We start from the raw sequence: 62,539 nt of genomic DNA on the forward strand, positions 1-62,539 counted from the left end.
GGGTAATAGGCAAGTTACCCCTCCCCCCCTTACAAGTGGGGGGCTTACAACCACGCCGGAGGGGGGGTTAGTGAGGGACGACCAACCGGTTGAACAGAGGCTGCGGTGGGAACCCAGCCAACCAGGGTGGCAATGGGGGGCAACCAGGCGGCCAGGGGGGGGACCAAGGTTTGATAAGGCCGGTGGGGGGGGGGAAGTTAGGAGCACCAGCTGCCAGGGAGGGGGCAGTTGGGGGCGACCAGGCTGGCAGGGGGGGAGTTAGGGGTGATCCAGCCGGCACACAGAGGCAGTGAGGGGCAATCAGACCGGCGGGGGGAGGGGCAGTTAGGGGCAACCAGGCAGGCAGGCAGGTGAGCAATTAGGAGCCAGCGGTCCAGGATTGTGAAAGGGATGTTCGACTGCCAGTTTAGGCCTGATCCCTGGAATCGGGCCTAAACCGGCAGTCAGACATCCCCCAAGGGGTCCCAGATTGGAGAGGGTGCAGGCTGGGCTGAGGGGACCCCACATCGTGCACGAATTTCGTGCACTGGGCCTCTAGTAATTATATAACTGTGGATCTAGGCACAGATACCTATATGGAAGAATTAAGTGGGAGTTCTGAATTCATGTCTTCTGCCAATTAAAAAAATAACACTTTGTGTTCATTGTAATTCTGGTTTATTTTCTCTTTTACAGATCTATCTGATCATGACAGAATGCTGGAATAATAATGTAAATCAACGTCCATCTTTCAGAAACCTAGCTCTTCGAGTTGATCAAATAAGGGACAACATAGCTGGATGAACAAAATGAACTTCACTCTGAGGCCAAAATAAAGTTAGAGAACAAAGTTTTGTATTTCACATTGCTGTGGACTATTACTACATATATCATTGTTATGTATATCATGATGCTAGCCACAAGGATGTGGAAATATCTGCTCAAAACTTTCAAAGTACAGTGGGGCCTGACTTACGAGTTCAATTCGTTCTATGATGGAGCTCGTAACTCAAATTACTCGTATGTCAAATCATTGTGATGTTCGCTGCGCCAACTAGCGGTGGGGTATCTGAAGCTGGCTCGTAACCCGAATTTTAGCTCGCAACTCAAAGCAAAAAATCGGCCGAGAGACGGCTCGTATCTCAAAAAACTCGTTAGTCGGGACACTCGTAAGTCAAGGCCCCACTGTATAGTGAGTTTTTCTTTATGGGGACACCAGTAAAAGAAATGGATGAAAAGTTCTTAGTAAAGAATTTTGTAAAAAGTTTCATGAACTTAGTCAATTAACATCACTTTTCTTTGGCAAAAGAAAAAAATAGATGTTTTTTAACTCAGAATTTTGAGAGATGAAAAAATTGTAATATAAATTTTACAATGTTAAAGAAGCACAGAATACATATGTACAGTTTTTACCACAGTGAATGTATAATACCTTGGCATCTTGTGTGATCTTTTACACAAGGGCTGGTTCATTAATGATGTTTTCTAATTTTTCCATAGTTGATCTAAAATAACTTCACTATACAAACAAATTAAGATGCTCAAATAATTGAGTAAGCACTTTTGTGTTCTTGTTCATCTATATCACTGGCCAGCAATATAAGCAGGTGTACACTTTTTGCTTATCATTCTATGTACTGTAAATATTTTTCAAAGAAAAGGGAACAAATGTTTAGTTTTATTTGTATAGGGATTTCCCTAACTATAAAGAATACATTTTGAAATGGAACAAGTTTACAAAGCTGTAACACAATCTATTTTCTTATTTGTCTCCCTTGTATCTATTTGTGATGAGTATGTTGTTATTTTTTTTAAATAGATCTCTAAATTTTTCTAAGACTGGTAAATAGTTTTCTTTTAAAATTTTGAGATTACGAATGCAGGATTATTGTCATCCCTTGAGCTATTGGCTGTCAGTATGATTCTTGAATCCTTGGGACCTATCATCATGCATTAAATTTAACCTATTAAGATTCATAGTATGGGTTAGGGATGTTTTTTTAAGACTGTATTTTAGGGGTTTCAGAAATCTCTTGTAGTCTCAGAATAAATATTCTCTTAGAAAATTTAGAAAGTCTTATATTCAAAGGAGAAATGAGAGGAAATTGGTAAAAAAAAAGTATGCTTGTTATTTTATTCCAGAATGCCAGTAGAAAATTCATAATATTCCTCCAAGAAAAATGAGAGTATACTTATTTTCAGTGAAGTATAATGGGTTGTTCATTGTCATCATTTGTTTTAGTGCTACTCCATTTTATACACCGTACATAATATGAGGCGGTATTTATTGTTATTTATAAAAAGTTTAAAATACTTAGTATTTGGGTTAAAAAGAAAATAATTTCTTACTCTAGTTTCAGTGGTATGTGCTATTTTTTTAAACAGACTTTTAATTATTTTTCTGATTATTTTTTGGAGCTAGTTTTAAAGTGCAAATTCTGTAAGAAAAAATTCTTCACATGTAAAGTTTGAGATTCTTTTGGTTAGAAGGAAGGAAAGAGGAGAAATTCTTTTTACATGATCTTTGAAATATTTTAGTGGTTGCCGAATGAAAAAAATCATTTAAAATTTTAAAAGTTTTCTAGTAGATATTTTGATGAAAGTTGAATATAATTTTTATTTAATTTGTAAAGACTCTTCAAGATCTGTAAATACAGTGCAATTAAAGATCTCCATTTTCCTACTTTTCAAGTCAAAAGTATGTTGATGTGCTTGATTTCAGATTTTTGTATTAAAACTTAAGTTCTGAAAGGTAGAATTTTAAAGGTCTAAAACATTTTGTTTGTTTTTATTTATTTTATTATTATTATTATTTTCTATTGATTTCAGAGAGGAAGGGAGAGGGAGAGGGAGAGAGAGATGGAAGCATCAATGAGAGAGAATCATTGATCAGCTGCCTCCTACATGTCCCCTACTGGTGATCAAGTCTGCAATCCTGGGCATGTGCCCCTGACTGGAATCGAACCCAGAATGCTTCAGTCCACAGGACAGTGCTCTATCCACTGAGCCAAACCAGAGAGGGCCATTTTGTTTGTTTTTAAAAACAAGGATGTTAACTAAATTTTTTTAAACGTTTTTAATGTTTCAGTTTTTAGTTGTAGAGAAGAAATACTTTATAAGCATTTTTAAGTATTTAGAGTTGATGACTACTTTATTGTAAAATGTTAAGTTTTCAAGAGAATTATTATTCATTAAGGATTAGTAGTGTTTTAAATTTTGATTTTGACTATACATGAAAATAAATTGAACCTGTAGCTGTTTAGTTGTTTCTGCACAAGAAATAGGTAATTACTGTTCTAGTTAATGCCAAAATGTTTCTTCAAGTTAATATTCTTCAGAAATGAGGATAAAGATTTTTTTAGAATTCTGTAATTCTGTAAATATTCTGGTATAGTAAATTATACAGTCTTTATATAAATAATTCCTTATATCCATGGCTACCTGCTTTGGGACACAGTCACTTTTTTATGTTATTTATACATGTGCTGCCAGTACACTGTAATTTGCTGTGAAGGAGTGCTTTCTTACAACCCAAGACTTCTGCTATAAAGTCAAGTGAAATTTTTGTCACAACTATAACTTCTGATATTTCAACTTTATTTAAACAATTTTATTATGGAGTAGACATTAGAAAATACCCATAGTTCTATACCTGGGAGCCATTCTCCATGGGGTGGTGTTATATGGCCAGTTTATGAAGATGTGTTATTTTTTTCATTGTGCCTTTAGCATGTTCCCAAAAATTGAAATATTGATGTAATAAATATTCAGAAGTTATTTTCTTTTTTATTGTCTTTTAAATACCCCCACCAAGGAAGTGGGGGTATACACATTGGTTCAGGGATGTGCAGAGAAAGCCTTTTATAACAGTAAACTTACCTTTAGATTTTTTTTTAAAGAAATGCTTCCTAAGATTATGCTGCATGTTATTATGAACATTACTGTATCCACTGTAGTTCTTGTATTTAAATGATTTCTAATGAAAGTTTCTCTAGTTTTCCAGTATTACTTACTAAAGCTCTTTCACTTTGCTATCCCATATAATAAAACCCTAATATGCAAATCGACTGAACAACCTGTCGATATGACCAGCACTGACCACTAGGGGGCAGACGCTCAATGCAGGAGCTGCCCCCTGGTGGTCAGTGCACTCCCACAGGGGGAGTGCCGCTCAGCCAGAAGCTGGGCTCCCAGCTGGCGAGCACAGCGGCAGTATCAAGAGCCTCTCCCGCCTCCACTGCAGGTGGGTGGTAAGGGAGCGAGGGGTCCCAGACTGCGAGAGGGCGCAGGCCGGGCTGAGGGACACCACCCCCCACCCCCGGCATGAATTTCGTGCACCAGGCCTCTAGTATCAGAATAAATAATAAGAAGAATAAAGATGCCAGCAGGATTACCCAAGCAAAAGACTAGATTATATGAGATAAGCTTCATTTTATTTAAGAAAAACATCTGAGTATGAATATCAGAAATTTTATGTTTTCTCCCAGGTTTGGGTTGGTTGTAATTAATTTCAAGGTAACTAGATGCTAAGTGTTTCATGATGCTGATAGTAACATTAGAGAGATTTCAGAATGACACTGAGAGAAGAGAATTTAAAAATTTTCACATTAGTCAAATTTATAGTCAAGCCTTTAACTTTTCATATGAATCAAATTTCATATGAGTAAAATGTGCATTATGTACCTAATTATTAAAATATTTAATGTTTTTACTTTCTTGCAATATGTCGTTTTTTTAGGTTAAGAAATTAATTTATATTGTGCTTCTGCCAGATAGCATTGCTTAATTGGTGCAGGCCCTAAATATGGTTCATTCTTTTTCAGTCTTACAAATGTATAAAGAAAAGCCTTGTCTCCAGTGAAGCACCAATCTTTATTAATACAGTTTTAAAACTTGTTAATGATTTGCTTTGTGTGTTGGTCTCAGCCTATCAGTAACTAACGTTGTGCTTAGACTGGTCCCATGGTTCTTATTATGATTGCCATTTAGCAATAACCATCATTGTTGGGATGGAAGGATGGGAGAGGGAGGGGGTGGGAGAAAGACGAGCGAGGCAGAGAGGGAACATGCATTGGCCTGAGGCTTTCAAGTGTTGGGGCTCGAGCTTTCATGGGCTCATGGGCCCACTCTAAAACATAAGAGCAGGAATTTAAAGCATGGGAAGAAAAGAAAACAAGTGGCCCAAATGCTCATTTATTGAAATTAACCAAGATCTTTAAAGCAAAAGAGCCTTGGTGGAGACAGGCCATAGTACTGTGGCTGCAGTGTGTTTATTGGAGATAATCTTCTTTGAAGTGGATGTCTCAGCAAGCAAAGCTTGAGTCATACATTTAAAAGGAGAAAACTCAACTGTCAGGACTTATACTATATAAACAATCCATTATAAGGTCTTTCTATGCATAGCAGTTGTTTAACATCTTATTTTTGAACATAACTATAACGAATTTATAAAACGAGAGGGTTAAAAGATCTCAGAATCCTTGTTCCAATTGTCCATATTCTTAGGTTTTGTGAATAGTTTTGTTTTTAATAACTGTAGTAGGAAGCACTCCTATAAATGATATTTATCAGGGTCAAGTAAGTCAGCTTTGAGTAGTGTGAATAGACAGAAACATAGATTTTAGATCTGACTTGATAAATAACATTAATAGTGCAGGATGGTAAGGAAAAGATTGTGTTCAAACAAACAAGCAAACAAAAGAACTTTCACAGCCAAAAGCTTTAAGGTTTATTGAACCCTAGCCAGAAAAGGACCAGATCCTGAGGCAGAAGTCTAGACCACATCAGCAGAACTACATAGAAAAGATACACATGTCTGCCATTATGGCGTTGACGGGCACTTTTATACATTATGTTTTGAAGAAGAAAGATGTTTTGGAAGAATTTACATTGGTTACAGATAACAGGTGTGGGAAAAGGTGATGTAGAGGCAGTTTTATGGTAGGTGCCCAGTTGGTAGGAAGAAATATTTACTACTTTTTGATTGATTACGGGCAACAGTTCTGAAAGTTCATGCATATATGCAGGATGTGGCGGTGTCTAGTGGTTGGCTAATAAACTCCTGAAGGTTGATTTAAAGTTCCAACATGCATTCAGGAGTGTGAGTAGACTTTTGTTAGTTGGCCACAACTGTGTTAACTTAAAAAGGGACCTGGCCAATGTGGTCTGTTGGAGTGTCGTCCCGTGCACCAAAAGAAGGCTGTGGGTTTGATTCCCAGTTGGGGTACATATTTAGGTTACAGGTTCGATTCTTACTCGGGGTGTGTGGGAAGCAGCCGATCCATGTCCATGTTTCTTGCATCAATGTTTCTCTCTCTCTCTCTCTCTCTCTCTCTCTCAATCAAATTAAAATTAAAAAGCCTTTCAAAGTGAGAGGTAACAAGTATTTCTTTAAAATCAGTAAAAATGGGCATTTGGGATGCACTGATTCAGGTAGAAGCCCAAATAGTGTTTCAGTTAGGAGACAAAGCAGTGAGTATTCATGAGAAAGAGAAGGAGGACGATTACATTAATAGAAGGAAGGCATTTCTACTGGTGCATATAATAATGATATTAATTTTAAACAGCGTTTTAAATTTAATTTGGAGTTTGGTGGTCAGTCCATTAGTCATAAGAACTGCTTTCTTGTTATCTTTGTAAAGAATTCTTAGGGACACAATGTTTGCCTAATCCCAGTCTAAAGGTTCTTTTGCCTTATTTTAACATTCCAAAGATTTCAGGCAGTTCTTCTGGCAGAGCAGCTCCATATTAAAGTGGCTCTGTTTATATTATTGTTTACATTTTCCCACTTTTCAAGATTTTTTCTTGAAAGCATTGCTGATCAATTATTGGAAAGCAGTACTGATCAGTTATGAAAGCATCCTTCATCCTCCATTGTCAGGTGGCTCATTTTGTTGTCATCCCATTGTTAGTCCCTCACAGCTGGGGAGGCTCATTCCTGGGATATTATATAGAAGGGAAAGTGGTTTTTTAGCAGCCTTCGGCCACATTTGAGCAACAAGAGTGCCAGGATAGGAAAGGCTTTTAGCGTCATGTTTTTTTTAGATATCTTCTATGGTTTCTTCAGATTTTTCATATTAAGTCTCATAGGACTTAATGATCATCTTAAAATGTTGAGCAACTAGTATTATTAGAGTGGTGTCTTTATAACACTAAGCTATGCAAAACAAAGATGACAGCAAAGATTTTTATAATAACAAAATGCCAAGTTCATTTTAAAAAATAGATCTGTTCCAGAAGGCTATATCTGAAGATATTAAAGAACCATGAGGTGTAAGTAAGCACTATGCAGCACCTACTTGAGTGTTTATATTATTGTTTACAGCTGTTAGTGTAGATAGCTAGATATTGAGGAAGCAAAGGGAAGCAGACATTATTAAGCATGATCAAATGGGAAGCATGACCCTGCTTACTTCACCAGGAAGTTGTAGCTTCACACCACCACCGCCCACCCTCAGGGAACCACCGGTCTGTTCCTCACAGATCACTGGAGGAAGAGATAAAACACTAAAGAGGGAGGTAAGCACATGTGCAGTCGAAGTCCAAATGGCCCAGGGGAAGGCGCTTCTATGAGGCATGCATAGTAGGAGCCAAAATAGCAACCATAGCCTGCCAATCTAACCTGGGGAAAGAAAGAAAGGATTGGTTGGGAGGTGGACCCATCAGAAGCTCGAGAAAGTTTGGGAAGTTGATTGGTTATTTCAGAAAAGCTCCTGGTCCAAGACTGAGATAATATAACCCCAGGGAGCAGAGTTCTCCCAGTGACCTGCACTGGCCCCATTTGTTACTCCCCGTAGTAACCATGTGGGTTTAGCAGTCCCACCTGGGGCCTGTAGCAAACTGCATGGGCTCCAAAGGACTAAGCTTTAATATGAAACAGAACTCTGGACACTGGCCTTTGTTTTGGCCTTGATGAAGACAAATTTGGACTTTTCCCATGGCAGGAGGAACGGAGATGGGACATTGGAAACCCAGGGGCAGCCTTCTATTTCCACCCAAATAAATTTTACCACCAGCCTTTCAGGAGACCCATTTATTTCCAAAACTATTACAGAGGAAGAAATTTCCAAAAGTTGATAGAACTGTAAAGAACCGTCTATTGCCCGGCCGGCATGGCTCAGTGGTTGAACGTTGACCTGTGAACCAGGAGGTCATGGTTCTATTCCCAGTCAGGACACATGCCCGGGTTGTGGGTTTGAGTCCCAGTGTGGGGTGTGCAGGAGGCAGCCAATTCATGATTCTTTCTCATCATTGATGTTTTTCTCTCTCTCTCCCTCTCTCTTCCTCTCTGAAATAAATAAATTATATATATATATATATATATATATATATATATATATATATATATATATATATCCCAGTCTATTTCCTAAAAATGATTTAGACATCTGAGACCTGAGGAATAATGAATATGGTGCTGGGAAAAGGGAATTTCTAAAGTTTTTTTCAGATCTGATATTAATTTCACATTGAATGGGAATTTTCCTAACTTTTTTAATGTCTCTTATTTTAGGATTACTAAAATAACTGTGAAAGTTTAGAGTATTGAGTTAGAGCATAACTCAATCAAATGCCAAAAATTCTTTGGCTCTAGTAATTACCTAGGTCATTTTCTTTCTTTTTTTTTTTTTAAGATGAGTGTACGCCAATATTTCTTTTTAAAAAAAATGTTTTTATTGATTTTAGAGAGAGTAAGGGAGAGGAAGAGAGAGACAGAAACATTGATGAGAGAGAAATATCAATTGGCTGCTCCTGCACACCCCCTACTGGGGATCAAGCCTGCAACTCAGGCATGTGCCCTGTCCAGGAATCAGACCAGTGACCTGGTGCATGGGATGACAACTCAACCAACTGAACCACACCAGCCAGGCCCTAGGTCATTTTCTTTTAGCTCCAACTCATCTACTTAATGGCCATATTTTTAGTAGAGTTCTTTCTTCTTTCTAAAATAAAAAAAAAAAGACTGTATATGTGAGAGTTTATTTCTGAGCTCTTCATTTTTTCCATTAGTCTATATGTTTGCCAGTACCATACTGTTTTGATCACTGGAGCTTTGGTAGTAAGTTTTAAAATCAGGAAGTGTGACACTTTCCACTTTGTTGTAGTTAAAAAAAAAACAAAAAACTTTTGGTTATTTGGTGTCTCTTGAGATTCCATATGAATTTTAAGATGGGTTTTTCTACTTCCACAAAAAGTGTCATTGGGATTTTGATAGGGATTGCATTAAATCTTTAGTACACTTTGGGTAGAAGTAATGTCCCTCTTTTGTGGATTATCTCATTTTATCCATACAACTATGAGGTAGGTGCCATTTTTTTTCTCATTTTAAATGTGTGCAGACTGAAGTTAAGCAAGATAAGATAAATTCCAAAATCCTACATGTACAAAGAATGGATGCTGAAATTGCTGACATTTTAATTTAGGCAGTCTGGTTCCAATATCAGAGTTCATGTCACTTCATCATGCTGCCTTTAACAGTTTTGGCAGCACACATATAAAGCAGCAATAAAGTAGATAAACTGCAGGTACATTTCCCAGGTAGCAAGATGACAAAATCATTTTAGTTCCCAGTATAAATAAGTATTTTTTAGTTGGATAACTAACTATATCCTGTCCTATAAACGAAATAGTTAAAGTGCACAACAATTTGGTTAAATGTAGAAAGTAAGTCTTTGTGAAAGGAGCAATGTAAGGATGAGGAAAGTTGAAAGTAAATGAACTCCCCGGCCAATGTTTCTCAGTGGTTGAGCATCAACCCATGTACCAAGAGATCACCAGTTCAATTCCAGGTCAGGGCACATGCCCAGGTTGTGGGCTTGATCCCCAGTAGGGGGCATGCAGGAGGCAGCAGATAGATGTTGATGCTTCTCTCACATCGATGTTTCTATCCTCTCTCCCTCTCCCTTCCTCTCTCTAAAAATCAATAAAAACATATATTATAAAAAGTAAATGAACTTTTATTAACTTTAAATAATAACTATTATTTAAATTGAATACTCTCAAGTATAGACATATATATGGTTTTTTAAGGAACTAAATCATGTTTTCCATAGTCACCATAATATTTGCTACGTGAAGTAGGATTAATGGGGTGCAAGAAGAGGATCAGAGGTTTAGTTGAAATCATTTTATAGCTAAGTCCAAAGAAGTTACCTTAACTCTCCTACACCACAGATCTGAATTAAGAATAAAGCCAGGCTAAAGCCCAGCTCTTCTGACTGATAAATGCTGTATATACTAAAACATGCTAAATTACCTTATTTTTTGAAGAAATGAGCCTAGGTTGTAAACAAACCATAAACTTTACTTATTTAACTTTTTAAAAAAAATCTATTTTATTAATTTTTTTACAGAGAGGAAGGGAGAGGGATAGAAAGAAACATCGGTGAGAGAGAAATATCAATCAGCTGCCTCCTGCACACTCCCTACTGGGTGTGTGCCTGCAACCAAGGTACATGCCCTTGACCAGAATCGAACCTGGGACCCTTGAGTCCGCAGGCCGACGCTCTATCCACTGAGCCAAACCGGTTAGGGCTATTTAACCTTTTAACAAATCTTTTTTGAGAGCCTACAGTGAACAAGGCACTATGCTAAGTACTGTTAGTAAACAAAAATGTTTAGATCCTCAAGGGATTTTTAGTTGAGAAGGGAGTAGGATATATCTTTAGAAAGCATTACAAAGATAACTGCAAATATCTAGGGAAAAAACAACATGAAGAAGTAGCACATCTCTAAAAGGAAGTTACTTCTGATGAATTGGCAGTAGAGGAAATCAGTGGTAGGTAGAACTGAAGCAGTATCAGTTATGCATATAATATAGCAAATATGTATTTAACCGTTTGAGTCCCAAGCAGCGCGATCGCGCTGCTTGGTATTTCTCGACATAAAATAAAACAAGCGCTATCACGCTGTTTGGGTCTTTTCGTACTCATTTAGAGAAAGCGCGGTTGCGCTGTTTGGGATTCTTCGACAGTGTTTTTTCAATACCCCCTGGGACTCAAACGAATCGTATGTTTTCTCGACATAAAATCTCAGCGCGATCGCGCTGCTTGGGACTCAAACGGTTAATATATTGGAATCAGGTAAATAACCTTGGAAGTGTAAACCTAGAACCAAGGTTGCAAAATTATTTTGTATGATGGTGAATGACTCAGAGAATTATGCCAAGTACAGCCATACATAACTATTATTTACAGCTGTCAGTTCAAAACTTGTAGGCAGAACACATTGTATTTTTCTCCACAAAATAGCCTCCCTTCTTAATGTACTTAGTCATCATAATGACACCATAATTCTCTTGTCATCATAGATGAGAATCCTTGAATAAAACCATTTGATTCTTGTTTTTATTTCTTGTACTCTTTCCAATCTTCCTCCTCACTGCATCAATCTCATTTTTTGCACTCCCTTATAATTTCATGTCTGTTCTATTGTAATAACCTAATTACTCTTTCTACATTTTCACATTGGTCCTACACATCATTGTCAGGCCATTATTCCCATAGTATAGTACAGTTTTAACCATGTCACTCTTCTGCTCAAAAGCTTTTCAACTCACCCCATTTCCTGCAGAATAAAGTTCAACACTCCAGAGTGTCACCGAGGCAGAGCCAGATTTCAACATCAAAAGAGTCTGGGTTAGGGCCTGCTGTGTTGATTGAACAACAGGAAGAAAGTACTTTTTAAAGATACCATCATTTGACTAACTTTTCCACCTGTCTCCTTGTATTCCTTTCATATGCCTTTAACTAGCATCCTTTTATTATAATATTAACAACTGTTATGCCAATATATTTTAAGTTATTGAAAAAGTACCACTTTTCAGGAGAATTACGCTCAGGAGGGTTAACTTCGTCTGCTCCCTTTTGTAAATGAGGATTCTGTCATTTGAAGACCTTCAAAACATGTCCCAAACTGCTTTCCCTAGATTTTCCTCCCACTATTCATCAATAATAACTTTCCAATCCAGCTAGACTAGTTTACTCACCATTTTCTGAAAGTATCTTGTAGCTTGGAACTAGAGAGGTGGCGATAGAAATGGAAAGAAGTAGAAAAGTATGCTACTGATAAATTGGATGGGAGGGATTAGAAAAAAGAAACAAATCAAGCATGTCTCTTAGGTTTTGGTTTGAGCGAATACCATCCATCTAGTTGCTGTGAGGGAGGTGGGGGGTTTAGAAGAATTCCATCTTGAACATGTTAAATTTGAGATGCCTATTGGATATCCAAGTAGAAATGTCCATAGGTAGTCATTTAAAATAATGGATATAGTTAAGGTAATATAAGAAAGTGTTGTTAGAAAAAGGAAGCAAGTAAAGGATCAGAACCTGAGACAATCGATTGAGGATGAGGAAGCAAAGAATGGTCAGTGAAGTGAGAGAGTGTGGTTTCATGAAAGCAAGAGAACAATGTGCTTTAAGTAGAAGAAAGTGGTCAACTCTGTTGAATGTATTTACTGAAGGACCAAGTAATAGGAGCACTGTGAACTGATGGGTAAGTTCAAGGGATAAGCTTCCAGACTCTATCAGGTTGAAGAAGTTATGAGGTTGGTAAAGAAGTGGAGACAGTAAATGTAGACAACTGTTTTGAGAAGTTTTGCCCTGAAGGAAAGCAGGAAAATAAGGTGAAACTTCATGTGGGTGTGAAGTTTTTTAGTTGGGAGATCTTAAACCACTTTTATATGGAGATGCTTGAGTCATAGAGAGAGAGAGTGACTGATGATATTGGGGAGAGAATTATAAAAGGAGTGAAATTTTGAATGCAATCCAGAGCACAAGAGAAAAATATCTCTTTAATAGATCACGGACACTTTTACAACTAGGGGGAAGATGGTAAAATGGAGTAAATACAGGTAGGTTTATAGATTTGGTGGTAGAAGCATGAGAGCGTTTTTCTCTGATTAACTCTACTTTCTCACTGAAATTTGAAGTCAAATTGCCATCTAAGAATGGTAATCTGATGGTATGCCTATGTCTGATTTGATTATTCTTTCCTTAAAGATTAAGCTGAAGCGTCTGCTTCTGGCCACATGGAGTAACTTGAACCAGGTTTGCCCTTTCTCTGTAAGGAAGTGGAGAACAAAACAAAACACCTAAATTCAGATATTGGATAACAGACACAACTGTGCTTCCCCAAAAGAAGGGAAACAAATGAGGTGAGTCTTATAATGGTTCCAATAGAAGCTATCTGAACTGAAGCATGAAGAGAAAACACAATCAAGCAAACAAAAACCAGACTATCACTGACCTGGGGGATACTATCAGGCAGTATAATCTGTGTAATGGAGCTCCAGAATAAACAGGAGAATTTAAAATTTTGAAGAAAGAGTGAAATTTTTCTAAATTCCAAATAATAAACACACAAATTCAAGAAGATCGTGAGCCCTAAGTAGAAGGAACACAATACAGTCACACCAAGGTGCATTAAAAACTATTAACTTGGAATTATATAAAATATCCAAAATAAAAATACCCTTCAAAGTAAAGACTTTTATATAAAATACTAGTGACCCAGTGCATGAATTTCGTGCATGGGGTGGGGGGTCCCTTAGCCCAGCCTGCACTCTCTCCAATCAGACATCCCTCTCGCAATCTGGGACTGCTGGCTCCTAACCGCTCACCTGCCTGCCTGCCTGATCGTCCCTAACTGCCTCTGCCTGCCTGATTGTCCCTAACCCCTCTGCCTGCCTGCCTGATCGCCCCTAACTTCTCTGCCTGCCTGCCTGATCACCCCTAACTGCCTCTGCCTGCCTGCCTGATTACCCCTAACTGCCTCTGCCTACCTGCCTGGTTGCCCCTAACTTCTCTGCCTGCCTGCCTGATCACCCCTAACTGTCTCTGCCTGCCTATTGATGGGCACTTAAGTTGCTTCTGTATCTTGGCTATTGTAAATAATGCAGAAATGAACATGGGTGTGTATATATTCTTTAAAATTTGTATTTTGGGTTTCTTTGGATAAATCCTGAGAAGTGGAATCACTGAGTTATAAGGTAGTTTCATTTTTAATTTTTTGAGGAAACTCCATACTGTTTCTAAGTGGCTGCACTGATCTGCATTCTCACCAACAGTGCACAAGGGTTCCCTTTTCTCCACATCCTCTCCAACACTTGTTTGTTGATTTATTGATGATAGCCATTCTGACAGTTGTGAGTTGATATCTCATTTTGATTTTGATTTGCATTTTTCTGACAATTAGTGATATTGAGCAACCTTTCCTATGTCTATTGGTCATCTATATGTCTTCCTTGGAGAAGTGTCTATTCAGGTCTTCTGACCACTTTATAATTGGGTTGTTTTTCTGGTGTTAGTTGTCTGAGTTCTTGTAATTTTGAATATTAATCCCTTATCAGATGTATCATTGACAAATATGTTCTCTCATTCAATAGATTATCTCTTCATTTTGATGGGTTTCCTTTGTTGTGCAAAAACTTTTTAGTTGATTTAATTCCATTTGTTTATTTTTTCCCTTGCCTGAGAAGATTTATTTAAAAAAATGTTGAGAAATGTCATAGATTATACTGCCTATGTTTTTTCTAGGATTTTCATGATTTCAATCTGACATTTAAGTCTTTAATCCATTTTGTTTATTCTTTTATATAAATTGATCTAGTTTCTTTTTTTTTTGTTGCTAGTATCTGTTTCATTTTCCCAGCACCATTTATTGAATAGACTGTCTTTATCCCATTGTATGTTCTTGCCCCCTTTGTCAAATATTAATTGGCCATAAAGGTATGGATTTATTTCTGGGTTCTCTATTCTGTTCCATTGATCTATATGTCTGTTTTTATGCCAGTACCATGCTGTTTTGATTACTTTGGACTTCTAATATAATTTGATATCAGCTAGTGTGATACCTCCAACTTTGTTCTTCTTTCTCAATATTGCTGATGTTATTTGGGCTTTTTGTGTGGTCCCATATACATTTTTGGATTATTTGTTCTAGTTCTGTGAAAAACAGCATTGGCATTTTGATAAGAATTACACTGAATCTATAGGTTGCTGTGGGTAGTGTGGACATTTTAATGATGTTAATTCTACCTATCAATGAACACAGTATATGCTTCCACTTATTTGTATTTCCTTCAGTTTTTTTTCTTTAGTGCCTTATAATTTTCTGAGTATAGGTCTTTTACATCATTGGTTAAATTTATTCTGAGGTAGTATTTTTTAATGCAATTATAAATGAAATTTTTAAAGTTTCCCTTTCTGATAGTTCATTAATGGTATATAAAATGCAACTGATTTCTGAGTATTAATTTTATATCCTGCTGCTTTCCGGAATTCATTTACCAACTCTAATAATTTTTTAATGGAATCGTTAGGGTTATTTATATACAGTATTATGTTATCTGCAAATAATGAGAGTTTTATTTCTTCCTTTCCAATTTGGATGCCTTTTATTTCTGCTTTGTTTTTTGTTTTTTTTGTTTGTTTGTTTGTTTTTGTTTTGTCTGCTGTGGCTAGGACTTCCAGTACTATGTTAAATAAGAGTGGTGATAGTGAACATCCTGTCTTGTTCCTTATCTTAAGAGAAATGCTTTTAGTTTTCCCCATTGAATATAATATTAGCAGTGGGTTTGTCATATATGCCATCGTCATTCTTGGTATCCCCTATGAGTGATAGCATCTCATCATTGCAGATCAGAGAGATAATGAGCTTCAAGACTATCATAAAACAAAATGCTTGTAGCACAAGATCAACAACTGTTTTAAACAGCTAAGGGAACAATCAAGGCCAGCTCTACAATCACCAAATCTGGGCAGATTGCGGGTGAAGTACTTAAGGAATTAATGGGAGAAAATTACATTGTTAAATCTATATATTCACCTTGAAAAAGTAACCTGAAGCCAGGAACAAGAATTGCTTTGAAATGATTACAAAGATATTTGTTAAGATCCACTTGTTTATAGCATGTCTCATAAAGACACAGGGAATATTTCTTTTTTCTAAGACCGGGGATTATCAGAACAGATCAGAGAATTAAGAGAGGTAATAGAACTATCTCTGACAAACCTAGAATTATTCCAGTGTAGGAATAATACTTCTAAAAGGCTGTTATTATGTGGACCACCAGTTATAGGAAAAACACTAATAAAAAGAGCTATTGTTATCCAACTAGACTGCAATTTATTTCTTTTTTAAAATATATTTTTATTTATTTCAGAGAGGGAGACGAAGAGAGAGATAGAAACATCAATGGTGAGAATCATTGATCGGCTGCCTCCTGCACGTCCACACTGGGGATCAAGCCCACAACCCAGGCATGTGCTCTGACCAGGAATTGAACCATGACCACTTGGTTCATAGGTCAATGCTCAACCACTGAACCATGTCGGCCAGGCTGGACTGCAATTTCTTAAACGTTGTTTCTAGTTCTATTGCAGACAAGTGCAAGGGGGAAAGTGCTTATTTGATTAGAGAAATATTTAATTATAAAGGGATCATCAGCCATGCATAATTTTTTATGGATAAATCAGTGCCATTGATGTTGGTTTTTTGATAGTACTTCAGCTGATAGATTCAGAGGACTTTAACGGAGTTACTAAATGAAATAGATGATATAATACTGTGCATAAAGTTAAAATTACAGCTACAAACAAGTACAGTGGATTCTATTTTGCTATCTCCAGGTAAATAAGAAAAAATAATTTATATGTAAGATTAGATATATTGACAATCCATGGAGATACCATTACAAAGCATAATATAATAAATTATTAGTAGCAAATATGATGTTTCCAGATAGCTTTAATGGAGCAGACCTGAGAAATATTTGCCCTGCAGAAGGTATATTTACAATGCATGATAATTATGAGTTTGTCGTGTAGAAAGGCTTCAGGAAAGCAATAAGAAGTGGCTGATTTTAAGGAGCCAGTGTCTAAATTGGATTACAGAGTTTTGATGGCTACACGACAGACACTGACTTAATGTAAAAATTAGTTAAGTAAAATGTACACAATGGCAATAATCTCATTAAAAGTGCATGAATAAAAAGATAATGATTTAAAACAAAAATAATAAAAATGTATTATGTGGTTTATAATATAAGTGGAAATAGAAGATCTAGCACAAATAGCAGAAAAGATAGAAGGGAGAATTGAACTATACTGTTGAAGAGGTCTTAAAATGCATGTGAAGAGATATGGACTGCAAACAAGCAAACCACTAGTAATCATTTGGAGTTTCAATTTATGATGAAAATTCATTTACCATCCTTGCCCTAAACCAATTCAAAACTTCTGAGTTACCGTCAGAGGCTTTATCATTCAAGCCCACTCAAGAAAACAGAAACCAAGCCAGAAAAGATTGTCACATTAACTATATCAGTACCTTCCAAACAAAGACAGAGTATCTTGGAGATTTTACAACTGAAAGAGATGAACTTTTTTTTTTAGTCCTCAATTGAAACTAAAAAGATTTTTTTACCAATTACTGTAATAAAACTCACGGAATTAAAAGTGTACCCACTATTATAGGAGTAGTAGTTGGTTAGTTATCTTTAAGTTAGTGGCACAAATGTATTAGAATACTGGAGTGAGCCATATAGTCATGGGCCTCAATATGTATGTCATACAGATGAATGCAGAACACTCCACAATCCATTTAAATGCAGCTTAACTGGCGAGGATGCGGAGAAAAAGGGACCCTCCTGCACTGCTGGTGGAAATGCAGACTGGTGCAGCCACTGTGGAGAACAGTATGGAGTTTCCTCAAAAAACTAAAAATGGAACTCCTATTTGACCCAGTGATCCCACTTTTAGGAATATATCCCAAGAAACTAGAAACACTAATCAGAAAGGATATATGCACCCCTATGTTCATAGCAGCAGAATTTACAATAGCTAAGATTTGGAAACAGCCTAAGTGCCCATCAGCAGATGAGTGGATTAGAAAACTGTGGTACATCTACACAATGGAATACTACACTGAAGTAAAAAAAGAAGGAACTCCTACCATTTGTAACAGCATGGATGGACCTGGAGAGCATCATGCTAAGCGAAATCAGTAGGAGAAAAATATCACATGATCTCACTCATTTGTGGAATATAATGAACAACATAACCTGATGAACAAAAACAAATCCAGGGACAGAGAAGCATCAATCAGATTGTCAAACCTCAGAGAGAAGGCAGGGGAGGGTGGGGGGAAGGGGAAGAGATCAACCAAAGGACTTGTATGCATGCATATAAGCATAACCAATGGACATAGACACTAGGGGGGTGAGGGCATGAGGGGAGGGTGGGGGGCAAAGGAGGGATAAGGACACATATGTAATGCCTTAATCAATAAAGAAAAAATTTTTAAAAAAGATGAACAAGTAGTTCTTAGATGTCTACATGGATCATGCCATTTCCAATAACATCTTCAATTACAAAAATAATGAAAAGTAGAGGTCAACAAAGAAAATACTGATTCCTATTATCACCATAAAGTATTGTCAGGTGCTTGCAAGTACACTTAGGTGTTCACAGCAGACAACCTACAAGGACAATTATAAAAATAAAAAATAAATAAATAAAAGTAAAATAAACATATTAAGCTTTTATTAAGTTAGTATAATTCCTATGATGGTTAGTACATCTTAGTCACAACTGAGACTCCTCTTTCTTTAAGTTTTTATAATCAATATATGGAAGGCATGCAATAATAAGTTCTTCTTCTGTACATCCTCTAAGACAACACTTTTCTGAATATCCTCTGCGTACCCTTTGGGGATGATTCCCCCAAAACAATTTCCTTAAGGTTTTAATTTTGTTTGTATTTTGCTTCTGAAATTCTACAATCTCATGAACATATGAACTGATATCTTGTGATGAGGCAAGTTCTCTTGTCTTATTAGGTAGCAAGTTGGCCTTGTTATACTGATACTCAGGAGGTGACTGTATCTCCAAATTGTTTGTTGCTTCTTCCTGAGAGGCAGTAGAAGAGACTGTTGAGAGATGAGAAAAATTCTACTTTATTAAAATCATCCTCTAGCTGTAAATTTAATCATAATACTGGAATACTAACGTCAGTAAATTATTAAAAAAAACCCCACAAGTAATCACATTTTAAACAATAAAATGTTTATTCAGAAGTAATATATATTTTTAAATAAAATACTTGTAGGCAGTGTTTACCTATAAAAAGGCTTAGAAATCTTTGTACATTTTTATGCAAAAAACATTTTTTGAGATATTCACATGCCATAAAATTCAGCATTTTAAAGCATACATTCAGTGATTTTTTAGTGTATTCACGAGATTGTACAACCATCACCATTATGTAATTGCAGAACATTTCTGTCACCCCAAAAGAAATCCCACCAGTGGTCTCTCCCATTTCCCACATCCTTCAGTCCCTGGAAACTAATCTGTTTCTATGGATTTTCCTGTTATGAAAATGAAATCATACCACATACGGCCTTTTGTGTCAGGTTTCTTTCACTTAGCATGTTTTCAAAGTTCATCCTTGTATGTATATATACATACTGTATAATTTACTTATGTTTATTATCTATCTTCACTATTCTACTAGCTTCATGAGGACAGGAGCCTTTCCTTCTTCCTGAGTGAAACTGTTTATTCACCTTTATATACCTACTAGAGGCCCAGTGCATGAAATTCATGCACAGGTAAGGACCCTAGGCTTGGCCAGTGATCAGGGCGTGATCTGTGGGGAAATCGGCAGGGCAATAGAGGGGGCCCCCCACTGGCACCAGCCATGGCTGGCCTGGGGCCTGCGGGCTGGGGCAGCTCCTGTGTTGAGCATCTGCCCCCTGGTGGTCAGTGCGCCTCATAGCAACCAGTCGTTCTGCTATTCGGTTGATTTGCATATAAGGCTTTTATTATATAGGACTAGTTGGCCAGTGCACAGATTCGTGCATATTGAAAGGAAATTAATTAGAAGAAATATTTTAATATCACTATTCACCCTTTCTCTATAATAGAAGTGTCAAAACCAAATTCATGGTTGACAATGACAGATCAAAACACACGTGTGATTGGCGCCAGCAAGAGCTTTATATGTATTGCGCATGCGCGAGTCAACTTAGCCTTTTATAGATACAGAATAAACTTGCTTAATTAGACCTGCTTTCTGATTTAGCTAATTTTTTTCCAGCCCAGTGAAGCACCCCAACTTCTCTTTCAGGTAACTGTCAGCAACACAGCAGTAAATATCAACACGAAGCAGATTATTATTGTAGATCATGCAGGGAGAACAAAGGATAAAATATTTAACTGCAGCAGTGTTTGACTATATTTTGTGCAGTGAGAAAACCTGAAGTCATTTTCAAGTTCCACCATTTCTTACTTCTTTTCAGTCAGGTCAAGTTTCTAAACTTTCTAAATCTCCGTTTTTTCTAGCTAATGAAAAGAAAATAGGGTCCCACCGAGTCTCCTATCTACCTACTCCAGGACTTCTATGAGGATCAAATGATATGAAGCATGGGAAAATGTTTCACAGACATTTGGTTAAAGTGTAAATGTTTCCACCTGACTATAAAGCAAGTCGTGTTCCTGGGCTGAAGAAACTCCAAGGAGGCTAGTGGCTAGGGAGAGGAAGCCGGGCATTGCTATGTGATGTCATTACCCACCACCCACAGCTACTGTTTCTGGGCTGGCCATGGGGTCTCGGCAGCGTTTGGCTGTGATTTGGTGGGCTGTCACTCTGGGGTGGTGGCAGGGTCTGTGTCCCACTTGGGGGAAGCTGAGTGTTGCTTTGTCAGCCAGGTCTGCACTGCCGTTTCTCTGTAAATGGCAAGTATGCATTACAGCAGCTCCTGCATTGAGCGTCTGCCCCCTGGTGGTCAGTGCATGTCATAGTGACCCCTTGGACAGAGGGAAGGACACTTAGCATATTAGCTTTTTATTTATATAGAATATAGATTTTCAAGAAAAATACCTAGCCTATAAGAAGCACTCAAATGTTGTTGAATTAATATAGAGAGGGGACCTGCATGCCCAGTTTTGATAATGATATCTAACAAGCAAACAAAAATGAAGAATACATGAATGAATATCAAGATAAGGGAATATGGTCAATACTAGAGGCCTGGTGCATGAAATTCGTGCACTGGTGGGATCCCTAGGCCTTGCTGGCAATCAGGGCCGATCGTGGCCTTCTGGCTGCCAGCTGGGGCCTCCCTTCCGTGGCTGCTGGCTGCTGGCCAGGGCCTTCCTTTGTTCCGTGCCGCCCCCTGGTGGTCAGCACATATCATAGCAAGAGATCAAACTCGGTCTCCCAGTTGAACTCCCGAGGGGACACTTTGCACATTAGCCTTTTATATATATAGATAACTGGAACAGGTGTTATGGATTATGAAAAGCTGGTGATGAAACATTAATGATTTCTCCTACACTAAAAACTGGGAGGCACAATATACTCAGCCAGAATTTAGAAATATGAAGCCACATTTTGGGGTAGGTCTTGGAGACATGGCCCATACATGCAGGATCCATAACAAAAAGTACACAATATCAGATTTAAGTTATGTATGAGTAGCTTTGAAATAAATTTTTTTTTAATATCAGTGTACCAAACTATCTTTTCCAGTGTTGGAGGTAAATACATCATCAGAAAATTAAAATGCTAGATGATTTCATTTATATGTGTAATCTAAAAAACAAAATAAGCAAGCAAGCAGAACAGAAACACACTCATAAAGAGTGTGTTTAGATAGTTGCTAGATGGGAGAGGGGTTGGGAAGATGAATGAAAAAGGAGAAGAGATTTATTTTATTTGTAAAAAATATATTTTTATTGATTTCAGAGAGGAAGGGAGGTGTAGAGAGAGATAGAAACATCAATGATAAATCATTGACCGACTGCCTCCTGCACACCCCTCACTGAGGATTGAGCCTGCAACCTGGGTATCTGCCCTGACTGGGAATTGAACCATGACCTCTGGATTCATATGTTGATGCTCATCACTGAGCCATGCTGCCCGGCAACTTTTTTTTTTAAAAATTAAGAAAATTGTCTCCATAGCATGCTTTGTCAAGAAAAGGGATTCCAAGCTCTTTTAAAATAACAAACTCGAGCTTGGATATCTGAAAGTAAAATTTTGACTGTAATATAGGTAGTGAAACCACAGTATTAGATGTGAGAGAAATGCCCACCCAACACGATGTAGAAAGTGAAAGTCCTCCTTGCATGTCTGGGAGAAAAGAATAAGGAATAGGTAGAGAGGTGTACTAGGCCCATGTTACTCAAAAAGCATCATCCAACCAACAGCATCAACATCACCTGGGAGCTTGTAACATTGTAGATTCTCTAGTCCCACCCCAGACCTACTGAATCAGAGTCTGTATAGTAGCAGCATCCACCAGGTGATTCATATGCACTTTAAAGTGTGCAAATCACTAAATTAATGTACAAGTGGAAGATTTCAGGGAGATACTTCTTCCTTTATAAGAGCGGGATAAGGTGAGTTTATATGTAGGTAGGTTTGATGGTAGAAAATGGTCAAGATTCAGTCTGATGGTTTCCATAGTGTCTGTCTTTAAAAGTTTCATTTCCATGGCAGCACTAATATTGTAAGTTTCACTCATTCATTCCTTCATTAAAAAATAAGTTAATGAGTGCCTACAATGAGACAGGCACTTTATTACTTTGTTTCAGTAATCTACATTAAGGTCTCTCTTTTTCTTTTCTTTCTTTCTTTTTTTTTTTTTTTTGACATGATAGTCCTTAATTTCAGAAATCTTGACTTTTGCAAAATTTGCACAAATACATGTAATTACCTTAAAGAGACAATAATTTTGATCAGACTATGCTATGGACCGCCTATAAATAAAATTCATCTTCTTTTTGAAAAAACGGTAAACCATAAGGGGCTTAAAATGTGTTAGTCACAAAAATGTAAAAAAAAAAAAACAAACAACAACATAGTTGGAAGATAACAATAGCTCTGGAACAAGAATATTCTTCCTAAAAACTGCCTAACAGCATTCAGGATGACTTCAACATACATTCAGCACAGACAACGCGCCAGGCCCTCTGCTGGGCACGTCAAGTGAAAACAGCCTGAGACGGCCGCTACCCCATGGGTGGGCACCAGAGGCTGGACTCACCCGAGTGAGGCTTCCTGCGGCCGCACAGACACGGTGCTTCGAAGGACCCTGAATTTTGTTTAATGCTCAACTGTCGCAGTCTTGAAATTCTCAATAACTTGATCTTTGAACTTTTAAGTGAAGTCTGGTGGGACTCTGGGCCCGTGTGTGAGCAGAGGAGATAGGCACAAGAAAAGGGGATGCGGGGGGCTGGGGGGGGCGGGGGGGAGCTTTATATTTTTGCAACCTCCGTGGTCCTTTCCTGCCTCTTGCACTTGGGCCGGGCCAATCATGAAGCCGGTCCGAAGGCGAGTCCGATAGAGCCGAGTGTTACTCCTGTGCTAGACGGAGAGTGGAGGAGCCACGGGAAGGTCAGTGGCGGCCCACGGGGGGAAATGATACCCAGGTTAGCCTTTGCAGGACAAATGGAGTTTGCCAGGTGACAAGGGTACTCCGGAAAGGGAAAGCTAGCGGCGCGCAGCATTCTTACACACATGTGTGGACTGACATATGTACACTTATTTCCCCTCAGTTAAAAAAAAAAAAGCTTCTGCCCTAACCGGTTTGGCTCAGTGGATAGAGCGTGGCCTGCGGACTGAAAGGTCCCAGGTTCGATTCTGGTCAAGGGCATGTATCTTGGTTGCGGGCACATCCCCAGTAGGAGGTGTGCAGGAGGCAGCTGATCGGTGTTTCTAATTTTCTATCCCTCTCCCTTCCTCTCTGTAAAAAATCAATTTAAAAAATATATATTTTTAAAAAAGCTTCTTAGAGGTTTTGTATAATACACTGGCTTATACTTTTCCTTTTCAAATCTACCTGTGTACTAGGCACACATTCCACTACTTGGGGAAGGTCGCCATGTGGCCGAGCAGATTCAGGGATAAGAAATATACAGAGAGTCCAACACGCCTTTGGTTTAGAGACGTTTACCTGCGTCTGTGCCTCTCCCCCGGGCCCGGAAAGCGTTTGGGGAGCTTTTCGCCCGGCCAGGGAGGAAGCTTTCCACCTTCTCCATGGCCTGGGGAGCCAGCTGCTTTCTGAAGGGGGTGTTCTCCATGAAGTGGCTCCAGTCGGCATCTCCACAGAGTTTCACGATGCCGCTGAGGAGGTGCCTGCCGCACAGCTTTCGGGCTCTGCTCGCGTAGCTTTGCTCTTGGGAGAACCGAACCAGCAGGAGCCCGAGCCACAGTGGGCACAGGTGGAGGAGCGCAGACATCCCTCACACCGCCCCCTCCCCCGAGATAGGCCAGCCACGCGCGTGCGCTAACCGCCTCATGGCCCTGTGCCTGCGCCTGCGCCAGAGCTGGGCACGTGCACACGCATGCGCGCACACCCGTAGGTCTACTGAGCACGTGCACACGCCTGCGCGCACACCCGTAGGTCTACTGAGCACGTGCACACGCCTGCGCGCACACCTGAGGGGTCTACTGAGCACGTGCGGACCTCGGGGACGTCGACAGGAGGTGGCGCAAGATGGTGGCTGGGCCTGGGCTTCCCGCGCTCCCCCTGGCTCTCAGGCGGTGGTAAGTAACATGGTTGCTTTTCTTTTTCTTGCCTCCCTCACTAGGGAGACGAATCAAATGAAACACGGGCCCCAGTTAAGGGGAAAAAAGCCACAAACGATGTGTTGTTCCTTCCAGGGTAGCCTTTTTTTGCGTGGTTGTTAGTGGGGCGTCACTTCCTCAGGGAAGGCGCTCCTTTCCTTCAGGGTGTTTACCTCAGGAGGTTGGTTCTCAATGGTGTGCTTGCGCAGTGACTTCTTCCTCTGCACCCCCAGCTCCAGGAAGGCAGGGCCTGTGTCTGCTGTCCTTGTCCCTTGTGCCTCGGGGCCTGACGCGTAGTTGGAAGTGAAATATGTTGAAACGTAATGCGTGCGAACGTATGTGTAATGTGTATTTTAAAGTCTGACTCAAAGCTTCTTCAGAAAATGTCTACCCGCTCCACAGGGCGAAATGGGCCTCGGGTGCCTGGGATGATAATCTGGTTCTTTTGGTTATAGATTATAGAGGACTGTCTATTGCCATATGGTAATTAGTCCGTGGCAGGGACTCGTAGAGGATTTGCCTTCTAAGAATGACAGAATTTTGTTAAATTAGGAGGGAAAGGGCAGGAAAGAGCAGTGTAGTTTCTTTCTATAGGTCGCTTTGTCACTTTACTTTTTTTTAAAATTAGTGTTGGCTGTGAAGCCCATACGACCCGCCACGAGGGGGCAGTCAGGGGCCGTCTCAGGAGTAACCGGTTTAAGGCTGACAAAGCCTTAGACCAGTGGTTCTCAACCTTGGCTGCACATTAGAATCACCTGGGAATCTTTTTAAAATCCTGATTTCTGGGCCTCCTCCTCCGGAAATTCTGTTTCTTTGTTATGGGGTGGGGCCACAACATTAGTAACAAAAGAAACAGAATTTCCGGGGGATGAGCCCAGAAATCAGGATTTTAAAAAGATTCCCCGGTGATTCTAATGTGCAGCCAAGGTTGAGAACCACTGCCTTAGAGAGGCGCCAGCAGTTGTGAATGATATTCTCCATTTCCCTTCACATTTTAATTTTTCTCTCCCCCTTTCTTTCTGCCTCCTGACTCTGTCTTTTTCTCCATTTTCCCTTCCTCCAGCTTTGCCCTGCTTTCCCAGTGGCATCCATGAATACTGTTAAATTAACTGGCAGTCAGATATTTCTAAAGGTTGATGTGATTTGATTAGCTTTATTTCATTGCCTTCCTTAAAAAACAACTAATGTCCAAACTACAGTGGGCCATGAGTCCTAGTCAGAACTTTATCAGCGAAACCCTGTGAAAAAGGAAAATATTTGTTATAACTGAGAGGAAGATTCAAAACACACACACACACACACACACACAGTAAGCAATATGTTGTTAGAAATTGGCAAATTTGATTTATATTCTCATTCTCTTTGCACTTGCTATACCCTTGCCCTGCTTTGTATTTCTTCTTATCATTCATTACAAACTAACATGCTATATATTTTACTTCTCTATATGTTTACTATTAGTCTCTTCCTCCCAGAACCTGAGCTCCATGTAGGCAGTGATTTTATTAATTTTGTCTACCTTGATATCATTTGCTTGAACAGTGCCTGGCACATAGTTGGTTCTCAGTGATAATTTAACGTTAATAATTAAAACTAATAATATCAGTAACATGCCGAAACCGGTTTGGCTCAGTGGATAGAGCGTCAGCCTGCGGACTGAAAGGTCCCAGGTTCGATTCCGGTCAAGGTCATGTACCTGGGTTTCGGGCACATCCCCAGTAGGAGATGTGCAGGAGGCAGCTGATCGATGTTTCTCTCTCATCGATGTTTCTAACTCTCTATCTCCCTCCCTTCCTCTCTGTAAAAAATCAATAAAATATATTTTTTTAAAAATCAATAACAAATAATAAATGACATGTTAATATCAACAGTCATATCACATTTGGTGAATGAATGAAAGAATAACTGAATAAGCTTCCTAAGAATTGACTACTTGTTCCTTTATATCCTATTTTATGTTTATGTCATAATTATAGTTCCTTGTTGCACTATGGTGAATTTTGAAAAAAATCATGTACGAGTAATTATCTCTTCTCTATTAGTTGTAAGCTCATTGAGGAGTGGAACTTTTTTTTTTCTTTTTTTAAATTTTATTTATTTATTTATTTATTTATTTATTGCTTAAAGTATTACAAGGAGTATTATATATGTCTCCTTTCTTTTTTTCCCTGCCCTTGACAATCCCCCGGACTCCCCTACCCCCCAGTGTCTTATGTCCATTGGTTATGCTTATATGCATGCATACAAGTCCTCCGGTGATCTCTTACCCGCCCCCCCCACTCGCGCTCCTGCCCCCTAACCCTCCCCGTCCTTCCCGCTGTAGTTCGACAGTCTGTTTGAGGCAGCTCTGCCTCTGTATCTATTTTTGTTCAAAAGTTTATTATGGTCTTTATTATCCATAAATGGGTGAGATCATGTGGTATTTTTCCTTCATTGACTGGCTCATTTCACTTAGCATAATGCTCTCCAGTTCCATCCATGCTGTTGCAAATGGTAAGAGTTCCTTCTTTTTTACAGCAGTATTCCATCGTGTAGATGTACCACAGTTTTCTAATCTATTCATCTACTGATGGGCACTTAGGCTGTTTCCAGATCTTAGCTATTGTAAATTGTGCTGCTATGAACATAGGGGTGCATAGATCCTTTCTGATTGGTGTTTCTGGTTTCTTAGGATATATTCCTAGAAGTGGGATCACTGGGTCAAATGGGAGTTCCATTTTTAGTTTTTTGAGGAAACTCCATGCTGTCTTCCACAGTGGCTGCACTGGTCTGCATTCCCACCAGCAGTGCACAAGTGTTCCTTTTTCTCCACATCCTCTCCAGCCCTTGTCGTTTGTTGATTTGTTGATGATAGCCATTCTGACAGGTGTGAGATGGTACCTCATTGTTGTTTTGATTTGCATCTCTCGGATGATTAGTGACTTTGAGCATGTTTTCATATGTCTCTTGGCTTTCTGAATGTCCTCTTTTGAAAGGTGTCTATTTAGGTCCTTTGCCCATTGTTTGATTGAATTGTTTATCTTCCTTTTGTTGAGTTGTATGAGTTCCCTATAAATGTTGGAGATTAAACCCTTATCAGTAATAACATTGGCAAATATGTTCTCCCATGTAGTGGGCTGTCTTGTTGTTTTGTTGATGGTTTCTTTTGCTGTGCAGAAGCTTTTTATTTTGATGTAGTGCCATTTGTTTATTTTCTCTTTAGTTTCCAATGCCCTAGGATCTGTATCGGTGAAGAAGTTGCTTCGGCATATGTCTGAGATTTTGTTGCCTTTGGATTCTTCTAGTATTTTTATGCTTTCCCGTCGTATATTTAAGTCCTTTATCCATTTTGAGTTTATTCTTGTGTTTATTCTTGTGTATGGTGTAAGTTGGTGGTCTAGTTTCATTTTCTTGCATGTAACTGTCCAATTTTCCCAACACCATTTATTGAAGAGACTATCTTGACTCCAATGTATGTTCTTGCCTCCTTTGTCAAATATTAATTGAGCATATTGGTTCGGGCCGATTTCTGGGCTCTCTATTCTATTCCATTGATCTGTATATCTGTTCTTGTGCCAGTACCAGGCAGTTTTGAGAACAGTGGCTTTGTAATACAGCTTGATATCTGGTATTGAGATCCCACCTACTTTGTTCTTTCTCAGGATCACTGCAGCTATTTGGGGTCTTTTTTTATTCCAGATGAATTTTTGGAGAGTTCGTTCTAGGTCTGTGAAATATGCCGTTGGTATTTTAATGGGAAGTGCGTTGAATTTATAGATTGCTTTGGGTAGTATGGACATTTTAATGATGTTGATTCTACCAATCCAAGAACATGGTATGTTCTTCCATCTCTTTATGTCTTCCTCTATCTCTTTTTTCAATGTCCTGTAGTTTTCTGAGTAGAGGTCTTTTACCTCTTTCGTTAAGTTTATTCCTAGGTAGCTTAATTTTTTTGGTGCGATGGTAAATGGGATTGTTTTTTTAGTCTCTCTTTCTGCAAATTCACTATTGGTGTATAGAAATGCCATAGATTTCTTGGCGTTAATTTTGTATCCTGCTACATTGCCGAATTCTTTTATTAAGTCTAATAGTTTTTTGATGGAGTCTTTAGGGTTTTTTATGTATAATATCATGTCATCTGCAAATAAGGACAGTTTTACTTCTTCTTTTCCAATTTGGATGCCTTTTATTTCTTCTTCTTGTCTAATTGCAATGGCTAATACTTCCAGTACTATGTCGAACAGGAGTGGTGAGAGTGGGCATCCCTGTCTTGTTCCTGTTCTTAGGGGAAATGGTGTTAGTTTTTGTCCATTGAGTATGATGTTGGCTGTGGGTTTGTCATATATGGCTTTTATTATGCTGAGGTATGATCCTTCTATTCCCACCTTGCTGAGAGTTTTTATCAAAAATGGGTGTTGAATTTTGTCAAACGCTTTTTCTGCATCAATTGATATGACCATGTGGTTTTTTTCTTTCAATTTGTTTATGTGGTGTATCACGTTTATTGATTTGCGGATATTGTACCATCCTTGCATCCCTGGGATAAATCCTACTTGGTCATGGTGTATGATCTTTCTGATGTACTGCTGGATCCGATTTGCTAAGATTTTGTTGAGGATTTTGGCATCTATGTTCATGAGGGATATTGGCCTGTAATTCTCTTTCATTGTGTTGTCTTTACCTGGTTTTGGTATTAGGGTGATGCTGGCTTCATAGAATGAGCGTGGAAGTGTTCCTTCCTCTTGAATTTTTTGTAGTAGTCTGAGGAGGATAGGTTTTAGTTCTTCCTTGAATGTTTGGTAAAACTCCCCTGTGAAGCTGTCTGGTCCTGGGCTTTTGTTTGCTGGAAGCTTTTTGATGACTGCTTTAATTTCTTCCATAGTTATTGGCCTGTTGAGATTTTTAGATTCTTCCTGATTGAGTTTTGGAATGTTGTATTTTTCTAGGAATTTGTCCATTTCCTCCAGGTTGTCTAGTTTGTTGGAGTAGAGTTGTCCATAGTATTTTTTAACAATCATTTGTATTTCTGTGGGGTCTGTTGTTATTTCGCCTCTATCGTTTCTGATTTGGTTTATTTGGGTCCTCTCTCTTTGCTTCTTGGTGAGCCTGGCTAGAGGTTTGTCAATCTTGTTTATCCTTTCAAAGAACCAGCTCTTGGTTTCATTGATTTTCTGTATTGTTTTTTTGGTCTCTATGTCATTTATTTCTGCTCTAATCTTTATTATCTCCTTCCTTCTGCTCACTCTGGGGTTTTCTTGTTGCTCTCTTTCTAATTCTTTGAGTTGTAGAGTTAGATGATTTACTACCATTTTTTCTTGTTTTTTTGAGATAGGCCTGTAGAGCTATAAACTTCCTTCTCAGGACTGCTTTCATTGTGTCCCATAGGTTTTGGATTGTTGTGTTTTCATTGTCATTAGTGTCCAGGATGTTTTTAATTTCTTCTTTTATCTCATTGGTAACCCAATCAATATTTAATAACATGCTATTCAGCTTCCAAGTGTCTGAGTATTTTGGGTTGTTTTTTTTATTTATTTTTTTAAAATATATTTTATTGATTTTTTACAGAGAGGAAGGGAGAGAGATAGAGAGTTAGAAACATCGATGAGAGAGAAACATCGATCAGCTGCCTCCTGCACATCTCCCACTGGGGATGTGCCTGCAACCCAGGTACATGCCCTTCATCGGAATCGAACCTGGGACCTTTCAGTCCGCAGGCTGACGCTCTATCCACTGAGCCAAACCTGTTTCGGCAGGGTTGTTTTTATTGTAGTTTATTTCTAATATTATGCCGTCGTGGTCTGAGAAGATGCTTGGTATGATTTCAATCTTCTTGAATTTGGGGAGACTTTGTTTGTGACCCAATATGTGGTCTGTTTTTGAATCTGTCCCATGAGCACTTGAGTGGAATGTATATTCCGTGACTTTGGGGTGAAGTGTTCTGAAGATGTCTATTAAGTCCATCTGATCTAGTGAGTCATTTAGGATTGCTATTTCTTTGCTGATTGTTTGTCTAGAGGATTTATCCAGTGATGTCAGTGATGTATTAAAGTCCCCTACTCTGATTGTATTGTTGTCGATCTCTCCTTTGATATCTTCCAGGAGTTTTTTTATGTAATTGGGTGCTCCTACATTGGGTGCATATATGTTTACCAGGGTTATATCTTCTTGTTGTATTGATCCCTTTAGTATTATGAAGTGGCCTTTCTTATCTCTTGTTATGGCCTTCACTTTGAGGTCTATTTTGTCCGATACAAGTATTGCTACCCCAGCTTTCTTTTCCTTTCCATTTGCCTGAAAGATATTTTTCCATCCCTTCACTTTCAGTCTGTGTGAGTCCCTTCTAATGAGGTGGGTCTCTTGTAGACAGCAAATGTATGGGTCATGGTTTTTTATCCATTCAGCCACTCGATGTCTTTTGGTTGGAGCATTTAGTCCGTTTACATTTAAAGTTATTATTGAAAGGTACTTGTTTGTAGCCAGTTCTTTTTTTGTGTGGCTGTTTTCTTTCTGAGCTTTTTATTTCTTCTTTTTACACCAGTCCCTTTAGCATTTCTTGCATTGCTGGCTTGGTGGTGATAAACTCCCTTAGCCTTTTTTTGTCTGTGAAGCTTCTTATTTCCCCTTCAATTTTGAATGATAGCCTTGCTGGATAGAGTATTCTTGGATTCAGTCCTTTGCTTTGCATCACTTTGTAAATTTCTGTCCATTCTTTTCTGGCCTGATGTGTTTCTGTTGAGAAATCATTTGAAATTCTGATGGGGGATCCTTTGTAGGTAACTCTCTGTTTCTCTCTTGCAGCCTTTAAGATTCTCTCTTTGTCTTGTACAGTTGCCATCGTTATTATGACGTGTCTTGGTGTGGGTCTTTTGGGGTTCATCTTGCTTGGGGCTCTCTGTACTTGTGTAACTTTTTTCTTCCCCATATCTGGGAAGTTTTCTGTCATTATTTCTTCAAATAGATTTTCTAATCCTTGCTGCTCTTCTTGTCCTTCTTGCAGCCCTATTATGCATATGTTACTTGGTTTCATGTTGTCCCAAAGCTCCCTTAGGCTCTCCTCCTGCTTTTTAATTTTTTTCTCCAGTTGCTGTTCAGATTGAGCTTGTTTCTCTGCCTTATCTTCTAAGTCACTAATTCGGTCCTCTGCTTCTTTTAGCCTGCTGTTGAAACTTTCCATGGTGTTTTTGATTGTAGCTATATCACTCTTCATTTCTTCCTGACTCTTGCATAGGTTGTTGATTTTCTCATCCATCCAGTGAATGAATTGTCTAACCATTATTCTGAATTCTTTTTCTGTCATGTTCCATGCTTCAACTTCATTAATTTCCTTTCTTGGCGACTCCTCATTGTCTATCCTCTGGGTGTTGTGTCATCTCTTCATTCTGATTATCTCCCGATGATTCAAACGTCGAGTTGCGTGGGCCTGGGCCGTGTGCAGTGGGAGCCTCCCACCACCCTAGTGTCACTGAAGAGCTCTGCCACTAAGATGTGTGGTTGTTGTGGGTAGGTTTGAACCAGGCTCGCTCAGAGTCAGTGTTGCCAGCGCTCAATGTGGCCTCGTGCACGCCCTTAGAATCAGGGACCCTGCCTGCACCATGCTGAAACAGAGACCCCCCTGGAGCGTGTTGAAAATCAGCGCCCCCTAGCGTGCACCAGGAGTCAGAGTTCCCCGGGAATCCAGTATCAGAGTCTCTGTTGCTTCGCGACCTCGCCTTGAGAATCAGGGTCCCTGTGTGCCCTTGCACAAGGAATAGGAGTCACTGGCTCTTAGTATGAATGCACAGGGAATCAGTATCTCAGGCGCAGGTGATAAGAAACACAGTCAAGTCACTGGTGATTGGTGCTGCCTCCTGCCCAGAGAATCGGGGTCCTTGGGCCTGTGCTCCGTGGGACAAATTCCTGATGTTCGCACAATTGCTCCCAGCCCAGGACTCCTGAACCCGGCCCTAAGCGGGATCAGTTCCAAGGTGCTCGCGCACTTCCAGGCTAAAGTTCCTGTGGCAGTGCTGAGGCCCTGGCAAGGGGTGGGTCTATCAGTTACTATGGCACTGCCTGGGAGCCTGCGGGAAGGGGGGATGGGCTCTGTTACTCAGGGATCTGCCACGGGGATTTCTGAACTTTTGGTGTCCGCAGGTCTGAAGCTGTGGTCCCAGGTCTCTGTCCCCAGTGGCTGCAGGGTCCTGGTATGCGTCTGAGATCAGACTGAGTGGTGCTGAGGCCAGGATCCTAGTCTCAAGCAGCTCTGTTTCCCAAGATGGCGTGGTCGCTGTGCCCGTGCTGGCTGCCCAGGAGTGTCCGCGCAGGAAGCGTGGCTCCACCCTCTAAGACTGCCCGGTTTAGCAGCCCCTTAGAAGACCTGCAGAATCTAACTGTCCCTAGCTCATACACACACACACCACACACATCCACACACTCCTCTATCACTTCCTTGCGCTCTCACACTCTCTCCCTCCCTACCTTCCTGCTGGTCGCCATTTTTCTTCTGGAACTTTTTTTTTTTTTTTTAATGTATAAGGATGCCTGCTTTATTTCCTACTAAGTGACTGCATTTCAGGCTGGTGACATCAAGTAATAGTCTAATTACCAGCTAATTTTGTACCTCTGAACTACACATCCGCAATCCAGTTCAGTCAGGAGCAATAATGTTACAGCTAATTGGGTTTTCCAAATAAATGGTCTTGGATGGCAGAGTCCTGTAGAGTGGAACCAAGGGTAAGGCCTGGGGTTGCTTTAAAGACCTGACACCTGGTTGAGAGAGGCTAAACCTGTGCAGGTTCCTAGGCGAATCCCTCATCCCAAATGCTAAGAACACAGATGTTGGAGGGGAAGAAGTTATTAACAAAATTCCAAGCTAGTAGGGGCTGTTTGTATGAGAAGGCAGAAACTTAAAGAAGGTCAAGATCAAGGAAGAAAGAGAGATAAGAAAGGAATGAGAAGCCCTTAGTCCATGGTAAGAGCTCAATCAAAGTAAGCAGTTACTATATGAATCACCAGAGAAGAACACAAACTTCCTTTGAAATCTGAGATCCCTGCCCAAGTACCAATTGACAAGCTAGTGTTTTTCCCTCAGACCAAAACAGACTAAGTTACCTAGAAAAAGATTTCTCACCAGAAGCTCTAAGCTGAGGCGTAACGAGGCGGCCCTATCCCTGTTCCACCTCTGTCACTGAACTGTGTGAGCCAGAGCACGGATGCACTGTCCCTTCTTGCTCACTGGGCAGGACACCTTGGCAAATACTTCACCAAGAGCTGGTGACTGAGAGTGAGTGATGCAGCACCAGCTCTGGCCAGGTGTGGGCGTCCGTGAATTGCAAGCAGCGTCTCCAAACATGGTGGGTTCCTATGCTGCTGAGAGGATGCGCACCCTAGGGTACTAGCTGAGAAGCTAATGGAGAAAAACGGTACCATAGAGAGGCTGGACACTTGGGTTATGTGATTCAGGACTCGCTGGAGAAGTCTGTGGGTATAAGGAAGGAAGGGAAGGAGGGAAGACTGAGTTTTAAGTAATGTCTCATGAGGTCGGAGGCCCACTAGATGGACTCTTGTTTGAGCTTTTCTTCTAGGAGTCATTCAAGAGGCCTCTGCAATGGTAGGGCTGATCTCCACCACATCCATCATGTCCTTGACCCAGACTGCCATGTCCAGTAGCCTCTGGCAGGTTGGTATAATCTCTCAGGGAGTCAATCATATCATCCTCCTCCACCATGAAGAACAGAAGTGGTGCCTCCCCTTTGGCTTTGTACTTGGCAATGATCTTCTCAGCTATTGGCTGGATCACCTGCTTGGCCACCTGGGACTTCCCATCATCCTCAGAATCTACAAAAAGGATGAGGCCAGGGCTCCAGGGCATTGGAGTCAGACAGCTCTGAGCACAGGCATGATGTTCCACGGGAACTCCCTGCAGTTCTTGCCCTCTGTCAGCACCTCCACTGGACCCTGCAGGTCCAGCATGATGAGGGTGGGAATGCCTTGGATTCCATACAGGCAGTTGAGGCACAACACTGGACCTCCTCAGTGTAGGGGACAGCAAGCCAGGGCATCTCACTGAAGTACTATTTGAATATAAGTCCTCTGACCTGTCTGCACTAACAAGGATGACTTCAAATTTCTGACCTGCCTCCTTGATCTTCCGGTAGGATTCCACCAGGACTGGGGTGAGGCTTTGGCAGGGGGGACACCAGTGTACGGAGAAATAGATTTCCACGTGAGACCCCTCCAGGCTGCTATTCTCCATTATTTCTAAGCAGGAGCCCTGCAATGACTTCCCTGAAAAAACGGTTTAGGTCCCCAAGGGAATTCCAAATTTTCTGGGTCACCATGAATCACCAGCAGCCCATTCCTGCACATGATCTTCCCAGTGGTGGCATCCAAGAATATTAGTGATGAATGTTGGAAATTTGATATTTGTTCCAAAGTTTAAGCTTCCTGTATTGCATTGTCAACCAAGACATGTCACCCAGGAAGTCCTGCTATTGCTGCTGGTCCTGGTCCAAGGACACAAAGACATTTCCAGGCAGCACTGGGGTTCTGGCTCCATGACCACCAGCCAATCCCTCCTCCCCTCAGGCTCACAGCTTCTGGCCCAAGCCTCTGTATTCCCTTGTCCTGGCTCAGGCGGCCATAGAAAGTGGCTAGGCTGGCATTAAGCTGCGCGCAGGGGGGCGCTCAGGCTGCAGCCCAAGTAGAGCAGTGAGTGTAATCCACCTCCTTGTTGCTTCCTGTCATCAACTTCTCAGGGAGTATCTCCCTCCTCCAGAAAGTCCTACATCCTGGCCCACTGCAGCGGGCAGTCAGACTGCAGTGGCAGGGCTCCCTGGGTCTGCACAGTGGGCGAGGCCACAGTGGTGTCGAAGGCAAGAGGCAAGAACCAGGGGTGGAACTGTTTTTGTTTAATATTTATTATCCAAGCCTAAGACAGTACCTGCTAAACATTTAATGAATGAATAAACACATTCTACCTACAAATACTACTTACAATATTAGCAAGATTCAATGAATTTAGTGAATTGAACAAATTATTTGTGAAATGATTTATTTTGAATGAATAAATTACTGTTATTACTGAATGAATTCCTGCCTGACTTATTTGTTTCCCATCCTAGCTACCTTATTCCAGAACATTGTCATAAAATGGGAGCCGCCCAGTAAAACACATTTGAGTATTTATAAATAAGAATTTCATTTATGAAAGATAAAACATGGGGTTGTTAGGAATTATACTGGAATATTTGTTTCTCAACTTATTTTAGCATTTTGTGTTGATATTTTTTTTAAATAATTAAATCTTTATTGTTCAGATTATTACAGTTGTTTCTCTTTTTTCCCCCATAGCTCCCCTCCACCCGGTTACCACCCCGCCCTCTGCCCTTCACCCCCCCCCCCCCCACTGTCCTCACCAATAAGTGCACGGTTTTTGTCCAGTCTCTTCTCACATTCCCCCAACCCCCCCCCCCCCCCGAAGAATAGTTAGTCCACTCCCTTTCTATGCCCCTGATTCTATTATAATCACCAGTTTATTCTGTTCATCAGATTATTTATTCACTTGATTTTTAGATTCACTTGTTGATAGATGTGTATTTGTTGTTCATAATTTGTATCTTTACCTTTTTCTTCTTCTTCCTCTTCTTAAAGGATACCTTTCAGCATTTCATATAATACTGGTTTGGTGGTGATGAACTCCTTTAGCTTTTCCTGATCTGTGAAGCTCTTTATCTGACCTTCAATTCTGAATGATAGCTTTGCTGGATAAAGTAATCTTGGTTGTAGGTTCTTGGCATTCATCACTTTGAATATTTCTTGCCACTCCCTTCTGGCCTGCAAAGTTTCTGTTCAGAAATCAGCTGACAGATGTATGGGTAGTCCCTTGTAGGTAACTGTCTTTTTCTTGCTGCTTTTAAGATTCTCTCTTTGTCTTTTGCTCTTGGCATTTTAATTATGATGTGTCTTGGTGTGGTCCTCTTTGGATTCCTTTTGTTTGGGGTTCTCTGCGCTTCCTGGACTTGTAAGTCTGTTTCTTTCATCAGGTAGGGGAAGTTTTCTGTCATTATTTCTTCAAATAGGTTTTCAATATCTTGCTCTCTCTCTTCTTCTGGCACCCCTATAATTTGGATGTTGGTACGATTGAAGCTGTCCCAGAGGCTTCTTACACTATCTTTATATTTTTGGATTCTTTTTTCATTTTGCTTTTCCGGTTGGGTGTTTTTTGCTTCTTCGTATTTCAAATCTTTGGCTTGATTCTTGCGATCCTCTAGTCTGCTGTTGGAACTCTGCATAGTATCCTTTATTTCAGTCAGTATATGCTTAATTTCTAGGTGGTCCTTTTTCATACCCTCGATGGTCTCACTAGATTTCTTGAGGATCTCACTACATTTATTGGCGGTCTCACCCATCTTTTTGAGGGTCTTACTAAATTTGTTGGCGGTTTCTAGAAAGTTCTTGAAAAACCTTAAAAGTGTGGTTTTGAACTCTATATCCAGTAGTTTGCTTTCTTCCATTTCTGTCATTTGTGCCCTGTTTCTTTGTCTCTGCATTTTGGCTGCTTCCCTGTGTTGATAGAATGGCCTTGTGTGCTAGGTGTCCTATAGGTCCCAGTGGCTCAGCCTCCCCAATTACCTGAGGTGGACACTCTTGGTGCACCCCCTTGTGGGCTTTGTGCACAGTCTTGTTGTAGTTAAGCCTTGATTGTTGTAGGTATCACTGGGAGGAATTGACCTCCAGGCCAATTGGCTGTGAGAATCAGCTGTGTCTGCAGTGGGAGAACTTCTGTGCTGGAGACACCCCTCCGGGCAAGACTTGCTTCAGTGGGGCTTTGGTGCTCACTGAGTCTGCCCCCTGAATGTGTCCTTTATGGATCTGAGGAGCTGCAATGTGGATGGTGCCACTCTGACCACCGGGCACACTGGCTCCTGGATCTCTAAGGAGGTGCTAATCTAGCCTCTGCCTGAGGCCATCCAGCAGGAGCCAGGTATGAAGGAATGCAAGTTGCCTGGGTCCTTGGGCCAGCTGCAGTTTGTTAGGTAATTTTCAGATTGCAAAGGGCCAGGCCTTTCATATGCAAAAGCCTCCTTGGTGGCTTGTGCCTTGGCGGGGCGGGGTCCCAGGGGATCAACAGGGCGGAGCAAGCAGCTATGGCTGCCCTCAGAGGTCCTGCTCCTCAGTGTCCCGGCAATTGCTGCAAGCACCTCTGAGAGAAAGCCGCCCTCCAGTTCCCACCGATGCCAGACAGTCCAGTTTCTCCCGTATGAGTCTGGGTCCCCAGAGACTCGCCCGGAACTGGAGCTCAGAGCTTGAGCCTCCCTCCCGATTGAAAAAGACAACCGTGTCCTCAGCCGGCAGCCCTCTCCGCATGCGCCTCCGTACCTCTGTACTTCCGCACCGCACCTCCTCTGAGTCTCGGTATGCTTTTCTCTTTCCTTCTAGTTGTAGAATTTCCACTCAGCCAGCCTTCCTGTGGTTTTGGATGATGTCCGTTCCATCTTTTAGTTGTATTCTTAAAGTGGTTGTGCGAGGCAGCAATCTCCGGTGTTTACCTATGCCGCCATCTTGGTGTTTTTTTTTTTTTCTGTGTTGATATTTTGATGTGGAAACTAGGATTCCCATGTCTTAATCCTTCAAATTTTTAGTTTAGGATGTTAATTGTGGGTAGGATGAATTATAATAACTAAAATAATTGCTTGATTATAATACAAGTAATGTCTCCTTTACTTACTTCTTTGCTTTCTGTCCAATTATTTGTCTTCCCTACTGTAATGGTGTTTTATTACACTTTATTCTTGGTGTTTACAGCAAGTATGTATTATTGAATACATATCAGTAATATCTATTCAAAGATAGGTTTTTACATTTTCTTTAAAATTTCTTCAAAATTAAAGTTTATATTCAATATTATTTATATTATTTTCAGGTGTACAGTACAGTTGTTAGACAATCATGCACTTTACAAAGTGATTTCTCCCAATATTTCCAGTACCCACCTGGCAACATACTTATTACAATATTATTGACTATATTTCCTATGTTGTAGTTACATTCCCATGACTATTTTGTAACTACCAGTTTGTATTTCTTAGTCCCTTCACCTTTTTCACCCAGCCTCCCAACCCCCCACACATCTGGCAACTATCAGTCTGATCTTTGTATCTTTGAGTATTTCTATTCTGTTTGTTCATTTATTTTACTCTTTTATTTTCCACATATAAATGAAATTGTATGGTATTTATCTTTCTCTGTCTGATTTATTTCACTTAGCATACCCTCTAAGTCCATCTGTGCTGTTGCAAATGGCAAGGTTTCATTCTTTTTTATGGCCAAGTAATATTCCATGGTTTCTCTGTACTGCTGCTTTTTTATCCACTCATCTATTTTATTAATATATTTTTCTTATTGATTTCAGAGACAAAGGGAGAGGGAAAGAGAGATACAGAAACATCAGTGATGAGAGAGAATCATTGATCGGCTGCCTTCTGCATGCCCCCCACTGGGGATTAAGCCTGCAACCTGGGCATATGCCCTAACTGGGAATCGAACTATGATCTCCTGGTTTATAGGTTGATGCTCAACCACTGATCACACCAGCTTGGCAATCCACTCATTTATTGATGGGCACTTGGATTGCTTCCATATCTTGGCTATTGTAAAGAACACTGCAGTGAACATACGGGTGCATATATTCTTTTTTATTATACTTTGGGTTTCTTCAGATATATACCCAGAAGTGGAATCACTGGGTCATAAGGCAGTTTCATTTTTATTTTTATTTATTTATTTATTTTTAAAGTATATTTTATTGATTTTTTTTACAGAGAGGAAGGGAGAAGGAGAGGGATAGAGAGTTAGAAACATCGATGACAGAGAAACATCGATTCAGCTGCCTCTTGCACACTCCCCACTGGGGATGTGTCTGCAACCAAGGTACATGCCCTTGACCAGAATCGAACCTGGGACCCTTCAGTCCGCAGGCCGACGCTCTATCCACTGAGCCAAACCAATCAGGGCGGCAGTTTCATTTTTAATTTTGAGGAACCTCCATACTGTTTTCCATAGTGGCTACACTGATCTGCATTTCTACCAATAGTGCACTGGGGTTCCCTTTTCTTCAACATTCTCTCCAACACTTTTTTGTTGATTTATTGATGATAGCCATTCTGACAGGTGTGAGGTGATATCTCATTGTGGTTTTAATTTTCAATTCTCTGATGACTAGTGATGTTCAGCATCTTTTCATATATCTATTAGCCATTTGTATGTTCTCTTTGGAGAAGTGCCCATCTGTTCTCGCCCATTTTTTTAAAATTGAATTGTTTGAATTTTTGGTGTTGAGTTGTATGAATTCTTTATAAATTTTGGATATTAATACCTTATTGGATCTATCATTGGTGAATATGTTCTTCCATTCATAGGTTGTGTTTTTGTTTTGTTGATGGTTTCCTTTGCTGTGCAGAATCATTTTAGTTCGATGTAGTCCCATTTGTTTATTTTTTTCTTTTGTTTCCCTTGTCTAAGGAGATAAATAAATATTGCTAAAAGAAATGTTTCTTTTACTGCCTATGTTTTCTTTTAGAAGTTTTATGGTTTTGAGTGTTATATTTAAGTCTTTAATCCATTTTGAGATTATTCTTGTGTATGGTGTAAGAAGGTGCTCTATTTTTACTTTTTGCAACTGTCCAGTTTTGCAAGCACTGTTTACTGAATATATGGTCTTTATATATTCTTGCTGCCTTTATCATATATTAATTAACCATATAGGTGTGGGTTTATTTATGGCTCTCTATACTGTTCAACTGATCGACGTGTCTTTTTTTTGCCAGTACCATACTGTTTTGATTACTATAGCCGTATAGTATTGTTTGATATCAAAGATATGTTTTGAAAGAATGATTATAATGACATATTATTTGTTGAGTGATTACCACATCAGGCTTGTACATGTTGTACCCCATTTAATCTTTGTAGCAGTCATATCAAGTAGTACTATAATTATCCCCATTTTATGGCTGAGGGAGCTCAGACTTATAGAAGTTAAGAAATTTGCCAAATATCACAGAGTTGGTAAGCAGAAGAGGCCCGAGTCATTGAAAACAATGGGTCCTGGGGACTTGGGCATCCTCACACAATCAAATCAAAATGACAGCTAAACTACGGAACAACCATTATTCAGAACCACATGAAATCTGGACAAACAGAAATCCTACAACTAAGGATTTAAAGAAAAAGCCACATCAAGACTGGTAGTAGGGACAGAAATGTGGTAAAAGGCTGGTCCACATACCCACATTTGGCAGATAAAAGTTGGGAGGGATATCTTGGCTATGGAAGTAACCCCTAAGAAGCGAGGAGTCCCCGTCACCTTTCCCCAAGTCCAGGTGTCCAGGAAGACAAGTCCCCATAACTTCTGGCTGTAAAAATCAGCATGGATTTGGCTGAGACAGTGGGCTGTTGGAGTCCCAGGCATTCCTATTAAAGCAGTGGTTCTCAACCTTGGCTGCACATTAGAATCACCTGGGAATCTTTTTAAAATCCTGATTTCTGGGCCTCATCCTCCGGAAATTCTGTTTCTTTGTTACTAATGTTGTAGCCCCACCCCATAACAAAGAAACAGAATTTCCGGAGGATGAGACCCAGAAATCAGGATTTTAAAAAGATCCCCAGGTGATTCTAATGTACAGCCAAGGTTGAGAACCACTGTATTAAAGGGTCCATACATTGACTTATTTTAACTCGGTTGCTCTGAGCTCCAGTATTGGGGCAGCAGCTCAAACGGCACCTAGGCCATTTAGGGAGAAACTGAGTTGTCTGGTATCAGAGAGAGCTTAAGGGTGGTTTTCTCCTGGACAGTGCTGGCAGAGGCTATTGTTTTGTGTGTGTGTATGTGTGTGTGTGTGTGTGTGTGTGTGTGTGTGTTTTGAGCCCTTCCCCCATGGAGCCAGTCGGCAGGTGCCATATCTGTCTCCATCAACCTGGGTATCACCATTTACCCTACTGGTGATACACTGAGACCCTGCCCTACCCAACTAGCGGACCTATCCAAGCTGTTTCCAATGTTTTTTTTCCATACAGATGGTCTGTCTTGGCTTATGCTCCAGACTTCCCTAAAATCTCTGAAACAAGCAGCATGAGGCCTCAGCATGCCCCATAACTCTTGCTAAGTGGCCTCAGGCCCAGAATTAGTGGTAGCCAGCCTTGGTTTGCAGCTTGACCTCTCCTGGGCACCTTTAAGCCCAGCACAAGTAGAAGCCATCTGTAGATTGCTTTGTTGTTCATAATCGATGGTCCCAGGTAGAGCACTTGTGGTGGCTGACTTTGGCCTGCACCTTCCAGGAGGCTCCAGAGCCAGCACACCCAGTGGACAGCTTCAGACCATGCTGGAGCACCATTCAAACACCTTCATGAGTAGCACACTCAAGGAGTGGACTCAGCAGTTACCAGAGTAAAATCTTAGATATTTCTTGTAGCAATATTTTTTCTGATATATCTCCTAGGGCAAGGGAAACAAAAGAAAAAAAAATAAAGAAATGCAACTGCATCAAACTAAACATTTTTTCACAGCAAGAGAAATCATGAGCAAAATGAAAAGACAACCCACTGAATAGGAAGACACATTCGCCAATGTTACTTCTGATAAGGAGTTAATATTCTAAAATTTATGAAGAACTCAAACAACTCAACACCAAAAAATAAACACCCCCCGCCAAATAATCCAATTTCAAAACAGGCAAAGCACCTGCTTAGACACTTCTCCAAGGAAGATATACAGATGGCCAATATACATATGAAACGATGCCAAATGTCAGTAATTATCAGAGAAATGCAAATTAAAACCACAATGAGATATCACCTCACACCTCTCAGAATGGATATCATTAATAAATCCACAAATGACAAGTGTTGGCGAGGATGTTGAGAAAAGGGAACCCTAGTGCACTGTTGGCCATAATGCGGATTGGTACAACTACTATGGAAAACAGTGTAGAGTTTCCTCAAAAACTTAAACATGTAACTGCCTTTTGACACAGCTACTCTACTTCTGGGATTATATCCAAAGAAAATTGAAACGCAGATTGGAAAGAATATATGCACCCCTGTGTTCCTTGCAGTTCTATTTACAATAGCCAAGATTGGAAGGAGCTCAAGTGCTCCTCAGCACTTGATAAGTTAGGGGAAAGCTTGTGCTACATTTACACAATGGGAATACTACTCAGCCATAAAAAGAGGAAAATCTTACCTTTTGTAATAGCATAGATGGCTCTGGAGAGTATTATGCTGAATGAGATAAGCCAGTTAGAAAAACACAAGTACCATATGATTTCACTCATATGTGGCATCTAATGAACAAAAATAAACTAACAATGTGGAGACAGACTCATGGATACAGAGAACAGAATGCGTGAGAAGGTGAAGGGATTAGGCAAGGAAAAAAAGAAAGACTGATGAACACAGACAACAGTATAGTGATTGCCCAAGGGAAGGAGGCATTGGGGGACGTAGAAGAAGGTAAAGGTGTATAAATGGTGATGGAAGAAGACAACTTGACTTGGGGTGGTAAACACAATACAATATTCAGATGGTGTATTGTAGAATTGTATACCTGAACTTGTATAATTTTATTAACCAATGTCACCCCAATAAATTCAATTAAAACAACAAGAACAATGAGATACCATTTCACCTATTAGAATGAACAAAATCCAGAACACTGACAACACCAAATGTTGTGGAGGATCTGAGTAAGAGGAACTCATTTATTGTTGCTGGTAATGTAAAATGGTATAGCCACTTTGAAAGACAGAAGTTATTGTGTGGGTTTTTTTTTCAGTATTAGTCACTTTACTTTCTCTTTTCTGTGGTTGTAAGAAATATGTTGCCATTCTAAAACAATAGATTTTAGTAATAACATTTTTATTTTTATTTTCAGCTATCAGATTTCTCAAAGACATCCAGTATATACTCTATCATATTTTAAAAACATTATTGATTTTAGAGAGAGAAAAGGAGAAGGAGGGAGAGAAATGTCAATAAGAGAGAAACATCTATTGGCTGTCTCTTGCACATTCCCTACTGGGGACTGAGCCTGCAACCTGGGCATATGCCCTGACTATGAATCAAACTGCAACCTGGGCATATGCCCTGACTGAAAATCTATCCAGTGACCCCCTGGTACATGGATCATGCTCAACTAATTAAGCCATACTGGTCACACCACTCTATCACATTTTAAACATTATTTTCCCAACATTCTTCATAGAAGCTAAATGGATTTCATTAACCCCATTTTACAAATAATGAAATCTCATAACATATAACATACTGCATGCTAAAGAGAGCATGTTTTCATGAAGAGAAAAGTCTTAAAACTTCCTTCAACATTTCTCAAAATTACTCTTTTGCTCTTCTAGAAGTTTTTTTTTAAAAAAAACTGAACATCTTACCATATCATCTAGCAATTATGTTTCTTGCTATTTACCCACATGAGTTGAAAACATGTCCACACAAAAACCTGCACATGAATGTTTTTATAGCAGCTCTATTCATAATTGTCAAAACTTGAATGCAACCAAGATGAATGAATAAAAGAACTGTGGTACCTCCATGCCAATGTTATTCAGTGCCATTAAGAAATGAATAATCAAGCTTTGAAAAAACATGGAGAAATCTTAAGACATATTATTAAGTGAAAGAAGACTATCTGAAAAGGCTATATACTGTGTGATAACGAATGAGTTTCTAGAGAGGCAAAACTGTGGGGACAGTAAAAGAATTGGTGGCAGAGATTTGGGGGAGGGGAGGGAATTTTAGGACAATGACATTGTCCTATATCAGTGATGGCGAACCTATGACACGCGCGTCAGAGGTGACATGTGAACTCATTTTTTTGGTTGATTTTTCTTTGTTAAATGGCATTTAAATATATAAAATAAATATCAAAAATATAAATCTTTGTTTTACTATTGTTGCAAATATCAAAAAATTTCTATATGTACACGGCACCAGAGTTAAGTTAGGGTTTTTCAAAATGCTGACACGCCAAGCTCAAAAGTTTCGCCATCACTGTCCTATATGGTACTATAAGAATGGATACATGTCATTATACATTTGTCAGAATCTGTAGAATGTACAACACCAGGTATAAACTATGGGCTTTGGTTGACAACAATATGTCAATGTTGGTTTATCAGTTGTAACAAATGTACAAATATTGTAGGGTAGGGGAATAGGTGCGCTGGAAAGGATGGGAATATATGGGAGCTTCCTGTACTTTCCACTCAGATTTTCTGTGAACCTAAGACTAGTCTAAAAACAAAGTCAATTAATTAAAAACATAGAATTTATAACACAAAGTGTGAGCCCTAATGTAAACTATAGACTTAGGTTAATAGTAAAAATATAGCCTGACTGGCATGACCTAGTGGTTGAGCATCAAGTTAAGAACCAAGAGGTCACAGTTTGATTCCCAGTCAGGGCCACAGACATTTGGTGGAAATTTACTTGGTATTTAAGTGAATTTGTCTAAAATTTTACGTCTATGTAAATTGAAGGAACTAGCTAAATACTAAAATGATAAGTTTGTTAATTTACTATTCTAACAAGTTTTCATATCAATTCACAGTTACTTTGTTACAGAAACGGTTTGTAAATTCTACAATCTAAATATATAAAAGCCTAAACGACTGTCCAACTGTTCGACCATCTGACCAGTAGCTATGACACACAATGACCATCAGGGGCAGATGCTCAACGCAGGGGCTGCTGAGCTGTGGTGACTTGGCAGCTACAGTTCTCGGGTGATGCACCCGGAACCAGAGAGGAGGGAGCCCAATTCCAGGGTGCATTACCTGAAAACTGCCCTTTCGCGATCCGGGACCCCTCAGGGGATATCAGAGAGCCAGTTTTGGCCTGATCCCTGAAGGTCAGGCCTAGGGACCCCATCAGTGCACGAATCTGTGCACTGGGCCTCTAGTAGTAAATGTAAAATACATTCCCTTGCTAAACCATTTTTTCTATAATATAAATAAGGACACTGACTTCCTTATTTTCTTATATATTTAGCTATTTATTTTTCCCCTTAAAAAACATAATTTACTTTTTAGCTTCTTAGGCAGTAGAATTAAGGGAAGAACTCTAGTTTGAAAAATACTTGTTTATTTGATCCCAAATGAATGAAATAGTGTCCAATCTTATTGCAATTGATAATTCAACACAACACAAAAAAATCTTTAAAAATGTATTTGAAAAGTCCCAAGTTTTGTGACTATTTGTATATCTGATATGAGTTAATATCATTGAAAATATTTTGGTCCATTTTATGGACCTGTTAGTCATTGTGTACACTGAATTATTTTTAATTTTGCTATTAAAATAATTTGTTTAATATTAAGTAGTGAAAGGACATTTGGATATTAGATCTTGAGGGAAAAGTGGGTGACAGATCATAAGTTATCAAATACAAGTTTCAAAAATAGACATCCACTCTTACTAATGCAAGACAGAGTTTTACTATCTAGTTAAAAAAATTTAAGTTGAGTTATTTGTGTGTGGTTGAAATGATAAAGATTTTATTGCCATTTTAAGTTATCAGCATTAAAAAAGCAATTAACAAAATTCCATTAATAAAAAAGACAAAATACTTATTTATTTTTTTAAAACAACTTGCAAGGCTTTATTTCCTAACTACAGGCATCTCTAACAGGCCAGATGCCGCGCCCAGCAGGAGCCAGGAGCCTGGAGCCCAGCCAGAGCGGGTGGGGGGTCGCCTTCCAGGGAGAGGGCCCGGCCTCGCAGCGCCCTCACTGGCCCTTCTGGTGGGCGTTCTTGATGATGGCGTTTTTGAACAGCATCACCAGGGGCGTCTGGCTCTTCTCCGAGGTCATGAAGCCGCTGTAGCGCTTGTCCTTGGGCGGGCTGCCCTAGCGGAAGTGTTCCATCTTGTAGGGCCCCTTGTCCTTCTTCAGCTGCAGGGCCATGGCCTCCCCCACCAGGCCATACTCCAGGTCAGCAGGGGCCGCCTCGCCCTGGGCCACGCCCTCGGGGCGGAGCGCCTGCTCCAGCTGCTCCAAGGGGGGAGGCCTTGGCCGACTCGTCCTGGGCGCCTTTGGGGTTCACCTTCACCCGGCGCAGCTTCTTGACCACCGCCTTGCCCCAGCGGAAGTGTTCCATGGAGAAGGCGCGCTTGCCCTCTCGCGGGCCCGGACCGGCGCCATTGCTGCGGAGCTCCAGGCCACCTTCGCCTGCGACCTCCGCCTCCTCCATGCCATTGGGGCCCGCGCTGGCCCCGCTGCTGTCCCAGGGGAAGTGGCCCATGAAGTACTTCTGGAGGTTCTCGGCCAGCAGCTGTTCCTCGATGTTCCTGGGAAACACCGGGGTCTCAGCCAAGAGGTCGGGCTTGCAGGCCGGAATGCAGGCCTGCGGGAGAGCGAGCCGACAAAATACTTTTTAGCATGCAAATACTTATTAACAGAAACTACAATAATACAAGGAATATTTTCTTACACACAAAATTAAAGACCTAAACACTAAAAACCATTTCTCATATTCTAATAATCAGTGGGGTGATGGAGGCATCAGTGAATGTCATTGCAAATACATGTGAACATTACATGAAATGCACAATTAGTTTCATCTCAGCAGTAGACAGCCACCTCTTTTTTGGTACAGCCTACATTACAACACTTATCAGATAATAGGTAAGGGGCCCCTCTCTTTTTTAGGAAATGTTTAACTAAGCGTATGTTTTTTAATTCTGAAAGACTTTCGTTTTCTGCTTCACTTTGTCTCTGGAGACCATTTTTCTTAAATTCTTCAAAGTTAAGATTTACATCCTTTGATGAAGCTTGTTGTAGTAGCTCTTCATTCTTGGTGGTGGAAAATGGCATGATTTCTAAGTTAAAAAAAAAGAGGAGGAGAAGAAAAAATACTCATGTCAATGGACATCAGGAAAACTAAAAATTTGCATAGATATAAAGGAAAGCATTGTCTCAATAAAATTAAATATCAACATAATCAGCAAGTTACCTAATATGTAAACAATTTAGTTCATATAGTTGGGCAGTTTAAAATACTACAAATTTACCAAGTTTATAATGCTTTATTCCACTTGGACCATCTGTTACTTCTTATGTCCCCTTAATGCTTTCATCAAAGGCCTGCACCTTTCCCCGACATAGCTGAAGTCATCTTGGTCATTAAAAACAGTTTGACTACATATTAATTTTTCTTACCTGAGTAATTTTCTTCCATTGCTAAGTAACTTACCATTGAGTTATAATAACCCTTGAAGAGTATATTAGTTATTTGAAACTATCAAATAATCTATGGTGGAAAATTACTGCTTCAAGATAAAGTTAAAAAGGCAGAATTTTCAACTGCTCCAATCTCTTAGGGTGGTGAAACCAGTCCTTGACGCCCTCATACATATACTCTTTAACGATTTCTCTTCTTCAGAATATTTACTCCAAATTGTAGCTGAGCCCCTTGTGATTTTAATGCCCCTAGTATTTTTGACAGCTAGAATTAAATAATTTAATTCTTAATCAGGTCTTTGTTCACATGTTAAGCACTTTTCCTACTCAACTCTTTTGTTCTCACGAATGGACTCAAGTTGCTGATGTACTTTCTCTTTGTCAAGCAGGTAATAAATACAGGGTCACCAGGAGAAATTTTGAGTTTGTTTTGCAGAAGGAAAGAATGTCTTCTAAGTAGCTGAGATGAGCTGTTGACACTCAGGAGTCTGCTATGAAAAAGCATCATCTGTGACTAAAGCTATACAGACTTCTCTGTCAGTTCCCTAGAACTCTCCTTCCCCTACGCCCTAGCTACATAAAAACTCCCTACTTTTGCTTTTAGGGACAGATGGATTTGTGAGATCTTGCTCTCCCATTCTGTCACCTTAGCCAAATTGAATACTCCTTTCTCTATCTCCAAGAACCAGTGTCTCAATGTTTTGGCCTACTAGCACATGAATACACACACCTGAATTTTGGGCGGTGATTCTGCAGCAAAATCATTTAGCTGTTTGTCTGAAGGGCAAACTTCCTTTGACTCTTGGTCCCTTGCGGGTTCTCCTGAAGATGACAAGGCCCTTTTCTTTATCTTCAATCTCTTCTCTTACAAATGAATTTCAAGACCCAGTTCAAAGCTGTGGGGCCCTGGCTGGTGTGGCTCAGTTGGTTGAGTGTAGTCCCATGCACCTAGGGTTTGCTAGTTCCAGTCTTGGTCGGGCCCATGCCTGCCTTGGGGGTGGGCTCAATCCCCAGTAGGGGTTGTGCAGGAGGCAACCAATCAGTGTTTCACCGATTGATGTTTCTCTAACTCATCAATGTTTCTCTCTCTTTCCCCCTCTCCCTCTCTAAAATATCAGTAAAAGCATGTAAATAAGAGAAGTGGGAAGCTAGGCTTTCCCCTTTGGTGAAGTATAAAAAAAAATACATAAAATAAAACAAAAGAGGAGGTTTTCAATGGCATGGGCCATGGCTCAGCATTTTATTTATTTATTTATTTTATTTATTTTTTTTTTTGCAGAGGAAGAGAGTTGTTAAATCCAAGGCTTCATGTCCACCTCTCCAGGACCCTATGGGAGGTCTTTTGAGTTCTGCGTCAGACATATTTGATAACCGGTTCACACCTCACTGCCCCCTGTCCTCTCAAGATGCCCTGTCCAGTTGCCCCAGCCGGTAGCACTCCTGCTCTCCCGGCCACAGACCTTGACTCTGGGGTCTAACCCCAATTTTCCCTGCCTTTTACAGGTCTTTGGGCAGCCTTATCTCCTCTGTGGCTACCCCCTTCTCCCCACCAAGTCTGCCTTGCTGCCAAGAGGCGAAGGGCATGCCTCTCACATAAAATTGTTTACTGTTCCCATAGTTTTCCCTTGCTCTGGTAAGATCCCTGGTAAGACCCTTACTAGAAAAGCAAGTTATAAAGGGAACAATCCAAATTTTTAGGGACCAGCAGCTCTCACCTGCAGATGGTCCAGATCTTGGCTTACGCTGCTTCCTCATGTCCTCTGCCCAGATGTGAGTGCCGCAGACATGGATGAAGAAACGGACTAATTCGAGGTTGCACTTAGTAAAAATGTCCATGTCCTGGCCTCGGCTCTCTCTGGGAAGTTGGCTCAGTAGCAGCCAACTTCCTAGCTGGTGGAACAAGAACAGGCGCAGCATCCTGGACCTTATCTCTCTTGCTCTGGGCATTTCAGCCTTTGTCTAGAGACTGTAGCTGCTGCCACCTACCAGCCTCTGCCAGTATGCCAATCCTGGACTTCAGGGTACTTTCCCTTGGCTCCTCCAAGCTTTTATAGCTCTCAGGCTACCACTTAGACCTTGAGGCAATGGTCCAAGCTCCACCCCTTTCCCCACCCAGCTCCTTGTAATGCACTACCCCTACCCCTCTTCCCAGCTCTAATTTATCTTTTCAACCTTTCCTCCATTTGCCCATCTTTCTGTTCTTGGCCCTCTTATAGTGGTATTTTTTCCCCTCTTTCCTTATCCTCAAGCCATTTTGTATACTTATGTAAAGCTAGTCAATATTTGAAGTATTTCCTTTATTATAAAGCTAGGCTGGCCATTACACTAAATTTATCAACAAAAATAAAATAGAAATTGCCCAGCCGGTGTGGCTTAGTGGTTGAGCGTCAACCTATGAACCAGGAGGTTACAGTTCAATTCCTGGTCACGATACATGCCTGGGTTGTAGGCTCAATCTCCTTATAGGGCGTGCAGGAGGCAGCTGGTCAATGATTCTTTCATATCATTGATGTTTCTCTCTCTCTCCCTCTCCTTTCTCTCTGAAATCAATAAAAATATATTTTAAAAAATAAACAGAAATTATTCATACTCTTATAACCTAGAGTTTTCCAGTATGAACATTTGCTGCATAACCTGTTGATCTAAATAAGATTATAATTAGATTAATGAGTATAGTATGTGGTATATCAATCCATAAAAATGTAATGAATGAAATTATAAGATATTGACAAGAGAGGGAAAACTGATGAATTTTTATCTAAATCGCAGTAGAAACATTAAAATTCTCAATGCATCACTTTAGGCTTGCACAATATCATAAGTTTGCCATGCACTTTCTCCACTGACTTTCCTCCAGTTCCTCTGGGAGGTGGTTTGATAGCAACCCAGTTTCTTGAATACTTTAATTTGATATTTCATTTTATATTTCAGAGACTAGAGAACACACACACACACACACACACACACGAACAAATCATAAAAGAAAGGGGGAAAAAAGCAGTAGAATCCCACAATTACAAGAAGAAAATTTTGATAGTACATGTTACAGCACAAAAATCATGTGGGTTTTTGTTGTTTTTACTGTATCCTATGTTTGCTGTATTTGGTGAGGTAATTTTTCTTCAATGATACAAACCTTTTTATTTTATTTGGTTAGAAACATTCCCTGGATAACATTTATTAGGTAAAAGAGGGTTTGGTAGAAAAAACCTATAGTTGCATATGAAACAGTCCTTAAGCATATGATCTGGGAATCACATAGACCTCTTAAGCCAGTTTCAAAATACATGTTTCTTTCCAGGCACAGCAACAATGCATCCAAAGATTTTCTTTTTAAATAAGATACACATTGCTATGTAAAATAATTTTATTTATACATGCAATTGGGATCTTTCTTTTGTCCATATTTCAAACTTAAACATTTAATTGTGAAATCTTCCCTTGACATAGTGTTGAAATACAGAATTAAAAAGATTACATAGTTTTGCCCAAGCCAGTTTGGCTCAGTGGATGGAGCGTCAGCCGGGGAACTGAAGGGTCCCGGGTTCAATTCCTATCAAGGGCATGTACCTCAGTTGCAGGCTCTTCCCTGGCCAAGGCCCTGGTTGGGGCATGTATAGGAGGCAACCAATTGATGTGTTTCTTTCACATTGATATTTCTCTCTGTCTTTCTCTCTTTTCTACTCTCTCTAAAAGTCAATGGAAAAATATTCTCAGGTGAGAATTAAAAAAAAAAAGGTTACATAGTTTTTCTAATGGACTTGGAGCCAGTATAATATATAACTGTTAATGGCTTCAAAAAGAATACAGTAAGAAAATATATCAGGCCAACCAGAAATTTTCACATAGCCTTCTCTTTAGACATTTTTTAAAGGATCTTTTCAAAATTTCAATAAGAACTTCTAGACTAATAAAATAAGCAGTGGGTTTGGTAGGAAAAAATTTAAAAAATTATATATATAAAAGCCTAAGTGACCGTCCGACTGTTCGACCGTCTGACCGGTAGCTATGATGCGCAATGACCACCAGGGGGCAGACGCTCCAACTGGTAGCTATGATGTGCACTGACCACCAGGGGGCAGACACTCAACACAGGAGCTGCTGAGCTGTGGTGACTTGGCAGCTGCAGTCTCCAGTGATGCACCCGGAACCAGAGAGGAGGAAGCTCGATTCCGGGTTTTGTCACTCAAGAACCACCCTCACACAATCTGGGACCCCTCGTGGAATGTAGGAGAGCCGGTTTCAGCCCAATCCCCACAGGCCAGGCTGAGGGACTCCACCAGTGCACAAATCTGTTAATAAGCACGGAATATGTATCTTATTATGCAAAAATAGTACATACACTGGCATATTTCTCTTTTGCTGAACCCAATATGTATGATCAATATGTAGGGATCATATTAGCAGTGCAGGGCCACAGGAAAGCTAGACCAGTCAAGCCTGATACCTTCTCCTCCACAGCCATTCCACTCCCAGTTTATATGATTTAGGGACCTGCCATTAGGGATATCTACACTAATAAAAGAGAAACATGGTAATTAGCGTACAACCGCTACCCTTCCCATTGGCTAATCAGCATATCCTTATGCAAATTAACTGTCAGCCAAGATGGCGGCCAGCAGCCAGGCAGCTGGAAGCGAACATGAGGCTTGCTTGCTCCAGTGACTGCAGACTGCAACGTTCCCGGCCTGATTTGCTGGCCTCTGAGCTACAACTCTAAGAAACTATGTTGCAAATATAGAAGCTAAACAAAACCACAGAAACCAGCTTTCAGCCAGCCGGGATCTCAGAGCTAGAGTTATACATTGTTTCGATTATAGCAGCAGAAGCCTCAGAGCTAGAGCCAGAGCTAAAGCTGGCCCAGAATTAAAAAAAAAGAAAAAAAGAAAAAAAGGAGTGGTTGGGAGCTTCAGTCAATTGCCAGCCTGAAAGCAGCCCTCAGCTCCTCACCCAGACTGGCCAGGCACCCCAGTGGGGACCCCCACCCTGATCCAGAACACCCTTCAGGGCAAACCAGCTGGCCCCCAGGCCTCTATCCTATATAGTAAAAGGGTAATATGCCTCCCAGCAACGGGATCAGCGGAGCCGCGAGGCCTCCTGGCACCGGATCAGCGTCACAGGGGGCAGCGCCCAAACCCCCTGATCACCCTGAGGCTCTGTGTGTGACAGGGTGTGGCGTCCCAACCCCCCCACCCCCCCTGCTCTGTGTGGCGGTGCCCCAACCCCCCAATTGGCCCCACCCTGAGCGTGACTGAGGGTGGCATCGCAACCTCCCAATCCGCCCTGCTCTGTGCATGACAGGGGGCGGCGTCCCAACTCCCCAATCGGCCCTGCTCTGAGCCCGACCAGGGGCTGCACCTAGGGATTGGGCCTGCCCTCTGCCACCCAGGAGCAGGCCTAAGCCAGCAGGTCGTTATCTCCCGAGGGGTCCCAGACTGCGAGAGGGCACAGGCCGGGCTGAGGGATCCCTCCTTGCCCCCCAAGTGCACAAATTTTTGTGCACCGGGCCTCTAGTGTATGATAAAAAGTTATAACTTGTTGAGAAATATGTTTGATACTAGAGGCCTGGTGCATGAAATTCGTGCATGGGTAGAGTCCCTAGGCCTGGCCGGTGATCAGGGCCGATTGGGGCCTTCTGGCTGCCGGCTGGGGCCTTCCTTCCCCACTGTTGGCTGCCAGCTGGGGCCTACCTTCATTCCGTGCCGTTCCCTGGTGGTCAGTGCACGTCATAGCTAGCAGTTGAACTCATGGTCTCCTGGTCGAACTCCCAAGGGACACTTTGCATATTAGCCTTTTATATATATACGTAATTTCCCTATCCATTCAGCTTATTCCCAGGCAACTACTCCCTCACTTAAGTTCACTGAATTAAGTTCTAGAGATATTTAACTGGAAGTCCAGGAGCACAAAGTACTTTGCCAGTATGAAGATAGATCAGGGAGGGTGAGGAGCAAGAATCTGGTGGAAGATTTTGGGAATAATTCCATTGAAGTTTTTACTTAACAATCCCAAAAAATTGATAAAATTGAAATTCCTGAATACTTTAAATGTCTTATAAAGAGCTAATATGAGGATATGCTAATTAATATTGTGAGAAACAAATGTGTATTATGGAAAAGGAAATATGTTTTGTAACTTGTCTAAGGTTTTAGCCAGTTTTAAAAAATTTATATTTATTTGGGTGACATTGGTTAATAACATTATCTGTTCATCACTCTAAGTCTAATCTTTGTCTCTCACCATGTATTTGACCCTCTTTACTCTCTTTATTCTCTCCCCATTCCTCTTCTCTCTGGTAATCACCCTTATATTGTATGTGTCTATGAGTTTGTTTTTGTTCATTTATTGCTTTCTGTTTTATATCTCACATAAGAATGAAATCACACGCTTTTTTGTCCTTTTCTGTCTGACTTATTTGGCTTAGCATGATACTCTCAATTCATCCATATTGTTGCAAATGACAGTATTTCATCTTTTCTTATCCTAGCAAATGTTTTATTTTTTTTAAGTAATTTTTTATTGTTAAAAATATTACATATGTCCCCTTTTCTCCCCATTCACCCCTGTTTCCCTTCCCCAGGCCTTCACTACCCTATTGTCTGTGTCCATGGTTATGCATGTATGCATACAAGTTCATTGATTGATCTCTTCCCACACATCCAACCACCTTTGCCTTCCCTTTGAGATTCCACAGTCTATTCCATGCTTCGATGTCTCTGGGTCTATTTTGTTCATCAGTTTATTTTGTTCTTTAGATTCCACATATGAGTTTGATCATGTGATATTTGTCTTTTTCTGACTGGCTTATTTCACTTAGCATGATACTCCCAGGTCCCTCCATGCTATCTCAAAGGGTAAGAGATCCTTCTTTCTGACTGCTGCATAGTGTAAATGTACCACGGCTTTTTTATTCACTCATCCACTGATGGTTACTTGGGCTGTTTCCAAATCTTAGCTATTGTAAATTGCCCTGCTATGAATATAGGGGAGCATATATTCTTTCTGATTGGTATTTCAGGTTTCTTGGGTTAAATGCCTAGAAGTGAGATCACTGGGTCAAATAGCAGTTCCATATTTAATTTTTTGAGGAAGCTTCATACTGTTTTCCATAATGGTGTAGCAGTCTGCATTCTCACCACCAGTGTACTAGGATTCCCTTTTCTCTACATCCTCACCAGCACTTGTCATTTGTTGATTAGTTGATGGTAGCCATTCTGACAGGTCAGAGGTGATACCTCATTATCATTTTAATTTGCATCTCTCTGATGATCAGTGACTTTGAACATTTTTTCATATGTCTTTTGGCCATCTGTGTGTCCACTTTGGAGAAGTGTCTATCAGTGATGGCGAACCTTTTGAGCTCGGCGTGTCAGCATTTTGAAAAACCCTAACTTAACTCTGGTGCCGTGTCACATATAGAAATTTTTTGATATTTGCAACCATAGTAAAACAAAGATTTATATTTTTGATATTTATTTTATATGTTTAAATGCCATTTAACAAAGAGAAATCAACCAAAAAAATGAGTTCGCGTGTCACCTCTGACACGTGTGTCATAGGTTCGCCATCATTGGTCTAGGTTCTTTGCCCATTTTTAATTGGATTGTTTGTTTTCCTTTGCTAAGTTGTATGAGTTCCTTATATATTTTGAGTATTAACCCTTTATCAGATGTGTCATTGCCAAATACGTTCTCCCTTACAGTGGGCTCCATTTTCGTTTTGTTGATAGTTTTTTTTGCTATGCAGAAACTCCTTATTTTGATGTAATCCCATTTGTTTATCTTCTCCTTAGTTTCCTTTGCCCTAGGACAGGGGTGGGCAACCTTTTTGTGAGTGCGTGCCAAAGCCAGCAAAATCTCTGACTCAAATCTCTTCTCCGTGCCAACCCTAATTTTTTTGAGAACATGTTATGCCTACTTGATATCTCTTAAGATGTACATAAGGGCAGAACCTTGAAGAAATAATAAAATTCATTCGAGCGACAAAAACACAGTATATGATGATGAAAAATACATTTATTTTTTAATGTATACATGTACACTGATAGTCCGACAGAAAACTTTATGACTCCGTTTGATATTATCAGTGGGACTTTTGCTGCTGCATCACTGATGACAGAGATTTTACATCAGGTTTATTATTTTGTGACCTTCAGAGATCTGCAGGAGCTACTACTTTCATCTGTCAGGCTACTCCTATTATGAGACTTAACAAAATTCATCACTGAGAACAAAGATTCACAAGCATATGTGGATGAAAACATGGAGAGTAACGCTGTTGCAAAGTTTTTTAAACAGAAAAAATTTTCTGGAATGGCATTCCAAGTCCTCAATAGTTTTCGACACTATTGAAATTGCTCTTCCCCTCTCTCATCAATCCATGTCTGTGGTCTTTAAGATAACTTGTTATGTAAAATTATTTATTTATCTAAGATGCACCTACACTGAATTTATCTGAAAAATAAAAAAGTCGATATTAAGAAAAAAATTGTAAATGGAGATTATAAGAGAGGGTTTTGCGTGCCAGCAAAAGTTTCTGGCGTGCCATGTTTGGCACGCGTGCCTGGGGTTGCCCACCCCTGTTCTAGACATACCAGCTTGCTCTCTGCTCTGGATACTAAGTACATTCTTCCCTTTGCATTTCTGTCTCTTTCATGTGGATTGCATAAGCCCTACATCTTTCTGTGTATCCTCATCTTTTCTTGTGGTTTTAATTATCACAATTAACATGAATTGCAGTGTGATAAGCAGTGACTGGTCAGTTTGGGATTAGAAATAACACATAAGAAATCCTGACTGAAAAGAAAGAAAAATTATAGAAAAGATGATTAGAGGGGAGTGTTGAAAGAAAATCTTGATTGTGGAGAAACTTGAGCATTTTTATGTCTCTCGGGAAGGAGCCAGAGAGAGGGAAAGCTGAGATATGGGGGACAGTGGACTAACTAAAACAAATTCCTTGATCACCTTTTATTTATTGATTTTTTAATTGATTTCAGAGAGGAAGGGAGAGGGAGAGAGAGATAGAAACATCAATGATGAGAGAGAATTATTGATCAGAGAATCATTGATCAGCTGCCTCCTGCACGCCCCACACTGGGGATCGAGCCTGCAACAGGGGCATATACCCTGACCAGGAATGCAACAGTGACCTCCTGAGCCACAATGGTAGGGCTTGAGCACCTTTTAAATGCAAATTCCACTTAAAGAGATAAAATATGTAACTCCTAAGGATTCTGGTTCCCACTTAGCTTCCTTCTTTTCTGTCACTGTGAGCTTCTATACTAGATGGCAAATACTTCCTCTCTATCTGTGTGTAAACTGTGAGCTCAAAGAGCCCAGAGGAGAGGTCCTAATCATGCTTGGTTCTCAATGTTGAATACAGAACAAAGGCTTCACAAGTAATGAATTGCTGGGGTCCAATCCCAGCGGGTCCAGGGGTCCCCAAAGGTGTGGACGGAGTCGGCGAAGAAGGAATGACACGAAGACAGCCTTCAGTTGATCAGCAGCCTAGTCAGGACCTCTAGCCAGGATCTCCAGCCAAAGTTCTGGTCGGAGTTCTGGTTAGGAACTGATGAGGATCTGATGAGGATCTGATGTTTATTGTCTTGTTACATCCGTATTTATACCAGCCAATTTTAATCCTGTCAATTTCTATTACAAAGGTTAGGGCGTTTCTTATCTCCATTCCAGGGAGTAAAGATTATGTAGCTTAACTACCTGCCTGGCACTTAATTAAGGGGTTGTATCCCCTCCCTAACCTCAGGGAAAATTCCCCACCTGGGGAAACAACCTTTCTCAGAGAGGTGACCTTGGTTAAAACACATGGCACTAAGGAGAGCAAACATATTAAGAACAATATGCTATATATGCCAGGTCCCTTGAAACATATGCTGTGCAGATGTTTCTTTCCTGCAGCGACTGTGTCAAGCAGCAAGGATGGACCGGCTTCCGGCAAAGAATACATTTATCTTTTGACTTTTTTCTAAGTGACATGGGTGTCCTGGAGTTGCATGAATCCCCTCAATAAATGGGTAAGACAGAGCAATGAAAAAGAGAGGGAATAATGCCTCTCTCAAAGAGCAGTAAGTGCCAAAAAAGAACTTTACCCCCCCCAAAAAAGTAATGTCTGGGGATTCAGGGGAAACAGAAGCAGGGCACAGACTGGGCAGGAAGCAGAGAGAGGTACTCTCAGACTATTAGAGTCACAAGAACAGATGAGAAGACAGTGCAGAGGTCTAGAGTACAAGAGTGACATGCACCTGGTCACTTAGACTATTAGTGGCAAAGACAAGCCACAGAAGCACATTTTTCTGAGGGCAAGGTTTGTCTTAGCTGAATTTCAGCTATACTCTCCTCTGTCCTGAGGATGCTGGCTTGCTATCACTATTCTGTCTGAAATTATAAGGTTTTCCGTTCTAATACCTGCCCCATAGAAAGGGATGCTGCAATTGCTGGAGAGGATGGAATGCAGAAAAAAGAAGATGCCATTATTGTCAAAACTATAACTCAGATGCCCAGGCTACAAACCAGACCAACTTAATCAGAATCTGGAGGAGGTAATGACACCCAGGTAACAGCATTGTGTAAAGGTCCCAGGAGATTCCAATGAACACACAAGGTTGAGAACCAATGGATTAGAAGTTTCTGAGGGGTTGTCATGAGGGCCACCCAGATATCCCTTGCCCTGCTGCTCCCTCCTTATTCTCCATCACATCCCCCCAGGTACCTCAACCCTGTCCTAGGGCTACTGCTGAAGCTGCAGTCAGGCTGCATCCCTTAGGTTAAACAATCTGGCCATCTCAGGATCACCCAGCTGCCCTGGGATTGGCCGGCCACAGAGGGCAAATACCACCCTTGCTTCTGGTTCTAGTTGAATAATTTACTATAAATAGCCTCCCTTTCCTCCAGATCCCAGGCTCTTTAGCCAAATGGACCTGAGCAGGGGCAGCCTCTAATGAGATACAGGAGATAAATAAGCTGTCCAAATGAACGGTTGTCACAGTAGCGGCTGAATTAAGACAGAAATGCTTAACGCTTCATGTCCTGCTTATAAACTAACCACTCCTGGGAGACAGGGGGGTGTGCAGCCAAGAGCCCCGCAGAAACAAGGCTGCAGGGTCCAGGGTGGGATTTCCAATTAGGAAGGACTCCAGTGGAGGTGATGGAAGGGTTCTCTCTTGCCTGCTCACTTCCTATATCCTTTTTCCTCCTCCCTTTTTCCTCTTCCTCTCCCCCAATTCCTACCCTTGCTCTCCCCTGGTCTCCTAAAAGAGCCTTATTTCTATTCAGTTTAAGAGAGAAGTTCTCACTGTTCCAAACTCTTGCTCAGGTCTCAGGTCTCATCCATCAGTATATGGGAGGATCTGAGGTTAAGGTGCTGATATCAACTGGCCTTCCTGGGATCTAGGACTCTGAGAAGAGAAAAGGAGTCATCCACCGGGGAACATTTTCCATGTCCCTACACTATTTTATCCAGAGGGAAGCTGTATAGGGTTATCTTGTTGATTTATCCATTATTAATTCACTAATTTAGTAGATATATATTTTCACCATAAGCAAGGCGAGTCATGTTTCTTCTGCAACCTGTGTATAGCCCAGCAGCAGAGATAAATATGTGTATGTGACAGGACATTCGATGTAGCTGCAGTTCTGATGCCACAGAGATAGCACCCTCCCATTGCCAATATGCTCAAGTTTAGGTTCATTTGGTCATTGGAGACCATATCAGTGGCAGTATGCCGGGAGGAAAGAAAATTGGACCTTGGTCATTCCCCTGGTTGATTTTGGACATTAGTCCAAACACATTTGATGGATTGGGACTATTCTTGTCTCTAAGTCGGAAAGGAAGAAAAAACCATGGCAATAAGAATGGTGGGTGAGCACCCAGGAGTGGCCTGGACCCTAAGGACTTGGCCAGCAAGAAGAAATATTGCTTCTGGGAATAGTGTACTGCTGGAAACGGGGAAATCCTAGCAGCATTATGTGCACACTGGGGGAAATGAAGGAAGAGAGGGGGTCTGTAAGTATAGCTCAGCTGTTACAGGAGCACCTTAAAACTAAATCTCAGAGCAGAAAATCTCCCTTGTACCTAGGAACAAGACATCAGTGGCTTCCCATTGCCCAAAACTGTGAGTTACAGCTAAAAAATCCCCCAGTAGGAAAGAGCATACAGCCCTAGAAGATATTACTCATGCCCAACCTTTAGGTTAAGATAAACAACCATGGTGACTCACTTTTAAATCATGTTTACTAATGCATCAGAATCATTATGTTGTCACCAAAAACAGGATGAGAACCACAAGTCTAAAAAAATCAAGTCCACCGGACTAGGCATACATAGACAATCACAACCTAATTTCAGTCTACCTTTTAGTCTTCTCTCTGCCCTCTAGACAGTTTCCTTTCTAATGCCCGTTCTATTGGACATGAAATTCATTATGCCTAGAGAGAAGAGAATAGGAGAAAGAATCACAAGAAATGAGGCTGGAGTCATGGGATGCACCACGTCTCATAGCTTCCTACAGTCAGGTTTGGACATTATACCAAGGGTAACAAAGAGCCAGAGAAGACAAGTAAGCTTATGCGTGACCAGACTGGGTCAGCTGGCTGCAGTGGGAAGAATGGGTTAGAAAGCAATAAGGCTTCCTGCCCTCACAGGATTGGGGGTGAGAATTAAACACAGAATTACATACAAATCCCCTGGAATGATGTTTGTCACAGGGCATAAAATCAGGAAATTTTAGTATCTTCCAAAATTGTTCATCACCAACAATTTTAATTCTTTTTCATCTAATCTCATTTTTTCTCTTTAATCTCCTAAAGATATTTTAGAAAGTAAAGACTAAACGTTTTGCTGCTAGGCACAGTAAACAAATGGGCCCTTCCTTAAGACATATTTACAATAAGCCATAACATAGTGTGATCCGAACCATGCTAATGGCAAAGGCCCAAACTCTCAAAGGGCAAGAACCGCATCCCTTACCTCCCTACCTCAATGTCGGTCACACTATGTGGCCCAGTGGACTTCAGCACAGACTTCTTGCCAAGTGAGGCATGCGCTAGGAGTTCAGAGAGACCAGCAGGCTTAGATGCACTATCTCAGGGTTTAATACAGGCTCAATGAGGACTGTGGCTTTCTTCCTGCATATTTTACTGATACATGTTTGGGATTATTTTCAGTATGCTTTCTAATAGTGGTTTTTTTGTTTTGTTTTTTTTTCATGGAAGTTTCTTCTGAGTAATTTTCAAGTTGAAACTTTCCTAACATGAAATACTGTAAAATAACTTGAAAACATCAAATCTAGACTGAGATGTTAGCTTTGATAATATTAAATTCCTAATTATCTATGGCATTTCCATCTGAGTCACAGATGATATAGGGTAAATTTCATTCTTTATTGCTGCCTTTTCCCACCACCTACCTATACCCCTGGCCACCTAATTAACTTCTAGTTGACATGTATATAGAAAATCAGAGTAATTTTACCCTTAGCCTGAGCAATACGCCAGTGAACTGGTATGAGAATCCTGAAATGACGATGGGGTCAAAACTAAAATTGTTTTCTCTATTAACATGTGTAGCTCTCTCACTTTCTACGCACATGTATTTTATTTCTGTGGCAAGTTGAAAAATCAGGTAAGTAATCATATTGCCTAGAGGAACACAGCATTATTGTAAAAAAGGCAAAGGCAAAGCTGTTTTATTCCGATGTTTAAGGTTCTTCAGATTCGTCTGGTGGAATTGAACTTGCTCAACATGGTTACTCTTGCTTAAAGTTTTACTCTTCTAGATGAAAGGCATAGCTGCCTGTCCTTAAATGCACGGGAGTTGGTGCCTCCACGCATGACAGCTGTCAAGCACTGATATGATCATTCAAGGAACACAAATGCATTTCTAGTACCTATAGATGTTCCTCAGGTTAAGAAATATTTTATAAAGAAAACTCAAAAATAGTTCTGACACATTATAGCAAAACTATACTATTTTTATGCAATTACAAGTATTTTTACTATAAAACCCAAACTCAAAGTAAAAAATGTTAAAGTACAAAGAGTGTAGTAAAAAAAAAAAAAATAGAAGCTCCTATTTCCTAATTCAATTCCACAGTCACATACCCCAAAGGTGACTTGGACCTCCTTTCAGAATATTTTTCCTTATAGTAAATAAATGAAGTATTTTTTCCATATTTTAACACAAATAGGATCATCCTATACAGTTTTGTATTTTGTATTTTTTAACCTATAATTATGTTGGTAATATAGATCCTAGTCTTCTTTTTAGTGCCTGTATAGAATTGCATATATAGATGTACCATATATGCATATTTTATCTATTAATAATTATTTACATTATTTCCTCTTTGTTCTTGCTCATAGAAATAGCATGGTGGTAAACATTTTTTTTTAATATATTTTATTGATTTTTTACAGAGAGGAAGGGAGAGAGATAGAGAGTTAGAAACATCGATGAGAGAGAAACATCGATCAGCTGCCTCCTGCACATCTCCTACTGGGGATGTGCCCATAACCCAGGTACATGCCCTTGACCGGAATCGAACCTGGGACCTTTCAGTCCGCAGGCCGACGCTCTATCCACTGAGCCAAACCGGTTTCGGCATGGTAGACATTTTTTTAGCATACATTTTGTTTTCAAACTTAAGCAAATATATCCATCATGTAAATTCCAGACATTGCCCAGCCAGTGTGGCTCAGTGCTTGAGTGTTGACCTATGAACCAGGAGGTCACGGTTCGATTTCCAGTCAGGCACATGCCCAAGT

At 40.4% G+C, this 62,539-nt stretch overlaps 2 protein-coding genes and 3 pseudogenes across 2 annotated transcripts in view; 2 read left to right on the top strand and 3 right to left on the bottom strand.

Annotated features, from left to right (window-relative positions):
• JAK2 (Janus kinase 2) overlaps positions 1-2,734 on the top strand; it is a 97,421-nt gene extending 94,687 nt beyond the window's left edge. Inside the window, 1 exon segment of the mRNA XM_014460395.2 lies at positions 676-2,734. Coding sequence (XP_014315881.1) covers positions 676-783 — 108 coding nt within the window. The 3' untranslated portion in view covers positions 784-2,734.
• A 12,719-nt stretch (positions 2,735-15,453) lies between these two features.
• LOC111827093 lies at positions 15,454-16,119 on the top strand (annotated as a pseudogene).
• A 2,444-nt stretch (positions 16,120-18,563) lies between these two features.
• INSL6 (insulin like 6) lies at positions 18,564-24,227 on the bottom strand. Its single transcript, XM_006094138.1, has 2 exons — positions 23,942-24,227; positions 18,564-18,907 (listed from the first exon to the last, which is right to left on the bottom strand). Exons 1-2 carry the CDS (start codon positions 24,225-24,227, stop codon positions 18,564-18,566), a joined length of 630 nt encoding a protein of 209 aa, XP_006094200.1.
• A 9,874-nt stretch (positions 24,228-34,101) lies between these two features.
• LOC102425987 lies at positions 34,102-35,009 on the bottom strand (annotated as a pseudogene).
• Positions 35,010-46,310: 11,301 nt separating this feature from the next.
• LOC102426297 lies at positions 46,311-49,679 on the bottom strand (annotated as a pseudogene).
• Between the last annotated feature and the right edge of the window lie 12,860 nt (positions 49,680-62,539).

Source organism: Myotis lucifugus, unplaced genomic scaffold (assembly GCF_000147115.1).
Source record: "Myotis lucifugus unplaced genomic scaffold, Myoluc2.0 scaffold_130, whole genome shotgun sequence".
NCBI lineage: Eukaryota > Metazoa > Chordata > Mammalia > Chiroptera > Vespertilionidae > Myotis > Myotis lucifugus.

Bases quoted from the DNA above. Each gene is read 5' to 3' on its own strand.
- INSL6 (XM_006094138.1), bottom strand. From the start codon at position 24,227: ATGTCTGCGCTCCTCCACCTGTGCCCACTGTGGCTCGGGCTCCTGCTG. The intron at 18,908-23,941 runs GTAAACGTCTCT...ATCTCTCAACAG, and splicing joins GGGGAGAGGCACAGACGCAG to TCTCTTCTACTGCCTCTCAG.